The following is a 60,948-nucleotide window of genomic DNA, read 5'->3' on the forward strand; positions in this document are numbered from 1 at the left end:
GAGGTTCAGGACACACTCAGACTGGGTCCAGGCCCACGTTCAAGTTGGTGAAAGACTTTTTGGTCCCTGTGTCTCGGTACAGGAGAGTAACAAACTAACCCTTGGAGTCACTCTGGTAGTCTTGAGTTCAGAAGAAGATGCAGGACTCAACAGCAACGCTGGCAGCTGAGGGATGAAGGCAGGCTCCTGACAGCATTGCAGTCCTTCCAAGTACAGCAAAGCAATCTTGCTGAATGCACAGCAGGTAACAGCAGCACACTGTCCTCTATGAGTTCTTCTGCAGGTCCAAGAGTGAACCGAAGTGTTTGTGTCTTACATCCTATTTTTATTCCTTAGAGCCTTCCTTCTGGATGGTGGAAGAAGCTTCTAGACAGTGACTTTGAAGTGCATAGAGCTCTCGTGTCATGGCTCCATGCTATCTTTAGTGACAATGTGGAGACGATACGTCCTTTTTGTGTGGGCAGAGTTCTCCCAAATTACCTTGCAAGTGGGACTGTGCTCAGCTCCTCAACAGGATCCACTGCACCTTAACAGTGGTGAACAGAATCAACTGGTCAGAAAAGGAAAACAGAGAGAACCCAGCCCTTTTTTTCTCTCTTCCTACAGAGTTGGAGGGATGACAGGATTGCACCACAGCTCGGTAAAATTCTGCCTGAGAATCTAGAAGAACAAACTTGTGTGCTGCAATGTTAAAATTCAAGAAAGTGGGGGTTTTACCTATGCCTCTATTAAGAATGTCACAATGAATGCTAGCTTTGGGTAAACCAAAATTTATTAGTTTATCCTGACATTTAAGTCTTTTAGTTTCATTCAATTTGAATTTTTAAATTATTTTAGTATAGGCAGAGCAAAGAACGTCGTCAACTTCATGTGCTGCCATGTAATACCGCATTGCAAAGTTATTCAAAAACAAATCATGAAAATTCACAATGATGAAAACATTACTACACAAATGACAGTACAATAATAAACAATTACAATATCAAAGTGCTCTTGATTACAGTGAAACATGGAACTGTTACTCAGTAATGCAGTCTCAATCCTGGATATCAAACCATCTCTTGGACAGCAAAAATGTAACGAGTATTTCAACCCAATAGAAAGTACATCTACTTCTATGCAAATCAAAGAGTTATGCATTAATCGCTGGCATTAAATGACAAAGAATGAAAAGATGCCGACGCGTTTCGAGTCCCGTAGGTAAATCAAGAGACTCTCATCAGGGCTGTCTGAGTCTGGTCCATGGAAACTATTTATAAAACAGAAAAAACACGCAGACCAATTTGTCAAGCTCCTCCTTCTTCTTCACTTTGAGCAAAGTGTCCCTCGGGATGAACCTTACTCTTTTTTTCGTGTGCGAGAGCAGCTTTTTTGGATAACCCCTATTTGCCATTTCTCCGCAGAATAAGGAAGCATGCGTCTCGAAATCCGACATGGTCGTGCAATTACGCCTTATCCTTAGCAGTTGCCCATAGGGCAAATTTTCTCTTAGACATTGTGGATGTGAGCTTTTATAATGCAAGATTGTATTTCTGTCTGTGGCTTTTTTATGAATTGTCGTGAATAGCGTTCCATCGCTGCTGCTTACTGTGACATCCAGAAAAGTCATTTTTTGTTGACTAGAATTCAGTGTGAATTTTATGTCATTGTGTCGAGAGTTAAGCCAAGCATGGAACTGGTCTAACTGGGTCTGGCTCCCCTGCCACAAGAGCCAGACATCGTCAATATAACGTAACCATTGATGTATGTTACTCAAAAATTGATTATTGTTATATATGAATCGTTGTTCATATTGGTCCATATAGAGCACCGCCAGCTCCGGCGCATAGGGACAACCCATGGCTGTCCCTTTAATCTGGATGTAGAATTCATTCTCAAATTTAAAATAATTGCTCCGTAGCGTGATTTCTGCCAATGACACGATGAATGACGTAGGCACCCTATGTGGTCTCTCTCGCTGGTCCAAGTATATTTCTATCACCTCTAATGCCTCATCTTGAGGGATTTGGGTGTATAGAGAGGCCACGTCAAGTGTTACCATCAATTGTGTATCTTCATCAAATGGTTTCCCTTCAATTTTAGTGATGAAATCTGTGGTGTCACGAAGATGTGACTTCACCTGCACTATACACGGTTTTAAGAAAAAATCGATGTACTTCGATACTGGCTCTAGTGCAGAATCACAGCCCGAGACAATGGGTCTGCCTGGGGGTACCTGTGCATTTTTGTGTATTTTGGGCAAGAAATACAGAACTGGCGTTCTGGGTAGTTTCTTGTTGAGGTATTCAAACTCCCTGGGTCCCAGAGAGCCATTATCCAACCCAGCCCTTGATATTCTGTGGATTTTATCTTGAATTGCATGTATAGGGTCTTCCTTAGACGGCCTATACCAATCACGATTGTTTACATGTGACTGCCCTTCTGTAAGGTACATGGAGCGTGGCCACAGCACAACTGCCCCACCTTTATCAGCCTGCTTTATTATGATTGATGTGTCCGATTTCAGATCACTGATTGCTGTGGTCATTCCCTTACTGATATTGTTTTTCATAAACCTTTTAGTTTTTTCAAGTTTAGTGAGTGATGATAGGACCGTTTGTTCGAAAGCAATTATTTGTTTGGGAATGTTTTGAGTCGGTGTAAACTTTGACTTAACTCTCAAGCCAGTGGTTTCACTACTGGATGTCGTTTCGGCAGAAGCAAAGAAAGCCTTTAGTCGTATTTTACGACAGAAATTTAATGCTTCCAATTTAAGTTTGGTAAAGTCTGTTTTTTTGTTTGGGACAAACTTGAGGCCCAGGCCTAAGAGCATCTCTTCATCTTTCGTGAGTTGTTTATCCGAAAGGTTAACTATAGTAGACACATTTAGTTGTTGTAGGTCTTGTTGCGGGTTCGCATCTCCCATGGCTGCTTGAAGCGGACACGCGATTGCCCGCCCCTGGCTAAAAAAGAAGAGGAAGAAGCGGATGAGGCACCTCGTCTTTTGGAATTATTCTGCCTTGAGTCGTTAGAGGCAACTGTGTTTCCTGTGCAGCGACATTGGAAGGAAATGTTTTTTCTCATAATGGTGTGACATGGAGACACGATGCATTTACAAATTGTAGAACTAAGAACGTGGTCTACGCTATGGTGTGCATCTGCAACAGGGTGTATATTGGGAAGACTACCCAGGCGGCCAATGTAAGGATCACGCAACACCGCTCGCGAATAAAGAAAAAAGTACTAACTGCGCCCATGGTGGAACATTTTGTGAGCAGTAACCACAGTGAGAATGATTTCAGGTGGACGATTCTGTTTTGGATTGATCCAAAACATTACACTAATGCTGAAATGGCTCTACTTCAAAAGGAAGCCTATCTAATCATGAAATTCGATAGTGTTAACAATGGGCTTAACTGCCTCAGTGAAATCAACAGAGCGTGAGAAGCACGCAGAATATTCCATTCAGGCAGCACTACTATTCCCAGAAGTCACCTTTCAGGCCCCTACGCCCCTACAGGTCACATGATCATCACATGACCTGTTTTTAACATTGGAGAAACGAACGCGCATCCTGCGAGGAGATTGTTCCTGCGTTTGTGTGCCAAGGGGAGACGTTTTCACGAAGCAAAGACGAAGGTAGGCTTCCATTCAGGGCAGAAAGAATCAGATAATTGTTGCGCTATGAGCTACAACGCGGTCAGGTTAACACGCGTTTGTACCGCTTATATTTTCACAGAAATCGCATATACTCGACATTCAATAGCGGAAGTGAAGCCCATCTGGGTTGCGTGTAAAGTAAGTTAGTCTCTTAATTTTTCACATTGCACAATTTAAACATAATATGTGCAAGCTTTACAACGGATGTTTACACTGTTGCAGAACATGTGATCCGCTTGCAGATTTTTTATCGGTGGCAGGAAGGTAGATGCGCCGCCCGTGTGAAAACGCGAAAGGTAAAACACCGCCACCTTTGGCTTCTGTTTTAGTTTTTCTTACTGGCAGAAACCTTTACTAAATAATATCACTCTGTTGCAGTGAGTACCCACGGCTTAGACCACAGTTCACTATAAGTGCAGCCCTGGAACTTGAAATTACCAGGTACGCTGCACTTTGTTCATTGAAATTTTTTTTGTTGTAAATAAATAATGGATGGAGGACTAGACAGACATAGTTTATTTTGTTTTTTCTGTTTTATAAATAGTTTCCATGGACCAGACTCAGACAGCCCTGATGAGAGTCTCTTGATTTACCTACGGGACTCGAAACGCGTCGGCATCTTTTCATTCTTTGACATTTAATGCCAGCGATTAATGCATAACTCTTTGATTTGCATAGAAGTAGATGTACTTTGTATTGGGTTGAAATACTCGTTACATTTTTGCTGTCCAAGAAATGGTTTGATATCCAGGATTGAGACTGCATTACTGAGTAACAGTTCCATGTTTCACTGTAATTAAGAGCACTTTGATATTGTAATTGTTTATTATTGTACTGTCATTTGTGTAGTAATGTTTTCATCATTGTAAATTTTCATGATTTGTTTTTGAATAACTTTGCAATGCGGTATTACATGGCAGCACATGAAGTTGACGACGTTCTTTGCTCTGCCTATACTAAAATAATTTAAAAATTCAAATTGAATGAAACTAAAAGACTTAAATGTCAGGATAAACTAATAAATTTTGGTTTACCCAAAGCTAGCATTCATTGTGACATTCTTAACAGAGGCATAGGTAAAACCCCCACTTTCTTGCATTTTACAGTGGCCCGACCTACCCTCTTTCCCAGTGGGCCCAACCCCCAGTTGTTCTTATGCAATGTTAAAATTAGCATGTCGCCTTAATTTTCATTTTCAACATTGCTGAATTGATGGTAGTGTTTTCTTTTTTGTTTACTGACCCTCCTTCTTTGCTGGCCTATGGCACATTTTGTGTGTCCAGTGTGTGTGGGTGTGTTTGCCGTAGACCACCATTTTGTCTTTGTTCTCCATGCCATATAGCAAGGCAGCCATTTTGTCTAAGCAGTGTGCTTTTGCCATAGGCCGCCATGTGTTCTGTGTTGTCTATGCCTTCTTGCTCGTTGTTGTATACAGGTAGTGGCAGCCTTTTTGAATACTCAGTGTGCTTTTGTCCTAGGCCTCCTTGTATTCTATGTTGTCCATGTCATCTTGCTTGTTGTGAACATATGGCTTGCGGCTATTTAGCATTGCCAGTGTGTGTTTAAATCCTTTTCTTCCACTTTTAAAAGTCATTTTCTAGGAGCATTGATAGAAGAGGCCAATGCTTTTTGTTTTGTGTTCATATTTTTCTTTTTTCCCTGATATGAGTTTAATGTGCTTGAAGATGATTGAGGTAAGGTGTTTTTTATTAATTATTTCCATTTTCCCCAGCTCCTCCTCCTTGCCTCCTATACATTTTCCCATAGTGGCTATGGGGACATAAGCATCTTTTTTTTACAATTGTTTGATTTTTCCCTCTCGCCTTGCTGGCCACAGGTTTCTCAAAATATGCCCAGACCAGCCATATATTTCTTTATAGAATTATTCAACTTTCCCCTAAACCTCCTGCCTGCCACAGGTGTCTCATTGGCCTTAGAGAGACATATAAAGTGACCTTTTCAATCTCTATGTTATGGAAATTTTATGTTTATCCATGGTTTGAATGTACTATTGTTAATTATTCATGATGACCTAATTAAATTACATATTGTATGTAGATTCAAAATGCAAATGCCATGTTTTACTCTTTTTGTTTCTGTTTCTTTTCCTTTTAGATGTGCAAGAGACATCTCATATTGTACTGCCAGACAGAAGGCCAGCAATGACACTTGCTGAGTCCTTCTCTGCTTGTGCTGCTAAGTCACAACTGCCAGAGCTACAAACTTTAAGATGGCTCCAAAGAAGGATGTTCCTGCAAACACAATGGCTGGTGAGAAGGAGAATAACAAGAATGCCACCATGGATGCCACCTGCCTTCATCTTTTTCAGGAAATGTGGTGTTCCTGCTGGAACCTCCGCTGGGCAGCAAAAGGCTGGGAGCGGCACTCCAGCAGCTACCATACCACCCCAACCTAAGTCCAAGCCCATGTCGATCAGCGATATAGCCACTGCAGTAATGGTGAAGAGTAGTGAGTCCAAACTGGATTTGTCTCAGGCACAAAGTACCCCATTGCTGCCTCAGCCAGTAACAGCTCGTCCTGAAGTACAAGGAGAACAGGAGGTTGAGCTTCCTGCTGGGCAACATGTTGCTCTTAACCATTGGCTTCACGATCTCCAGAGAGGAAAATAATTGTCCTGTGTTTATTGCATTGCATCAACCTGATTGTGCAGGACTTTCTAAAAAAACAGAAGTAGTCAGCAACATACTGACCACCTGCTCTCATTTCAGTCTTTCATTTCAAGCCCATCAGCAGTTGAGGATCATTCAGAATGAAATAGAGTACCAGTTAAGGCCCTCATACAGGAGATCCCAACAGCTAAGTGCTCCAACGTCTGATTGAGTAGTACAGATAAATCACTGACTATTTCCTACAAAGAGGAGGGATGCAACTGGGAAAAGCATGGCAATGTAGGTGGACAAATGGGGGCTACTCAACTGCCGGACACCAATGCTTATTCCTTTTGAGCTTTTCACAAATGATGTCAGCAAGGAGGACAGTGCAATGAAATCTCATTGTTGCACCTGCAATTGGGTCAGTTGAAAAAGGTAGCACAAAGGTTCTCCTATCTGAACAAAGAAGCACACAAGATGTTTAGTGCTTACTCCTGCACTTGGCTGGTAATCTATTAATGCAAAACGAGATTGTGTCCTCTACAAAGTATCGATGTGCCACAAGATTTCAATCCACGCTACAAAAACATACTGGCCACTTTCTTTACTTTTTGAGAAGAGACTGTTTCACTTACAAGACTTAGATTGTCCACCAATTGAGAGACCTGCAAGAAGCATAGCTGGAAGTTGGTGGTCCAGACAGAGGTTTTGGCAAGAAGTCTTCAACCTTCAGACAACCTCCAGAGAGGGCAGTGCTGTTGCCTCACTGCCAAAACAATCATCAGCAACTGAAGAATCTGACCCAACGTCTGCAATCACATTTCAGGTTGAGGGTTTAAGTCAAGTGAAGAGACAATGGCAGCAGAGATCAAGCAAGAGGCTGCACCAATGACCATTCATGGTCAAGACTATCTGGATCGAAAGATAGGGCTACCTGGAACAAAACCCTTTGTTGTATTGAGACAAAAAAATGCAGCAATGGCCAGAGCTCAGAAGTCTGGCAATAACGTATTGTCCTGTAGCCAGTATGTCTTCTGTGTGTGTGTTCAGTGCATTTGTCACAGTTGTCACACTCAAAAGCACCAGTCTCTCACCTAAAAACATAGACATAATAGAACTGATTAAAATAAACAAACAATTCATGCCAAAATATTGCACTATTCCTAGAACAGTACAGGAGGAGGAGGATGAGGGCCATTGATCAGACTCAAGTGTGTTAGCTTAGGACCTTCTGGGTAAACCCCCTGAGTATGAGGACAAACTCTACTGCCCTGACTAAGTAGCCCATTAGAGAACATACATGTATCTCTAAACAGCTTTGAAAAAAATATTTATTGAACATTAATGTATTTAGTGTCTGCCTTACGCTAATCAATTTTACATTTATTGAGTGGACCAGTGTGCACACAAAAAGCCTCCATTCACTAGAGGGCATGAATTCAATGCCATTAACACAAAATACCTACTGGGACATTCGCATGGGGTCGGGGGGTTCAGAGAGGAAGAAAAACCGGAGTATGTCCTCCCTAGAGATATATTTCACAAAAGATACTCCAATCACACTATAGTATGGCGTGTTGCCAAATAGTGTGTGCTCTAAAGTAAAGGGTGTCTGTAGTGGTATGGATTACGCACTTTTCCACCTAGGGTATGAAGGTCATTTTGTCATGACCGTGTTTGTTAAGGGAGGAAGACTAGTTCTTATTAGTTACCCTCACACACCCTAGTGGTGTCATGCTTCATCATCGGTTCACCCCGACCCCTAAAACTCAAGGTAGGCTCAACCACAGTGTTGGGTAGCTCTTTAGATAGATGAAGGGCGGGGGACTTAAAGATAAAACACCTGAAACTGACCCCTGGTTTCCCTTTATTCTTGGGTCGGATCCGGTTCTTAAAAATTAATAAAACGGGTCTTTTCTGGATTTTAATGGTCCTAAGACCCTAATGCCGACATGTTTCAGTCCACGAGGGCCGTAAAGGTCCAGGACTTCCTTCAGGGCAGTCGAAACAAACCCCCTTCTATGTGTGGGAAATTATAGGATGGAAGACCCTATCCTATTCGGGTTAAGAGGGAAGAGTAGCTTCTCCTCATGAGTATTAAAATGTATTGGTATTGCCAGGCTCCATCTGTAGGGCCAAAAATCCAAAGGAACAAAATTATGTATCCACATTGTGATTGTGAGTTGGCGCGTTACCCATGAATGAGCATGCTACAAACTGTGTGCATGCCATGAAGGTGGAGAGCATGACCCCACTCAGTGCCAGTCATCCATGCGTGATTGTGACAGGCTCTTAATAAATAAAACAACGTATTCATTGAATTATATTCTGTGTTCTAGTGTTGCATCGAATCCATAGAACAGATAGAGGTTGTGAATAAACCGTGAATAGAAACCAGTAATCGCAGTCTCAATTGCAAAAAGACACATTTTTTGTAATTAGCGTATAGGTAATACCATACTCTCACCAGGGCTCTCATACATACATACCACGTGCACGTTAGAATTTTAACCGTGCTGTCAACAATTCATTTGTGCAGGCATACCATGCGTACTTTAATATTATTGTTAGCACTTACCCAAACTTTGGGGGCTTTGTGCGTCTCAACGGAACGGGATGTGCGGTGTGGTCCTAAGAGTTTAATAATTAAATGGAATATGTGGTTTAGAATCATTTATTCCTGATAGTCGTATCCCCTGATTACTAAGACGGAGGTCCGTCGAAAAAGCGAGAATGCCAGGGTAAGTATAGGCCACCGGGGAACCCTGCTCATGTGGAGGGAAAGTTGCAATGACTTACTCAGTTCGAGGTCCCACCCATCTGCTGAATCTAGCATTATCCCGGTCCCCGGCTCTGCGAGAACTAGTCTTCCTCCCTTAACAAACATGGTCATGACTAGCATGACCTTCATACCCTAGGTGGAAAAGTGCGTAATCCATACCACTATAGACACCCTTTACTTTAGAGCACACACTATTTGGCAACACGCCATACTATAGTGTGATTGGAGTATCTTTTGTGAAATATGAATTCAATTCCTCCATTTCCTATCCTTCTTGTTTTTATTCCCTAGCTGAACTGCCAGTAGAGATATGATAAAAGACTGCCCTTGAGTCTATAACTTTCATGGGAAAATACATACAAAAAGCCGATGAGCTACACACTTGGAACAAGTGGTTGTATGACATTACCACTCCTTCCTTCACCGCATGTTTTTACATTGCAAATTTTACAATGCATACCACTACCACACATTAACATCCACTCATATTGGTAAACTCCTTCATCATGCATTCCACTTCCATACAAACCTTTACTGCTTATTGCATATGAAAAATCGTGTAACAGTCTAAAACTACGACTTTGAAAGTTATACATTAATTCTTAATACATTTTTAATAAAATGTGTTGTTTACTGGTTTGATACTATTTGCAAATATCATATTTGTAAGGGGAGGCCCCCCAACCCACTTTTTTAATTTCTCTCAAACATACATAATGTGTGTCGCATTGAAAAACACTGGCACCTTTTGTTCAAATGGGAGGTAAACTCTTCTGTTGTAAAACCTTCTGTGCTAACAGTCTTTACTATGTAAGAAATATGTGGTGAATGTTATACAAAGTAAAATCATTGTAGTAAAGGCAGTTTCCTGGAACAAGTAACTATTGCGCCAATGATAATATTGACTGATTAATGAAGGATTCATGTGGTGACTGGAACGGTGTTGAAACTAAATTTTAAACTTGATTTGTAATATTTGGAGCCCAGGGGAAGATTCTGCCTCAATGGTAGCCTTTCACATTTCACTACTATTACTTACCTGGTCCTTTTGTGTACTTCTTTTTTTTACAGATTCTTCCAAAACCACAATACAAAAATCTGCACAAAATGCTCAAACTCTTTTACATTTCTTGTTCATCAACAATACAGGTCCTTCTCATTTGGGTCGGGACGGGACTACTACAACAGCAGAAAGAAGGAAGGTAGGAAAAATGCCTACCTGCTTCAAAGAGTAACAAGACACAAGGAGGACTACTCTATTGGACTAGAGAGAGGTGTGTTGACTAAGTAAATGCAGAGTATTGCCTCCTGTGTCAAACTACAATGAAGTAGTTGTGATCAGGGTGTGACTGTCTCTGGACACATGTCACAAGATGGACACACACAGCTACATGTTATTGAAATTTGTGAAACCGATCAGCCAAGTACATACAGGCACTTGTCTGTGATTGGTGGTACATGATTAGTTTTCACTTTTCAGTTAATCGCACAAGACTGCACCAACCAATGCTCTACCCTCTTGTTCCCCATTCACCATAAAGCTTGCCTTGAAACTATAATATTGACATTTGCTTTTTTCCATTCCACGCTCTATAACACTCTTGCTTACCAGACCGGTTAAGCAATGCACACAAGATGAGCATTTTGAGAAGAAGAATGCAGTTCACAGTCATTTTGGAATTGATATAAAGCATGACCTTTCCTTTCTACTACTATAACAATTTTTAGGACTGTCATATGGCTGATAGGGTCATTGTCGACATTGCTATGTTAGCATGAGCTCTGCTGCCATGTTGCTACTTTTGTGCATTTTACTACATGACTTTATTTTGCAAGACTCTGTTTATGCCGGTCGCATGAGAGCTGACTGCTTTTTGCGTTCTCGGTCTAGTCCTGGAGTTTAGTCCGAACACAGTGAGCAAGGTCAATATTGTCAATCACAATGAATGCGCCACATGAATGCCTGAGCTGATGTGCCTGTTACAATTACTCTCAATGTGTACCATATCAATGTAAACCATGCCTATGACATAATCCCTCAATGTCACCATGTATACTTGTATGTTGGCAGCAGCTGTTGACGCTATTCTCTTTCATGATTCTAGCCACAGCGAGTACTTTTTGATCAAGGTTGAAATAGCCATCACCGACCCAATCACTGGTGGTGCACGGATGAATATTAGCACCTGTTGCACTATATAGCCAAGGCCATAACTACTGGCGTTTTCACATACTTCACACCTTTTGTCGTGTGTAGCATAACAACTGTGCGTTTTGATCTATAACTAAACTAGATCTTGGTTCTTTTGTTATCTTTTTATTTCCCTCTCCTTTTCCCTTAGGTCTTCTCCTCGGGATCACTCAAACTGGGGCGTTTAACTGCTCTGGTCCTCAGTTAAGAACCACCGAACCAGGGTTGTGGTACTGCTAAAATACCATTATCATTATTTTGGTCCTGATGAAGGGCCACAAGACCCGTTAGGGGATAACCTGGCATGAAACCTGTCGACCCTATGCACCACACTAGCCCTATAGGATCAGTATATCCAGTTGGGGCTCATTACTTTTAACTGGTAATAAACACCTTTAGTTTGAATGGCCCTAGACCTATTTTAACTCATTTACTCACCACACTACGTAGCCTACACACCGGCACTCACTCTACAGCTTCATCTATGAAAAGACATCCACCAAAGAGCCCCTTTGCAGGTTCCTGTTGGGTATTGCAGTGCCAGCCCGACAAGGAGCAAGGCCGAATAATGAAGCATGACATCCTTCAGGGTGTGTGAGGACACTTTTTAAAAAATACCTTTCTTCCTCTACTCTTAGGAACAGCACACTCCCTGTATTTCTGACTTCTCTCCATACATCTTTCCATATCATGAAGCGTGATCAAGCCCTTGTGAACATTTTGGCTTTCCCTGTTGCTGATGGCATTGTTTGGGATAAAATGGCTTTTGAAATCCATGGTCAAGACAGAAGTCCTCCACACATCATACTTGTTTTGTGTTTCCTTAGGAGATGTGGTAATACAGGACATACATTCTGATGATTGGGATGTACAAGCGGTACATTTGATGTTTTCAGATTCAAGTATTATTCTGCTTTTGATGCTGCAGATTTGCATTTAAATTCTGTCGATTATGCTAAGTTATTCTGTTAACAACATTATGGGCATCATTTTTTGCATAAAACAAAGATGTTAAGACCCATTTTAAATTTTATGCAGTGGGAACATTGTCCAACTCCCATAAAGGGAAGTTCCAAAACACGTCAGAATAAGTTCACCTATTTTACTGATTACCACGCGTCCAACACAGGGTCCTATTTCTTTAAATTGAAATTACCATCTCAATCTAAATTTATGGTAAGCCACACAAAGTTAATTGATTCAAATTCATTTAGAACTAGTTTAGCCTTACAGGAAAATGAACACTGGAAAGATACCATTGATTTAAAATCAATCTGGGGTACCAAGGCTTGGCAGGTCCAGGGTACCAAAGCTTTACATTGTGCGTGTCTCATTCCGACTCAAATATTATTTTTAAATGACACGTGCACCAAACTACTTGTTTTGGCTTGGCTACAGCTAAAAATTTAAATATTCTATCCTTTCCCTCATTGGCTGAGTATGATAATTGGTGTAAACACACAAATCATACAATTGTCGAACTACACGCACTGTTTAAAAATTGCGATTTAAATATCTGTTATATTGACCCCATGGGTTGGTTGTTGTGGCAAACCAATGCCAATGCCTGTCAACTGCATTTTCATAATGCAGTGACTGGTTTCACCTGAACAAGACCAGGTCCATGTTTCCTGCATGCACATTCAGTCACCACATACTGGGTGGGAAAACTATGTCAGCAATGGTTGCAATACTCCACACTGTCGTCTGAAACACACCACCTGTCTCTCTTGTCGAGCGTCATTAATTTGGTGGATTTTACTTTGGGTCCTAAATCACCAAGATCGAAGAGATTTATCTATGAAGATTATAATGAATTATGATAACTATCGCAGATGGAAGCAGCGTTCCGTCTGCACCAAATTGATACGGCAAATTTGGACAAAGTTCTTGAAGTTGTCGACAATAGCATTAATACATTGTCTTCCAGTATTTACACATTAGATAACATTGGGGCATATTAAAAAGGCCAGGTGATAATTATCGCTAAGCGCACTTAGCGCTAGGATAATTATCGCTGGCCAATTCTGAATTTTATGGCTGAGATAGTGTGCTATCATCATGGCTTATCTCCAAAGCGATAAAATTCAGAACACAAGCTGCCAATTATCAGATTATCGCTGGAAATACAGTGATAATCCCACAAGGTTTGGCAATAGCCTGCTGATAGTGATAGACATACTTAGCCATGATATCCACCTTACGTAGGATATCATGGCTAAGTCAGAAAAATGCCAGACGTAAAAAAGTAGCTGAAAACGCGGTTAGCGCTGCTTTTTTATCGCTAACATGGTTAGTGATTACCTTGATAATAGGAGAAATGTCGCTTTGTGACATTTCTCTTATTATTTTACTCTGGAACGCCCCCTTTGCATTTCATTAGAGATGTAAGGGGAAGTGTAGAGTAAAGGGGTGCTAACATGCAAATTTGCGTGTTAGCACCCTGTTGCTGATAGGGCGCTAGTTTTATCTCTGCTTGTTTGGCTTTTAAAGACAAAAAAGCAGAGATAAAGCCCTTGTTAATATGCCCCATTGTTTCCTCTGTCATTGATATTGTTCAAAGTGATGTATCTGTGTTATACCATTGTCAAACTCAATTACAATCTGTAATGCAGTTTGCATGGATGTTGCAGACTCTCAAAATTGGTAAAGTACCAGGGGATTATTTGAATTTGACTGATAAACAACGGTTCATGTCCATGAAAGATGCTACATACACATTGTTGCACATTAAACAATTGGAACATTTGCCATTTTCTGTAGCGGAGACTGAGTCAGCTGTATGGTTAATTCATGGCGTTGTTTTAAATCTTGCATGAAACACTTCCCAATAGGCTGCATTGAACCTCTAGGTAGTGTTTATTAATGAATTGTGGTCCTTGCCTTTCACATACAGATGTCAACGGGAAGATAAGGAAGTTTTCTAACAGGGGAGGAGTGCAATTCCGAAATAGGACATTCCCTAGTTTGCAAACAAGTTAAAATACACGGAACATGTAACATGCCCGCTGCTAATCTGACTTGCTTTTTGAAAGGTAGGCCTTTCCCAGCAGTAATTCCCACACTCACATTGCTTTCAAATGGCAGTTATCCTATTTTGAATAACCATGACTACTGTGGCTTATGGGCAGGCATCCTGTATATAGTAACAGTTTCACAGCGTGTTACTTGTTGTAGCAATGTGCCTCTTCTCACTCCACTTGGCATGGGATTATAGATTGTTCCCCTTGGCCTTCCATTCCAACTTTGAAAACAGATTTCAATAAACTAAGCAGACTCAAAGCGCTATTGTTTCAACAGGAAATGGCTCTCACTTTGGTCCCAGAGACCTTCAAATTGCAGGTGGTGAGAACATCAAGTGACATTCAGTCGGTTCTGAATACGAATCTCCCACTCCATTTTAGAGAACTGATCTATCAAATATTCAATGTGTCGGATACAGAAGGCCTTGCTTATTTTCTTTAAGTTGTGGGATCCGGCCTTGTGACTGCTTTTCATACTATTTTTTGAGTAATACCAGCCTTCATCATTTCTATGTTATCCAGCGCCTTCGGAAGGTACCCCATAATATTAGCACTGGTGGCTGGTGTGCTAATACTTCTGCTCCTGTTACACAATGGCTGCCCATCTAGTGTTACTGTACAGACCCGATAAATTGCAACTGCGCGGTGACCGAATGCAACAACTTTTTGGATGCTTGTCATTAGGGGCGCTTAGCATAAGTTATAGACTAACTTTTCGCTTTGAAAACTTCACTTGCATGCAACCTATGTTCTAATGCCGGTGGTGCCCTTTCTATTGGTTCTTGGATTTAAACCTCTCCAATACATCATGCGCAGACCAGGATTATGATCTGCTGGTGGGTTCATAACTGACCCATGACCAGCCTGTTCTGGGGATGACTTTTTGATGCATGCGGCTGCACTTGGGGTGTTGGATGAGTGAATACCTGTGAGGCTGCACAGTGCCTCCTGCACACATTTTCATCAAATATCATGCAAGTTGCCCGGATATGCTCTTGGAGGCATTGGATTATGAGGAGCACGTATGTTCCTTCAAACTACTTGACTGGTTGGCATGCCTGTTTGCTACAAACAATAGGGAAGACTTTTTGGAAAAAATTGCATTCTTAAGTTCACAGAATTTGATGGATTTTCCAAATCCACATTAGTCATGTTTTCAACAAAAATATATTTTTTTGTTGCCAAAAGTTTCCAAATTTCCTTTTTTCTTTTTCTCCCAAGCGTTAGACGCTGCTTATTTTTGGTCTCTGTTTAATTCTTTTATCTATATGCCGCGACCTGGCCAAGGGGAAGGTATCATATGGCTGAGAGGGCTTCGCTAAATTGAAACGAGCTATGATGCTGCATGTGCGCACAGTACTTCATGACTTTATTTTGCAAGACTCTGTTTATGCCTTTCACCTGAGAACTGTCTGCGTTGTGCGTTCTCGGTCTGTTCCTGGAGTTTAGTCTGGGCACGGTGAGGACGGTCGAAAAACAATTTCCCTTGTTAATCTGTTCTGGCCAGTACCTAGCAACTAGACCAAACATGCTAACACAGCTGTGGCTCCTGGAAAACTCGTACTTTGATATTATTGTTGGGATGCATGTTGGTTTAACACTAACTTGACGAAGGACCTTTCCAGGGAGAAGAACCAAGCAGTTCCTATGATGTAGATATACCATCTAGGCACTAAGGTACGGGTTCTACAGACAAAGCCCAGGTATCCCTTATTATATAATACTACTTCTTCTTACAAAGGGGAGGGTGATTGGGCCTTATTTTCCCTCATCTACTATCTTCATAAGATAACATTTCCCTTTATGATATATGGATTTGCGATAATGCTAACTGTCTTAGGTTTATATGTTTTTCTGCTGGTAGTGACTCGCAAACTGCGTTGTAGAGCACGATAGTTAAAATAAACATTTTAAACTATAAAAGAGCATCTGTCAATTATTTTTGTGGACAAGTACGTGTGAGTGAGCAAAAGTGTATGTTGTGTTACCGCGATTCCTGAGAGAGTTGGGAGTGTTGTGTTCTGGGGTGTCTAATCATTTGTATCTTCGTGATTGTTTAGAAGAGCGAGTGAGACAATATAGCTAGTCGGTTATGGGATTGTGGGTACTGAGGCAGTAGGAAGGCTTAGCCCTTATACACCGAGGTCCTGTATTCCTGCACACTAGGATACATTTTTAAACCCTAGATAACATAACAATTAGATAACTTGGAGCTCTGGGGTGGAAGAACTCTCTGCAATTTTGTAACTGAACTTCCATCTTCCTTCCACATAGGATGTGATGTGCTGCTCACTGACTTGATGAATGTTATTATTATTATTATTAATATTCTGACATTTATTAAGCGCTCGGCTACCCCCAACGGGGGTGTCCCGGCGCTGAGGACAGCGACGAAGAGGAACCTAATGTTAACTGCTGTAGAATAGGAATGTCTTCAATTTACTTCTGAACAGCGATTCAGAATCAGTGAGGCGAAGATTTACCGGCAAGGCATTCCAGAATCTGGATGCAACCACCGCGAAAGCTCTGCCACCTTTTCTGGCTCGGTGGACTCTGGGGGGGAGCAGTAGACGAAGGTCATTAGATCTAAGGGCACGTGATGAATGGACTAACTTCAACCTTCGTCTAAGATATCCAGGACCCTCCCGTTCAGAGCCCTGAAGATCAGCACCAGGGCTTTTAACTGGATACGTGAGGATATTGGCAACCAGTGAAGGTTCTTCAGGTGAGGGGAGATAAAGTGGCTGTAGGGAACCTTGCAGATCAGCCTGGCCACAGCATTCTGCACGATCTGTAATCATTATTTGAGGTAAACTGGTACTCCCACATAGAGGTTGTTGGTGTAGTCCAGGTGGGAGGTAATGAGGGCATGTACTACCGTCTTCATTGAGTCCATGGGCAGGCAGGGGGAGATCTTTTTTATCAAGCGTAGTTTGCCAAAACAGGCCGAAGTTACTTTGTGGATTTGAGTTTTGTAGGATAGTTCATTATCAATTTGAACGACGAGATTGCGCGCAACGTTAACAGGGGAAGGGGATGGGTTCAGCTCTGATGGCCACCACTTGGCAGGCACTAAGGGGGCCGCTTGATTAAAAAAAATTATAATAACACCTCAGTTTTGTCGGCGTTAAATTTCAGTGTTATTAGTCATCCAGGAAACAATGTTGGAGAGACATAATCAGACTTAACCCTTCCACTACTGCTTTTAAAAATGAAGTTAAATCCATCCTCATGGCTAAATACAGATGAGTATGGTCTGTTGAATCAAGGTGGTGAAAGGCAGCTAAGCTCTTAACCAAAAGACACTCAGTAATGCTAAATATAAATATATTGTCCTTCTTTATTATATTCTTTGTACTTCTGTGTGGATCTACTATTACTGCTTGTATATGTAATATTTAATGTTTGTATAGCGCTCTGATATCCGCTAGGATCTTGTTCGCGCTTTATAAAACTTTCAAAATAAAATAAAATTAAATAAAATAAAAGAGAACATTAGCTGTGTGTCACCAGCATATGAGACCACTCTGACTCCATATGCCTCTATTGTGATTGTCTTCATCTCAGCTTTCCACATCGTTCCCTTCTCATCCATTCAGTCAATCAATCAAGGTGTGGTTGAGCGCAACTACTCACCTGAAGGGCTTTAAGGCACTGAGGGGGCGCGCAGCTCCTGGAAATTCACAGTGTTTTGTCAAATAGCCAGATCTTGAGATCCTTCAAGAAGTTGGAGAGTGTTGGTGTCTGTCGCACGTGGAGAGGGATTTCCATACCTTGGCCATGATGAAAGAGAAGGCGCGTCCTCTTGCTCTGGTCTTCCTGATGTGTGGTACCATTGCAAGGGAGAGCTGGAGCTGAGCGAAGGGATCTTTGGGGTGTGTGGAACGAGAGGCAGTGGTTCATGTTGGCAGGTCTGGTGTTATGGAGGGCCTAGTGGGCGTGGGTGATAAACTTGAAAGTGATTCTCTTCTCGACAGGGAGCCAAAGTAGTGTCTGTAGGTGTTGGCTGATGTAGAAGTGGCGTGGTCGGTTGAGGACTAGTCTGGCATTCTGGACATTCTGGAGTTTGTGGATGAGGTTTTTATTGATTCCAGGACGTTGCTGGTGGCCAGTCCGCTGGTGATGATGGGGAGGGTGACAGTATTCCTGTGTTCGGGGAGGATCCAGTTAAAGGTTTTTGAGAGTAGGCGGAGGGTGTGGTAGCAGGAAGAAGTGACAGAGTTGATCTGGTGGTCCATTTTGAGTTCAGAGTTCAGGATGATTCTGAGACTGCGTGCGTGGTTCCACGGGGTCCGGAGGGTTCCCGAGGGTGAGGGGCCACAAAGTATCATTCCAGGTGTCGGGGTGTGGGCCCATGATGAGTACTTCGGTTTTGTCTGTGCTGAGTTGTAGGCAGAAGTTCTTCATCCACCAGGCGACTGCTTCCATTCCTTATTGAAAGTTGTCTTTGGAGATGTTGGGTTAGTTGGAGAGCGATAGGATGAGTTTGGTGTTGTCCATTCTTTCTGTAACACACTTAGAAAGAGGAAAAAGCCCTATAGGATTGTTTTGGTGCAGGAAGGTGTCTCTGCGAAGGAGCATGGGTTGGCTATAGAGATGTGTTACACAGCTGAAGCAATTAATTGGTACCGAGATGTGGTGATGCAGCAGTGTGAGGTCCTGCATCATTGTCAAAGATCCCATTGACCAGGGCTTGAGATGTATTGTCCGGAGTCAGGGATGTGCTGCACAGTCCGGGCAAAGTGTCGGTTCCGAGGAGCTGTGAGGCTGATATATGGAGTGCAGGGTCATCAGCAAGGCTGGAGTTGACAAGGGGTGCACCGAGGATGCGTCGCGTAGCTGTGGTTCTGTTGCAGCACCAGGTTGCACCGTGGTGTAGGTCTTTGCACCAGGTTTAATCAATGTGGTGTGGTGATGCATAGGTCCCACTCTGGATTGTGCTGTGCAGCAGGGGGATGCATCAGTTCAGCTGGATACAGAGGAGCTGAAAGCGCACCTTACACCCACTTCCAAGGGTCCAGGACTGGGGTGGTACTGCTTGGAAGGGCAGACTCACAGTTGGCAGAGTCACGGTGCAGGTGCAAGGTTGTTGGAAGCCTGTTATAACATAATATAGCATGTGGCTTTGAAAAACATACACTCACCCATAGGCATCTTGGTGCTGCATAACAGATGTATATTGTTACCCAACTCAAGCTTACTCATGTATTGACCTTAGATGGATGAAAGACTGAGTGGTCCCTCTGTGATTAGAACCTATGATCATTAGGTCCAACACAGACCCCTGCAGTGGACGCATTATTCCACAGAGCCACCAGACTCAGCTAATGTCCCTGAGGCAGATCAAAAGGCCAGCCAACTATCCCCTCGTAGTCACTGTGGGTTTAAGAAATACTAGTCCTGTCCTTCTCTCGCAGGCATGAGGGCAGCAGGTCTGCACAGCAAGGCAGTAGTCCAGCAGGGCAGCTGTCTGGCACAGAGGCCGCTCTTCAGAAGCTCTGCAGTCTTTCTTCCTGGCAAAGTAGCTACATGTCCAGAAGTGTACTGAAGTGGTGGTAGTGCCTGAGGTCTATTATGTATACACAGTTGTGCTTTGAAGTGGGACGAGGCTTCTATGGCTTCCCTTTGCAGTCTCCAGGCATCGTGTCCTCCCTGTCCTGGAACCAGACTACATGCAGTGTGTATTCAGTCCTTTGTGTGAAGGCAGGACACTGCTTACTCAACTATAAATGGGGCTTTACCCAGCTCTTCCATCTCATTATGCCAGTGATGGCCCATTCAGGCACACCAAACCTCCTATTGTGTATGGCTACCAAGGAGGAATACACAAAGCTCAACCATCAGCTACACTCAGTCAGGTGACCAAGGTATTGGCTTCAGACAATAAATGGCTAAAGCAGGAAAATGCCATCACTCTGGAAGTGGTATTTTCAAAATTATGATTAAAAATCCAACTGAACCATAAGTTAAGATTCTTCCTTACAATTCCAAAGACGCCAAACAAGAAGGGCTTACCTGGTCCTATTTGGAAATTGCAGCTTATTAGATGTAATACAGTAACTCCAATGTTATTCTCTGGGAAAGGTAGACCTTGCAGGCAATGAATGTAAGAGTTTTTCACTACCAGGAGATGTACAGCGTAAAAGTGCTCACCTAACTTTAAAATACACTGCACCTTGCACTCTGGGTAGTGCAGAGCCAACCAATATATATTTATTAAAGGAAAGGGTTGGGCCTGACAAAAGGTTTACCTTGCCAGGGCGAAATAGCAGGTTAAAACTGCACACACAGGCTGCACATGCAGTCTGACAGAACCAGTGCTGCAGGCCCACAGTGGCATTTTAATTTACAGGCCTTGGGCACATTTAGTGCTACTTCTTTTTTTTAGGGACTTGCATGAAAAATAGATATGTCAATTGGGTATTGGTCAATGTTACCAAGTTTTAAGGAGCGAGCACTTGTACTTTAGCATAGCTTCTTCCACAAGATTTCCACCATCTACAGAAGATTCAATCCCCAAGAGACTGACCTCCTCAGTATCTTGATCTCACAAATGAAGAACGCAATGACCTGGGACCAGCTCACCACAGAAGACACTACGGCCAACATGACATCGATTCACTCTGGAGCACCCACGTGCCCCCACTATATCTTCAACCTCTGGAGCAAGAAGATAAGCGGTGAGCTTAATCACCATGGCCACTTTCCCCAAAGAAGCGAAGCATGCAGAGGTCAAGCTCCTACTTGAGAAACCATCCACCAACCTCAACAATCTGAAGAACTCCCTCCCAGTCTCTCTGCTCCCCTTCCCACCCAAAGTCCTAGAAAATGCCATCAACCACTAACATGATAGATAAGCAGCCCTGGGTTTCCCGGGTCTGTTCTTATCCCTTTCCATACCTGGGCCAGATAAAGTAGTGACGAGAGTGTGCAAGTTCTATAAAAGATACCCTTGTTGCCAAACACTCTCAAGAGAATTGAGGATTCAGGCTGGAGAAATAAAAAGGCATAGCTCACAAGTGGAACAATACTAATGGAACAAAGACAAAAAACTGTATGGTAGAATTCAGTCTAACCTATCACAGGCTAGATGTGAACTTTCAAGTCAAAATGTTAGATAACCAATTTGAGAAAGATTAGTTGATGGTGTGGGAAATCATTTCTTAGTTCAACAATTCACGGAATTAGACGTGTTAGCCTAGAGGGATGTGAAATGGATCAGAATGAGTATTAATGATGATATTATTTAATAATATTACTCTGTAATGCTATTTATTACATTTGTTTCAATTTACTTTGAAGAATGGTAGGGCTCTCTATGTTTTCTGGGTGACAGAGTGCTTTTTAGCACTTTGGTGCAAATTCACTGTAACTTGACCTTGCATTCTTTGCATACAATTTGTGCGTTTGGGAAGGCCGTAGCAGTCCATGTTACAGTAGTTCCTTGGTAACAAGAAAAGTGAATTGCACTACTCTCTGATTCATTTTGAGGAGTCATAGGACATTAAAGCTCAAGGCACATTTAAAATGCATAATTTGACCATTGCATTTATTTGGAAGGGTGGGCTAAATGATACCACTGAGTAAACATCCTCACCGATATATGTGCATTCTGTTGGGGTCTTGATGTCTTCGAGCATTGTGGTTCTTGCTTTATGTTGGGGTCTTGGCGGTCTTTGAATATTGTGGCAATTACAGTCCACTGAGGTCTTGGTTGTCTTCGGTCATTGTGGCCATTGCATTCTGTTGGGGTATTGGTTGTCTTCGAGCATTGTGGCCATTGCTTTCTGTTGGTGTTGTGGTTGTCTTCAAGCACTATGTGATAAAAAATAATTCAGCACCTGTCTCACTAGTATCTGTATATGATTGATGGCCATGAAGCTCTCTCTCAATCTTTCACACAGAAAATTCAATCCTATTGTAAATGTTGTTATTTCTATGATTCCTGCCCAAGCTAAATTAATTTAGATTGCCACTCCCTTTACATCCTATCACATGTATTGCATTGTTTGAATTCCTAGGAACAATTCAAAGCCTGAAGTGACATGAAAATAGAGCAGAATCTTGCATGAGCAAACAAATACCTTCAGAATTGGTCATCTCACACACTGCCATGTAGAGTCCCATTCACTCTCTGTCTTGTTGATAGTTTCCTGGGATCCATCAAATCATATGCAATCAAAAAATCAAGATGGATAGGAGTAATGTGGTGATCATCAATTAGTTGAATAAGGAGGTCTTTTCTGAAGATATTAATACAGATGTAGGGGCATATTTGTGGAATAGCGTCACTAGGAAAGGGAAGGAATGTGTTGTATGTCATGTATATAGCACATGTCTGACTTTCTCCCCTGCACTAGGGCCCACTGGGGCCCTTTAAGCAGCCTAGCGCCAATGCTTGCAATGCATTGGTGCCTGCATTGCATGCAGGATTGTTTTTGAGCAGAAAGGTACACCTTCATATACAAAAACATTCCTGAGAGGCATTTTCCTCTTTCTACGTGTGCTACAGAATGCATCACACATAGAAAGAGTTGGTATATGTTGAAATAAAGATATTTCTCTTCGTTATGCCTTGCCTGAGGAGTTTATCTTTTTGGCTCATTCCCATGTTTAAAATGAGTCACAAAACACGGGAGTTGTGTTGGAAGTTGCAACACCAATGCAATGCCCATAAATGCCTACTCAGAGCAGAGTAACGCAACACAGCAATTAGTGCTGCATTGCATTACTCTATATTTTGGAGCCACTACCAAGGGGCTTTGTGTGGCGTCAAAAATCTAATGTAAGGTTTGCGTCACCCTTGTACCACGTTGTTGGTGCAACAGCAACACACACCGGGTATAGATATACCCCTAGGTGTCTGCCAAAAATTAAAAGATTGTGTGCTGATAGAAAAAGCATGGAGATCTGAGCATTTCCCACTAATTGCACCATTAAAAACAAAATGATGTACTCCAGAGCCAGATCCACAGTGGGATTTTATGCATGTCTTTGTTATCAATGTTCTGTAGTTCCACATTTTAAAAAGTGAAAATGAACTTCTAGGTAAAAAAAATGTAAAGGACAAAGTAAACAATGGAGGATGAAGCAAGCTTTTTGTCCTGATGCTAAACATTCTAATAATATGACATGACAATGCATGGTATGGCATAGCATGGCAAAATATAACTTAACATAACATTAAATAACATGTCATAACATAACATGACGTATCTATAAAGCTCATTTTCACTCTAAATGAACAAATGCTTACTCTCTCCTTTATTATGCTTTGTTATGCTTTTTTAAATAGTAAACATCAATTCTCCTTTATTTGTTCATAGGTTCTTGGAGACTATGCTCATCTCTGCACGGCATCGAAGTATTATACATCTAAATTTTACTAATGTCCATCCTTCTACATTTCTTCTACTCGGAATACCAGGGCTGGAGTATGCTCACTTCTGGATTGCTTTCCCTTTCTGCTTCATGTATGGCATAGTGGTTGTTGGAAATGTAGTTATCCTACTGATTGTGAAAACTGACCTGAGCCTCCAGGATCCCATGCACCTCTTTCTCTGCATGCTGGCCCTCATTGACCTGACATTATCAAGCTCTGTTGTGCCTAAAATGCTTGGTATTTTTTGGTTTCAATCCAGAGGGATCAGGTTTGAGGCATGCCTCTCACAAATGTTCTTCATTCACTCCTTTTCCGCTTTGGAATCCGGGGTCCTGGTGGCCATGGCCTTCGACCGCTTTGTTGCCATCTGCCTTCCACTAAGACATGTAACTATCTTAACTCACTCTACCATTGGAAAGATTGCACTCATAGTGTCTATGAGAGCAGTTTTCCTATGCTTGCCACTTCTCTTCCTCTTGCAAAACAGGTCATTTTGTGAAAACAACATCATTGCCCACACCTACTGTGAGCACATGGCAGTGGTGAAATTAGCTTGTGATAATGCTGCCACTAACATCCTCTATGGTTTGGTTGTGTCTCTCTTTGGGGCTGGGATGGATGTGATTCTCATTGCTTTGTCTTACTACATGATCCTTCGCTCTGTCCTACACCTCCCATCCAACGAGGCGCGTCTCAAGTCCTTCAGCACCTGTGGGTCTCACCTCTGTGCAATATTACTCTTTTACGTCCCCGCACTCTTCACTTTCATGGCACACAGGTTTGGCCATCATGTGGCTCTTCACGTTCACATTCTCTTCGCGATTAGTTATCTCTTGATCCCGCCCATGATTAACCCACTGGTCTATGGTGCGAGAACCAAGCAGATTCGAAGAAGAGTTTACAGCATGCTCATCCGGCATAAAATGTGAATTCAGGGTGGCTCAAATAGTCCTTCTGCAGGGGAATAGTGGTCTGGTATGGTGTACATCATACATGTTTTTGAAGGGTATAGGTATATTTCCACTCACTTGGCTCACTCAAGTACCAAAGTGCACCTTGGTTCACTTCAAATGCAAGCAATCATGGCAGAGGATTCAACTATTGCAATAAACATTCTAGTGGAACACGTTTAAAGTTCTTTAAAATATTTGACACAAGTAACCAATTGGCTTGAATGCTCACAAAATAATACAGACTTCTCAATTGTATATGTGAATGAAAAAATCACATTGTTTAAAACTCCATATTGCCATATTTCACGCCTACACCTGCTGACTTAGTTTGAGCTCAGAGCTGTGTGCCCTAGAAAATGTCATTTAGACAAAAAATCAATGTCTAGTCTCAATATGGGCAATTTACAAAGGTTTTTGGCATTAATAATGTGACAAAACTTACAGCATGGAAATTTCACTTGAGTTTCTGACAATAATTGGCAACCGCCAATAGGTCTTGAAAGTCAAACCCACTGGCATTGGCATAAAGTTTTTTTGTTAGATAGCCACAGTGGATGTGGCTGCATCTTCATTGTTGTTGGAAGGTTAGAAATGCATTCAAAATGGCCACCAACGAGGCAAGTGCGTCCATAGCTGCCATCATTGAATGGCTTTGTAATATTTGAACACACAGATCAAAAATGGCTCTAGTGAATGTGTATGCATCTAAGGTGGCCATGTTTGAATGGGTTTGCCCAATAACACAAGTCCGTAGCTTAGCACTGCTGAACATGTAAGTGCAAATGCACTCATGTACATATATCAATAAGGGCTAGCTGGTTTAGTAGGATATAGGAGACTCAGGTGGGTACGTCAAGGAGCAACAAAGAGTAAGGAAAAACACTGTTTTCCTCATAAAGCCCTCACCCACCTACCTAGTCGGTGGCATGCTTCATCATCGGGCCCACCACAGTGGCACCGAATGTGCCCCGGGTGTGCTTCAACGCCAGGAGACTGCGAAGCTGGTATGTTGCTGAGTGTGCGGTGAAAAAGGGTGAGAGAGGTGAAGTTTATAAAAGCTATGCAGGAGGTCCCAGCACCCGAGGGTTGCTTATCTTTAATGAACTGGGCCTCTGCTAGCGGATAAAAGGCAAGGAGACGTATTGGAGTGCTTATTATGACCTCCAGCGTCTAGTGCGGTCTACATGTTTCAGCCAGTGCCTTGTTAATTTTAAGCTGGCTTTCCTCAGGACCATTTACTATGTGAAAAGTGCAGAATAAACTTAATTTTAAGTGGTTGTGTAGTCTTTTGGCTATGTGTGGCGCACGCTAAGGTGCTATAGCTGTTAGAGGGGATTCCCTCAAGCTTGACTACATATAACACATAGGACAAAGACAAGACGTACACGGTAGAGTCATATCAGTATGGTAAAATGTTGTACCACAAGATGCCCGCTTATAAGGTGGTGTACGACCTATAATCGGCTATGGTGAGCTCATGGCACGTGCATGAAGCTGGTGAGGGTTTTAGCAAAACCGATAGTGTTTTGGTGGTGGGCTAAAAGAGCGTATTTACAAGGTGAGGTACAGGTAAGTGTAATACTGGGTCCTCACTCTGTTTTATCTTGTAAAAAGCTTCATGGGTCGCCTGGCAGAGAAAGAGACCCTGTTGGGATAAAAGTTTGTTCAACATATGTCCCACCTGTAGGGAAAAAAGGTGTTGGCTTACCCTGTTTGTAGCTGTAGTAGTTCTAATTTACTCACGAGTATTTCGGTCTGGTTCCTCCTTGGACCTATTCGTCCTTCCGCGGCGCCCGTTATGAGGGAAATGGGGCGTCCGGTCTCTTATTTGTACTTCCTAGTTGGTTGGTTTCACCTGTGTGTGGTAAAAACAGAGGGAGGGGTGCGCGCTGATAGCCATGTCATTGTCGGGCTGAGCGCGCATGCGCTATGGAGTAGTGCGCGATATTGCGCATGCGCGGGTAGTTAGCGCATGCGTATTGGCTGATGGTTCAGGGACTGATTGAGTGAGCATGCGCCGGTGTGTCGCGCATGCGCCTTGGTGCCCACTGAAGTCGGAATGATGACTAGGGTGTGGGCAGGCCACGCATATTGCGTGATGGCAGGGATTTGTTATGAGGTCATGATGAACTGTCAGCATGATGTGGACTCATGGGCATCCATCTTAAATGGATAAAACCTATTTTAAGATGGATGCACATGTGGATAACACCAGCACACATGGAACAATCTAAAGAGGATGTTCCCTCATTTGGCTTGGCTGTGGCTCCATAGAAACAGGGGACCCTTTGCCTGTGCACTTTTAGTATTAAATCTGTTTATTGATAACATTTGAGCACAATAGACAGAACAGAAAACGCCTACAACCCAGTGGGCCGGCTCAGCAAAGTAATTCCGTACGTTCACTTCAAAGACCATGGTGGTACAACAAGTGTTAAACACAGCATGCCGCCTACAACCCCGAGGGGCCGGCCGCGTCTTAAAGCAGAGAAAAAAAGGGGAGGGGGAGAGAAGGGGGAGGAGGAAGGGGGAAAGTGTGTACCCAGAGCAATGTGTTGTCATCACGTGAAGTGTCAGGAAGCAAATGGACACTAGCCGCAATCCCACCCCTTTGAGTCCGTCACCCCCAACCTACAGCCCGCCGAGATGCGTGTTGGAGAATAGGACATGCGAATCCATGTGACCCATTGTCTCGAGGCCATTCTACATGCCCCCAGCAATAGCCCCCCAACCTTAAGCCATCCAGGCGTACCTCCAGTACCGCTGTAATAGAACAAGCAATGTGGCCGTATGGCCTCGTCCTTAGAACCGGAAAGCTAAAAAATCAGAATAGTGAAGAACCCCCCCACAAAACCCCACCCCACCCGAGCCCCAACTCCAACACCCCTCCCTACCTCCCTCTTCCCCCAAACCCAGGTCCAGGTCCGATCCTACCCCCGCATAGGGTTATCCTTCTCCCAACTCAGCAGCCCTCAGCTTGAGACAGACGCAAGATACGCAAGTACCTAGGGCACGTGACTTCTCTGAATTCCCTGGCTAAAATGGATAGGAAAGGTTGCCACAGGTCCACGTACTTTGCACCCTTCCCCGCTTTGAACAAGGATAGTTTTTCCATTCCCAGCACTGCCCATAGTCGATGCAGCCACCCCTGAAACGAGGGAATGTGTGCGGTGCGCCAGAGGGACAAGATGTTCTGCAATGCGGACCCAATAGCGATGGTGATCAGTCTGCCCCTGCGCGATCGTAACGGATATGTAACGGGATTCGGGAGGCCTAGAAGAACATAGGAGGGGAATCTTGGGATTTCAGTGTCGAAGTGGGCATCAACCTCATCTAAGACTGACTTCCAGTAACCCCGGAGGTGTACACAGTCCCAGAGAAGATGTACCAAGGACCCCGTTTCCCCGCAGCTGCGCCAGCATGTTGCCTCCCTACTGCGATCCATTTCATGTAACCTTTCTGGGGTGTAGTACCAATATGCTACTATCTTGGTAAGTGTGTCAGTCAAGCCCATGTGGTAGGCGGAGTGCCGCGCACGATAGTATATACCATCCCTTTCTTTAGAGCTGAGTGTGCGTCCTAGTTCCCTCTCCCATCGGGCCCTACCTGAATTATATGCATGGGAGTAGCGGTCTAACAACATGCGATAGAGGTCAGAGATGAGGCGCTTATCCGTCGTTCTCGTGATCAACCAATACTCATAAGGCCGCAGTCGCCTGGCCGCTGCCTCCCGTACCTGACCGTTAAGAGCCCAATGCCGTGCTTGTAAATATCTGAGGCGTTCCGACTCCGGCAGGCCGTAGTCCTGCTTGAATGTTTCGAAGGGAATGATGCCATCACAATGGTACATGTGGAACAGGGACCTGCATCCCGCCGGGCGCCACTTCTCGTAAGCCACAACGTCCTGTCCGGGGGTGAAATCGGGGTTCTCCAGCAGAGGTGTAAGCGGGGACGGGAAGGTGGTTAGATCATGTTTCAGATTGGTGCTATCCCACACCTCCAGAGGTACCCTAGTGATGTAGGAAGTGTTAAGATTAGGAGGTCTGTGCTGCTTGCGGTGATGGATGAAGCCCTGATCTGTTGACTGGGTAGGAGTGTTCTGATTAACTCAGATACTCTGTCCATCACCACCCCCTTTTTGAAATTATTTTGGCCACCATGAGTGTGGAAGGGTATGCTCAGACATGAGTCCCTTGCTCACTGCACCATCAGGATTCAAGCAAGCCGGGCCGAAGACGGCTGTAATGCCAGAAACCGGTCCCCGGAAGCTTGTTTCCTTTCAAGTGAAGAATTGGTTTGGTAGTTTGGTCTGCCCTGTTCCCATGATGCACTGGGCCAGGGACAGAATAATTTGCATATAGCCAGGTTCTGAACTGGGATGGTGCAGTGAGCTAAAAAACGGTGATGGATCAAGCCCTGATCTGTTGACTGGGTAGGAGTGTTCTGATTAACTCAGATACTCTGTCCATCACCACCCCCTTTTTGAAATTGCTTGCGGTGAAAGGGCACTTCCTGGAGTGGGCGGCCTGCTATAGCCTGATCTTGAAAAAGCCAGTGTTTCTCTGACTCCCATCTGCTCCATTCAACTAAAGTTCTCAGTCGGGTTGCTTGATAATACAACAGGAGGTCCGGCAGACCCACACCTCCCTTCTCGGTGGCAGCATCGCCAATCTAAGTTTCATTCTAGGCTTTCTGCCGTTCCATATGAATTGTGCCTGTTCGGTTTGCGTCTGGCGGAGCCAACCGTCCGGTGGGCGGAGGGGGATGGCCCGAAATAAGTAAAGAACCTGCGGCAGGACCGTCATTTTGACAGCTGCCACCTTACCCAACCAGGACAGTCGCAAATGTTTCCACCGACTTAGTTCCTTGCGGATAAGAAGGCTCAGGCGCGTGTAGTTGACCCGAACCGTGTCCTGCAGCGTGGGGGCAAGGTGTATTCCCAGGTAAGGGACGGTCGTGTGCTTCCAGCGAAATGGAAAACTATTCTGTAGGTGAGATCGAGTGTTTGCCTCTAGAGAAAGATCCAAGGCCTCCGACTTGGCCATGTTAACCTTAAATCCCGACACCCTAGAGAAGGTGTCAAGACTTTCCACGCAGGTAGGCAGGGAAGTGGCCAGGGAAGATAGAGATTAAAGGACGTCATTGGCATAGAGGCTGATGGTGTGTGTATAGGCTCCGATCTTAATGCCATGGACCTCCGGATTAAGCCGCATCATTTGTGCCAGCGGCTCCATGTACAAGGCAAACAGCAGGGGCGACAGCGGGCACCCCTGTCTTGTGCCACGCTCGATAGGAAAGCGAGGCGAGGAGTGTCCATCGACCTTGACCGTCGCCGTGGGATACGAATAGCAGTTGAGGGCCCACGTACGAAATTTGTCGCCCAGTCCCGCTTTCACCAACACCTGCTATAAGTAAGGCCAGTGCACCCGATCAAACGCCTTCTCGGCGTCGATCGCTAGAAACATGCACTCTCCTGCCGTCCACGTGGCTTTCTCTATGAGGTGCAGCGCCCTCTTCGTGTTGTCCACTGTTTGGCGCTCAGGGATAATTCCCGCCTGGTCTGGGTCAATCAGGCTTGGCATGAGTGGCGCGAGCCGAGTCGCCAGAATACTAGTGTGGAGCTTGAGGTCTACATTGAGTAGAGAAATAGATCAGTAGGCCTCGCAGCGTGACCGGTCCTTCCATCGCTTGGGAATGACGGAAATAGTGGCGTCTAGAAGATCTCTCGGAATTGTTCCAGGATCAGTGAAGGAATTAAAAAGAGTGGTCAGCAGCGGCACAACGTGCGCACAGAGCGTCTTATAAAAAATGGCAGAAAAACCTTCCGGGCCGGGAGCTTTGGCCAGTTTGAGGCGGGAGATAGCCGCAACGACCTCTTCCGGTCGAATAGGCCGGTCCAACGACTCCGCCTGCTCCGGGGTTAGGGACGGGAGGGGAATAGACTCCAAGAACTGTTCACCTTCCGCCGGATCCAAGCAAGACCCCACGTACAGGGATGTATAAAAGGCGCTGAAGGCCACAGCAATGTCCGCGTCTTCGGTGACCACCCCCCGTCCTGCGTGATGATCTCCTGAACCGAATGCCGCTGCTGTACCTCCCTCAGTGCACTCCCCAACAACCTTCCACACCGGTCACCCCCGTGTAATATAGGTGTCGCACCCTCAACGCTGCGTACTCCGCTCGATCTTGGATCAGCGCCGCCAGTTGCTGTCGAGCCTGACATAACTGTCTCCATATTCTTGGCGTTCCCGTGCGTTGGTGCATGTGCTCGTGTTCAAGCGTTTTCCGTGATAATTCCTCTCGCTTGCGTGCGCGCTCCTCGTTCTCCGCCGCCGAGACCGCGATCAATTCACCACGGAGTACTGCCTTATGCGCCGCCCAGCGAGTGGCCAAAGAGGTGTCTTTGGTGTTATTGTGCGCTAGGTAATCTCTGATAGTCACCTTAAGCTTTTCCACCACCTCAGCCCGATGCAGTAGTGTGTCGCGCAATTTCCAAGAGCGTGATGTTCGGGTCATCGGGGGGAGGGCAAACACCGCCACCACTGGGGAATGATCAGACAGGGACGGAGCAGCAATTTCAACTTCCTTAGTGAGCGCATGCAAAGGGGAAGAAACTAAGAAGTGATCTAGGCGCACATAGGTTTTGTGAGCGTGAGAGTAGTATGTATATCCCTTCTCGCCCGGGTGAAAGCTATGCCACAAATCCACCATACCCATGTCCTCCAGTCTAGCCAATCCATCTACAGAGAGGGCTCCAGCCTGCGGGTAGCGTTGCCCTGACCTGTCCTGCAAAGTGTACATTACCAAGTTCAAATCCCCACCCTCCAGGATGTGGCAGTCAGGTGAAGTGGCAACCTCTTTGTGGGCTGTATGTAAGAACTTCTCTTGACCTTCATTTGGAACATAAATAGAGCACACCGAAAAAGTGGTCCCCCCCCAGGGAGAATCTGCATGATAACAGCCGCCCCTTCATTTCCACCCCTTTCTGCAACACCTTCCCCTTGAACCGTTGGGCCACCAGTATTGCCACCCCGGCCGTCTTAGGAGATGAGGAGTAGAATTGGTGCGGGAAACAGCGAGACCGCATCCTGGAGCAGTCTCTCTGCAAAAGATGGGTTTCCTGCAGAAGACAGATGTCCGTGGTGGAGGTTTCCAGAAGGGAGAGTATCGCCTTCCGTTTCACCGGGTTGTTAAGTCCTCGCACATTCAGCGTGAGGACCCTAAATTCAGTCGGGGGCATGGGTCATCCTGCGAGGAACTGGAGCCCCCCAAAATGCTGTGTCACTTGCTAGCCAAAGCCTCCCTATTTGAAGCTGTCTACTCTGCAGGAAGTATCGCAACTCACGCTCCCTGCCTGTAAGAATGTGGGTCACCCAATGTAGCACCAAAAACGTCTCCGGACCTGGAACGTGCCCTCCCTCCCACTCCCTCCCCCCTCCCCCAACAAAGCCCCTGAAAAGAAGAAGAAGAAAACCGTAAGAAATCCAACAAATCGAAACATACTTATTGTCCATCATCCGAAGATGATTGGTGAAGTAGAAAGGAAGACGCCCACAGGTGGAACTGGCGATCTTCATCCGTTCTACCCTGACATCCAGCGGGATCTTCTTCTGGAACCAACGGTTGGTTCCCTCCGGCACCAGCCAACCGCCCACAGGATGTGTGCTCAAGACAGTGTCCTTGCGCGTCCGTTGTGGCCTCTGTCACCCTGGCCACAGACGCCACTGCTGCCCCCCTTTCGCGCAAGGTGACCGAGAGATCCGGTCTCGTCGCTGTTGCCGGTTCGCCGACCTTCTGCCATTCTTGGGAACGGAGCCGTTGCCGGGAAGGGGAGACATTGGTGTCGGTCGGGTTGTTAGCTGGATCCAATCCCAAGAGTTTGCAGGCCACTTCTAGCAACCGAATCTGGATAAGTTTGGACTTCCATTTAAAGATAAGTCTGAACGGGTGCCCCCATGAGTAGGGTATCCCTTGCTCTCGCAGGAAAGTAGTGACTGGCCGGAAGCCCCTGCGTTTAGTAGAGGCCGCAAGGTCTTGGTACAGCACAGTCCGATGACCACGAAATTCTAGGGGAGAGTGATCGAGCGCCATCCTCAAAATTCTTTCCTTGAGCTGAAAGTCATGGACACAAACCAGAATGTCCAGAGGCGGAGCCTTGGGACCCCTTGGAAGGCCAACTCGGTGCATTCTTTCCATCTTCATCTCCTGTACCTCCTCATCGTTCAGGATGTGCCGGAAGAGTGCCTCCACATATTCTCGCAGGTCCGTCCCCTCGCCTTTCCACGGCACTGCCCATATCCGAATGTTATTCCGCCGAGACCTGTTCTCCAAATCTTCCGTGTGCGCTTGGAGGTCAAGGTTTTGCTACGTGAGGAGTAAGACATCTTGCTGTAGCGGGTGCACATCCTCCGCGGTGCTCAGGTCATGCTCCTCCAGCGTTGCGACCCGTTCCCCCACCGCATCCACATCTCGTCGCACCTCCCTCAGGTCTGACGCTAGCTGGGAGCGCAGCTCCGTAATGTCCTCTTTATTCGCCGCAAAAAGCTCCAACATAAAAGCTTTGGTGGTTGGCGCCTCAGGGTCGTCGTGGCGCAGGGATTTATCACTGACCGGTGACGCCGACTGCTGTGTGCCTTTCTGGGCCCCGGAATGCAGGCTGCCACACAGCATAGGGTCAGGCCGCAACACTAGGCCTCGCACTTCCCGTTTCAGCCCTGGCCAGTGTCACGCTCCATAGACCTCCAGTCCCAGGCACCGTGCAACCGCCATAGAACCGTAGGCCTCACCTCTCTCTTGCGCCGTCCGGCGATGCTCCCCTGAGGGCCCTATGGTTGGATTCTCCGGGCACCTTGCGTGTTACTGGTGCCCCCGTCAGAAGGTCTCTGGGCCCAGACCCCGTGAGGCCCAAGCGCCATCCGCCGAGTCGCGGACCGAAAAAAGAGAGGGGGGGTCGCCCTGCCGACCGCCTTCTGCTCTACCGGGTCGGGGCGTCGCCTCTGCAGGATCTCTAAGATCGTATAAGAGGGCCGCTTCCGGGTGCTCTGCCGCATGTCCGCGATGCCGGGCTGCCCTCGCTTTCTCCCGTGATCGCTTGCCGGGAGTAGAAGCGCCAAGTCTGTTCTCCCCGTCACCGGGGTATCTGGCGCCTCGCCAGGAGCACCACAGGTTTCGCACTGCTGCCACGCGACCCCGGGGATGCACAGATCGTACAGGCCGCACCTCTCCGCGGCTCCGGTAAAAGCTGTCGGGTCCGGAAAAAGGCGCCGCCTGGGTCTCTAAGGTGCTTCCGGGCTCTCGACACCCCTCTCGGACCGCAGATGGGCACCCTGCGGGGAGATATTCAAAGCTGTGATGATAACGGCGCCGGAGGGACCGAAAAGCGCGTCCTACTCCGACGCCATCTTGGCCACGCCCCCTCCTGTGCACTTTTGATGTATTACAGACAATGGCCCAGAGGCAAAAAAAAAATAATGGAAGTGGTCACAGTCAGCGAGTCCGTGAGTGAAAGAAAGAGCAGCATGTTCAACCCATGGCTATGTGCTTTGCTATTGCCCTTGCCTCAGTACCAATGTGAACTGCCTGAGTTCATGCATGCACTGAAGATGGCATATTTTGGTAATCAGCCAAATTAGCCTGGTCTGTTCTGGACTCACCTGGTGTGAAGAAAGATCTATGGTGGAAATAGAGAACACGTGTCTGATGTGTATTTCGTGCCCAGTGGGGGAGGGTTATAAGAATGGGATGTTGAAGTACTAACTGGCATTTGGCCACACCTGCTGAACCTGGATTTCAAGCAGTCTTTCTGCCCAATGTTTTGTCTAGCATGAAGATTGCAGCCATTCTCATGGCAAGGTCTGGTTGGATTCTGATCCCCCCGTAGGATGGATTGAGGGGGGGGGACACCACTATCTGCCCACACCAGAGGGTTTAAGGTCAATGGACTATCAAGAAAACAAAGTGATAAAAGGAATGGGATGGAGTGCTGGACTGCCTTGAGACCCCATCCCAGGATACTAGACAGTATTCATGCCCCCAGGGGGAGGACCAATGTAAGGAGTGTAGCCTCTTTCAGCCCACCTTTATGTCAAAATTGTATCAAAAGAACTCCTAGATTCTTCTCACTCGCTATGTGGAATGGCTGCAGTATGACTTGGCCATTTCTGAAATATACAAATTCAATTATGTGGACTATTGTGGTATGTGATCCCAGCATCTTATCTAATATGCCAAAAACATTTGGGAACAGATTTCCAAACTTTTTGTACTAAAACAACGTGCCACGAAGCATAGCAAAGCGGCGTTTACTTTCCATTAGAAATGTACCCCTTTTTAGCACAAAAGGTGCTTTAGATGGCAATGCATCACTTTGTGCAAAGGGGCATTACTGGGGCATTACAGTGCAATCACTCATATGTTTGACACAGAGCCTGCTCCACTAAGGTAGCCAGAAGGGTCAGTGCAGAAAAAATTAAAACCCCCTTGAAGCAGCTGCTCAAAAAGAGAAACATTTCCATGTCTCAAAAAACCCATGTTTTACATTTGCTGCAGTTTAAAGCACACATCCAGCGTGTGGGATTATTCTGTTTGTCTGCTGGAAAGGTATGCTTCTAATTTTAAGAAATGTCTACATGTGGTCGGTTACCTACAATGCCATTTGACTGCGGGCCCAAATACTGCAGCTACCCACATTTTCAAAAAGATTGAAATGCAACTTAAAGATCGTGATATTTTCAAGTTGAATTTTGGGACCTTTCCTGTCCCACCCACATCATCAAGAGAGGTGTGAGAATGCTGGGTGGTAGGGCGTTTATTGATCTCTGCATAATCTGGAAGGTTCCCTTTCAGAACGTGATGAAATCCTGTGAGTTTATGCACAGTTTGATGTTTGCAGTGCACTTTTTGTAAGAAAAAGTGGTGGCTTTCACATGAGCCATATCACACTGGGCTCGCCTGAGTTTCTAGTTTTCAGAAATGTTTAGTAGAAATTAATATGTGCACAAGTTGAGCAAGGGCTCTGACGTAGCAGCTAATGACATCCTCAGAAAGACTGAAAACCCAATAAAAACTATTGGTGTCTCCATATTGAATTTTAGAGCCTTTCCTGTCATGGGTGATGGGTGAATACAGACAAGAGGGGAACCATTTTTATCGAGAGAAGTGTGAGAACCTAAAGATGCAGAACACATTTGTTATTATACGTTAAATTTGTCTCCACTGATGAGTGAGTGTGCAAGAAACAACACTTTTGCAAAACACCCTCCAAATCACAATACACAGCTAACCCCAAAGTTAGTTTGAATAACCGCTATCCCTAAATCCAGATTCTAAAGCATTTAGAAAATGCATATCTTCCATTCATACCAATTTCTTATTCACAAGTTTCACCATATTGATTGAAGACTGGTTATACACAATTACCAATCTGTGTAAGCTGCAGCTCAATTGATGTGTCTCTATACTTGTTGTGTTAGGATAACAAAAGAATACAATATATATCAGCGATTATAAGAGTAAAATGAATATAACACTATATGACCTTTGTAGGTCGTCCATCGGGGCAAAATAAAATACAGATGAACAAATTGTCACATATTTCAGTTTTTTCTTATTTACATTCATCAGTTTTTTGATTTCAACAAATAATTTGAGAAAACCAGGGTCATCTAAACCAGTGAACCATTGCTGACTTGCGAATTACCTCTGTTTTTTAGAAATCTGTTTATGTTGTATGCCACATTCACCCACAAATTGCAAGTAGGTAGAAACGTCAAAAATAGGAAATATTGACAACCACTTCGAAAATTGCAAAAACTGTGCTGAAACAAATATCTATGCATGTCCGATCTTTCTGAAAGCTGGGACGAGGGAACTCTTAGCACAGCACAACTTTTGTTGATGCCTTTTTTATACACACTTTGTTGTGCAGCATTATTTAAAAAAACAGAAAACGTTGTCACATTTTGGCAATGTTTTGTGCAACCTCGCGGGAAATCCATACACCCTGGATCCTCAACAAAATTGGCAAAATGGGCGCTAACTTTGCTTGGGTATATTTTGCGGAAAATTATGAATGCTTTGGTACGAACTGCCCCGAATATAAAAATGTGTCTTAGAACCTGGTGTGGGAAACCCCAACATAAATGTGAATAATTAGCATGTGAATACTGTTGTGTGGATATATTGATACTGTGGTGAGACTTATGGGTATATACTGCTGTTCTATTTAACTTTAATGTTAAACTATCTTTCTTTGGTTTGTCAATGTGATACCTTGCATCCATCATTTTCTTGTATTCCACTTCAGATCCTTGGCCTGTGTGTTGCATGTGACTAAATAATGTTGGGTGGAAGTAACTGTGTACCTGGTTGGATTGTAGTACTAAGTTGACTAGCAGTGCATGACTGATTTTGTGAACCTCTCTTGCAAAACGACTTACACTTTCGCAGGTGTGTCACTACAATGGCTTTGCAGTTTCAATGGCAAATAATTGTTGTATGTTTTTGTTTTGAACCTATGACCACACCCAAAATTACCAATTAGTAAGTCTTCAAGTCTATAATATTGAAGTGACTTGGAGGATATTTACATTAGCAGATGTCTTGCTGATACTGCATTTGCAATTCCAAGTTGGGTTTTGTGACATACAAATATACCAAGTAACATATTCTGTGGAATTTACACAATATTTTTCCCGCTACACATCAAATTAGTTTGTGAAATATTTCTTTCTAAAGGCTTCCAATTTTTTACAACTTTTAATGTGTGCCTAAAGGATGAAGTGGTCTAAAAAAATATTTAATTATTTGTTGCTGGTAACAGGAGGTGATCCTGCAGTCGTATTATTATTATTAGCAACTTATAACATGCATGGCTATCCCCTGTCCCCTATCCTTGTAGACGGAGTAGGCGGAGTCCCTGGGGATTCTAGCAAATGCGTAGATAGATAAGACTTTATTGCATGATTTAAAAGAAACCTTTGCAAAGTACAAAAGATAAAAATAACACTTATTGAATTTAATAAATAGAACCCCAGCTCCAGTAATAAAACGCGCCCGGCCCCTCTCATGTCAGAGCTCTCTTGTAAGAGGAAAACCAAAGGAAATGATGGATGGAGCGTTGACAATACAAGCACTCACCCCCAGTCAACTGATCTGGGTTTAATCCATCTACGTTCTTTAGCCCACTCTGCCACCCCAGTTCAGACATGGCCATATGCAAATCAGTCTGACCCTGTGCCTTATGGGAACAGTCCAGCCCGAACTGCCAAGCCATGCCTTCCCTGGACCGGAAACAAGCTACCGAGGACTGGTTTCTGGCATTTCAGCCTTCTTCAGCCCGGCTTGCTTAAATCCAGTGGCAAAGTGAGCAAGGGACTCACGTCTGAGCATACCCTGCCAACTTATAGCGAACAAAGAAAAACCAAAGGAAATGATGGACGGAGCATTGACAATACAAGCACTCACCCCCAGTCAACTGATCTGGGTTTAATCCATCACAGTTCTTTAGCCCACTCTGCCACCCGAGTTCAGACATGGCCGTATGCAAATCAGTCTGACCCTGTGCCTCATGGGAACAGTCCAGCCCGAACTGCCAAGCCATGCCTTCCCTGGACCGGAAACAAGCTACAGAGGACCGGTTTCTGGCATTTCAGCCTTCTTCAGCCCGGCTTGCTTGAATCCAGTGGCAAAGTGAGCAAGGGACTCACGTCTGAGCATACCCTGCCAACTAATGGCGAACAAAGAAAAACCAAAGGAAATGATGGACGGAGCGTTGACAATACAAGCACTCACCCCCAGTCAACTGATCTTGTAAGAGCCCTGCCCCAAATACCTATGCTGGTAGTCCCTTGGGAATTGGTTCAAGAGAAGAAACAATGTGAAATTGAACACAGCAAACTGAAATTTGCAAACCTTACCAAATAGAGGAAGAAAGGGAAAAGTTCAGGGGAAGGGGTGTTGAGGAGCGGGGATGGAGAAGGAAAAAGAAAGGAGAAAAAGGAGAAAAGAATGAAAATTCAGAAGAAGCCCTAAAATTGTATAAATTGATCAAAAAATTATTGTTTATTATTTATTACATAAAACCAAAAACAGATATGCTCAAGACAAAGTGCTGGTATACAAAACAACATATTACAAAACCAGACAAGTGGCAACCAACAACATTACATGTTACAAGAAAAGGAACAACATAAACATAACTAATGTGTCCTTATGTATTTTTGGCCACACAAGCGTCAACGGTGTTTCGACCGCTGTATCACTGCACGGTCATCTTCAGGACTCAAAGATTTCTTGAGCAGTACCAGTCTGTATAAAACCACAATGGGACCAATCTTCTATTGGAGGTCATCCACAGCAATTCACAGGGAAAAATTTGCAAGTATCACTTCCTTAAGTCACAGTGTTTGGTGGACAATAATTCAAAATGTCCACCGTTTCAGGGAGTAGGAATTCAAGGATCCAAGGATTCAACCCTGTTGGAATTATTGACAGCGGACTTCGAAACTGCCTCGCTGATTGAAAGGGCAAAGGTACAGTGGATCCTTGAATTCTTACTCCTTGAAACGGTGGACATTTTGGATTATTGTCCATGGGTGTTGGAGGATTGCAGAGAGCGGGGGGCACCAGGTATCATGCCACATGGAGGGGATGGTTCCGAGGATGAGGACTTACGTTTTCTCCAAGAATGAGCTTCAGGCTGCTGCCTCTCATCAAAAAAGTGCATATCAAAAGTTTGGTAAGTGTAGAGGCAGTCACTCTGTTTTCTTTTAGATTATGACGGCAACAGGTTTGTCTACAATATCTATTGAAAAGATGTTGTAATCCCACTTTTGCTACACTCTATACTTATTGATTTGTAAACAAACAAAGCAATAGGATTATCTGCTATAGATCAACATAGAAACCATTTAGTTTAACTAAAGTATTTTCGTTCTATCAATGCACAATATGTTGCTATAATTCTGTGTCATTAGCTTTTAAAGCACACCAGTGAGTTGAAACACGTGTAGAGGAGGTCTGTGAGTAAACTCCAAGTCACTGGCTTGAATGAGGTAGGGCTGACTTTGCTCTTCATCTTTACATTCTGGATCCAATGACAACCATTATTTATTTACAGCTAAAATGACTGCACATGGATGCTTCTTACATACAAATACTTTTATTGAACAGAAAGCAGAGTGTGCTAAAACAACTATGACATTTGGCTAGAACATGGATTATAGAGAGACACTCTATATCTGCATAACTGCACAGCTCCCCAACAGACTCCCTAGGAGTAAGAATGCAGCAGCCAGACTCACTCTGAAACACCCAACCCACACCCACATACCCAAACACCTCAAAGACCTCCACTAGCTCCATATAATCAAATGGACCCTCTTTTAAGCTTTTCCCACACACATACAAAACACTGCAAAAGCAGGGACCAGAAATCTGGGCAACTTCCACACCACAACCATTTACCTCGGCTCGGCTTCCTCCTGCTCGCCCATTTCCCATGCATCAGAAAAGCCAATCATCAGTCAATATTTACTGAGTGCGGCTAATCACCCCTTAGGATATCCAGGCACTAGGATCTTGTGGGTTTCAGATGAAAAGCCAGGTCTTGAGTGCCTTTCTGAATTGCTCTTGAGAAGGAGATGTTCGTAGAGGGAGGGGTTTGTCATTCCAGGACTTGGCTGCGAGGTAGGAGGAGGAACAATCTCGACTGTACCTTCAGTGAATGTGAAGTCTGTGAGTGAAGGTGGTGGAGTGCGGGTGTCTGATGGGTTGGTGGAGGTTCAGGCAGTAGTTGATGTATGCTGGTCCTTGGTAGTGTAGTGTCTTGTAAGCATGTGTCAACATTTTAAACTGGTACCTCTACTGGACAGGGAGCTAGTGGCGGTTCCTAAGGTGGGAGTTATGTGGGTCCGTACAGGGAGTTTGACGATGAGCCTGGCCGCTGAGTTCTATGTACTCTGGAGTCTCTTGAGGAGTTGGGTGGTGATTCCAGCATACAGTGAGTTTCCTTAGTCTAAGGTGTGGAAGCAGGAGGAGGAGACTGCCTTGATGTGGTGCTTCATGGTGAGTTTGGTGTCCCGGATGATGCTGAGGTTACAGGCATAGTCAGTCGGTGTGGGTCCAAGTTTGGAGGGCCACCAGATGTCGTCCCAGAGGCAGATGTTCTTCCCGAAAAAGCCAGTTAGGAGCCGCACTTTTTCATTACTGGCTGTCAATACATGGAGCGTCCTCCCCTTCGCATCAGAGCAGACAGCTCGACTATAGCTGTGTCAAGCCTTTAAAAAAAGTAAGCTGGAAACATGCATGTGAAACAAACATTGTCTAGCAGCTGTGTCAAACCTCATTTCAAAGCATGCCTTTAATACTGTACCATAGACTTCTACAAGAAACTTAAAACCTGATAGTTCGAATGTGCCCCAGTCAGAGCAGCCGCCTCCATAAGGTGTAAAAGTGATAACAGTGCTCCATACAAATAACATAACATAACAAAACATTTTCAATTCAGACAAAAATCTGCTGCTAAACATACACATTCTGTAAATGGCGCTTTCTGTGAAATGACAAATAAGTAGTGCCCAGAATTACTGTCCATCTCACGAAAAGATGCATGAAAAAACAGCAGGGAACATCTAGAAAATAATGGATGTGCTGTAGGACACTCAGCAGAGCTCCAATGTGCAAGCAGTGTGTTGCAAAATATCTGGAGTCCACAAACAACTTCAAGTAAAAAAATACAGGTGTGTAGACATCAGCGGAGGAATATGACCTTTAAAATGGGTGCTTTAGGCTAAATGAAACATTAGCTAGTCAGGGAATATGCAGCCAGGGGCTGTCCCTCCATTGGGGTGTTGGGCCATTAACCCATTGACCTCCCCATACCATCACAGCAGTTCATTGGGATGACCTCACGCTGTGTCATCTGAACTGTACATGTCAGATTGGTCGGTGTTTTCACAGTAGCGAGCCAACTTGACATGCACAGTTCAGGCTTCTTCAATCAACAGCTGAAAGGCAGCTGAAAAGCAGAGGCACAGCACCATAGGGCTCCAATGGAGCACTCTGTTTGCCTCCTCCAGCCAATCCTAGTGCTGCTCTGATGCTGTTTAGCATTGTGAGCAGCAAAAGAGCAGTGCTTGGATTGGCTTGAATGCTATTATCCAGCAAGCAGCGCGAGGCAGGAGGAACTTTGTGTATTTGCATCTGAGCCAAATGTGAGCTGTGCTGTAGAAGATCATCAAAGATACGTTTATTTTTAAAGGGTTTCATGGAATATTTGATGTGCCTCACCACTTTAAAACAGCAGCTGCCAATGATGCAGCTTGTCTCTTGCTTGTGCGTAGTTTCTCTTTGTGTTATGATTTTGTGGAAAACCAGCTCACACTACTGTATTATAACTGGTAACAGAAATCCCGGCGGTTCCTGGCAATGCTTTATGAAGTGACTGCTGGCTTGGCGATCATTGCGGAATTTGGCAGCGGAGCTGCAGTCAAGGCGACAGAGTAAACTATTCCTTCACTCTGACAGTCAAACATTCGGCAGTCAAATTATAAATCTGAGACAAAATAGCTTCTGCGAGCAAAAGTTGATTGTTGCATGAGAACAAACATTCAGTAAACCTGGGCCCAGATCTGTCCAAGCAACTCTCTGTTTCATTCCGCTTGTGTCTGTTTTATGTATATATTACCTTTCATACGCAAAAAGGTGGACCTGTGGAAAATTGTATGGGGTATATTGGTAACATGTGCGCTCTGTGTTGTCTCTCATTAAATCTAGAGCATTCTCCTCATTTGATAGAAGGTGGTTCTGACACTAAGGGCTGCCCGGATTTTTTGATTTTTGAGCACCTAATTGTTGAGCTTTAACTGTGGGGGAGCCTCATAATCTAGGACTCATCCACAGTGAACTCATAATGAAGGAGACTGCTTGGAGATTTTACTGGTGTCCGCCTGGCTTGAATAGGCTGCTGCGCAGCAGCTGGAGTAGGGGGCACCACGCTGGATACATGCAGACACATGAATGTTGTGGCAGAACTTATGCAGAATTGGGTGGTGACATGGAATAGGCTTTTACACTGGAAGGGAACATGCCAGGGAAAGTCAGTATGTTTTGCTGTGTTTTACACTTCAGCATTCCCTTATGGGAAGGTGGAACTCATGTCTAGAGTAACTTCCACAAGGCCTACAGATTCCAGACACGCACTAAAGCCCCGTGTAGCTCTCTCTGGGGTGTGGTCTGCGGAGGTGAAAGGTGCTGGAGCCTGGTGCAATGGGCCGTTGGAAGGAGGACACCCCTGAATGCCCCCAAGGCCCCTAACAGCGCCAGAAGAAGAGCCCAGGACCGGTGCGCAGAAGAAGAGGCTTCCGGGCAGGGAGAAGAGAAGCGCAGGGAGCCAGTGATGACTTCTCCCTGCAGAATGCACCCTCTTGGAGACCCGGAAGACTAAGGAGAGAGCTCCCAGGGGCTGGGGGACGCCATCAGGAGCGAGAAGATGCGAAAATGGGGAAGATCGGATCCCCAGGGGCTGAGATATGGCCCCAGAAGGTAGGCGACCTTTATCCCCTAAGAAGACAGACGACAAAGCGCGTGGGGCTCAGCCGCCAGTCTCAGAGATGCCCCCGGGGTGGGTCAGGTCCCGGGGGCTTCCCCAGGAGGAAGCCAAGCCGAAGATGCCAGCAGGGGGCCAGGAGCCCACCATGGCCCCCGGTGATGTGAAGGAGTGGGGCGGGGGAGCGCCGTCGCCCCCCCTGTGAAAATTGCCCCCAGGGGGCACCAGGAGCCCACCCTGGCTCCCCACTGATGCGGGATGCAGGGGAGTGCCGCCACACTCCCCCGAAGATATCCAGGGGCCCCGGACCACATCCTCGGGCCCGACGAGGGTGGAGGAGGCCGGGGGAGTGCAGCCGCACTTCCCAGAAGACCCGTGGCAGCAGGGAAGCAGACTTGGATCTGCCCGCCGGAGCGGGCAGACCAGAAGTGCACAGCCGGCTCCCGAGGCAGCACACAAGGGTGCTGGGCACGCGGGGAGCCGGCGGGGGCAGCCGGGGGTTGGGCTCCCCAGGCTGCCCTCCAACCCAAAGGCAAGTGGGGTTCCCGGGTGGGACCGGGACCCCATCCCGGACAAAAGAAGCGGCAGGGGGCCCGGGTGGGACCGGGCACCTGAAAATGGGCAGAGTGGCCGGGGTGGGCTCCCCGAGCCGTATTCCCTTACCTGGGGATTCGGGTGGGACTGGGCCCCCCACCAAGGCCCTAGAAGCAGCCGGAGGCCCACAGCCGCTCATCAAGTATGGAACCAAGCCCACAATGCCTTGGGACTAACATCGTGTTCTTTGCTTGTGGTGGCCCCAGGAGGACGGGGTCACCACCACATGAGTGCAAAGGTGCCGGGGGAGCTGTAGGAGTGACACAGTCTTCGCCAGCACGAAGATGACAAGTCACCGTAGATGTCCTGGGGATTTGAAAAGAATAACCCCTTCAGGGCTCCACCTGCATTAAACACCTTCTGGGCTGGAACTTTTGTTCTTCAGCTGAGGGTGTTTTGATAATTGCATCAAGGAGTGAAGGGCGGAGTTGGGGATGTCTGGAAAAGGAACGCAATCCACCAAGTTCAGACTTAGTTCATAATGCAGAGATTGAGCAAGGATTTCAACCAAAAGCTAGCTCCCAACTCATGCAAGCACCAGCAAACGACGGGCAAGCAGACGCAGATATACCCGTCAAGAGTAAGGCAAAAAAGACAAGAGACATGCTGAGTGTAGAAATCCAAGCATCATCTACCCTAGCCTCTAATGGCAAGGAGGCAACAAGCAGCGTGAACATATCTAACTCGCCCACTTCAGAGCTAGAGGCAGAACGGGCAGGAACAGTCTCGTCAAATCCCGAAGAGAGAAGACAACCAAAAGATCAAAAACGGCACATCCCAAGCAATAAAATCGAGCTAATTCTGCAATATAGCTCGAGAGGGCCTCATGACATACTGAACAGAGGGTCCATTTTAAAACTCCTAGAAGCATTACCTGGCCTCCGACACCTACAATCAAGCGACTTGGTATTAATCGAGTTTAAACCAAACCCTCTCAAACTAGGCAATGAATCCAGGATAACAACGTGGACTAAACATACCGACACCAAACTAATCCTGACCCATAGGGAGGACTTTGCTTTATGGGGCATAGAGATAAAAAAGGTGGAGCCTGCACGATACCTCAGTCCGTTGCAGAAAGAAAGCCCTAAACGAAGTCTTCTAAAAAAAGCCAATGGTCCAGATCAAAGAAGCTGCATCGAAGATGAAGATCATTCTCTCAGGCAAATTACAATCACTTTTGCCCATCAGGATGCAGCTATAACCAAAAGGCACCAACAAGCACCCATGGCACCAATTAAAAGGAACCTAGAATGAACCAACGGTAGACGAACAACAGGGAAAGAGCAGGGCTGCAAGATCTGTTCGTGGAACGTCAACGGACTAAACACAAAGCTGGAGGAAGATGACTTCATACAATTCATCACCCAATATAAGCTACTCCTGTTTCAGGAAACATGGCTGACAAATAATACACTGCTGGTGGGATACAAAGAATTCTTCACACCAGCACATAAGGAGGCACGTCTCGGCAGGGCAAAGGGTGGCCTATCTATCTTCATATCTACTGACTTCCTTTGGTCATCCAGCTGCATCGAACTCCACTCCACATGGATGCAATGCATCAAAATCGATATCTCGCCCATTATGGGTTTATTGATTGTAAACTTATACATGCACCCCGGTGGAAAATACAAAGGGAAAAGGATAAAACAACTAATCACAGTAATTAACACACTAAAATCCACCTATCCGAGCGATAACATCCTTATAAGCGGAGATTTCAACATGAATTTACTGCAGGACGACGAGGGAACTCTCCCTACTCACATCGATCCGCGACAGGGCAATCAAAGTAGGAAAAGCGCAATGGGGAGGAAATGCGCTTCAGAACTGGAAGCCCTCCACTTGTACACTCTAAACGGAAGGGGCCACTTGGACAAACCAGCTGCCCTAACGAGGGTCAGCAAGACTTCAGGTTCAACAATAGATTATACTCTGGTTGACCCTGACCTATTCACTTATATCAAAGACTTCCACATTCAGCCACGGGGAGAAAGCGATCACTACCCACAGACCTTCGCATTAACAACTCTGCCAACTAAGTCCGAGCAAGCAAAGCCTTTATCTTTGAACACCCAACTTTTCAACCTGCAAAGGCTAAATTGGAACGAAGAGAACATTTCACAACTTAATGGAGTCATGCCACTCATTGTTGTCACCACCTGCCACGTCAAAAGACATTGTAAAGACATGGGAATCCTTCGTGGTGGATATAAACAAAAAATACCAAAGCAAACGCAGAGGACAAAAAACAATAAGAAACGGAGGAGGGAAATGGTACACTCCAAAAGTACGCTTATTAAAAAGGCAAATGAACGCTTATCTCAGGGCTCAACGTAAAAAGAATCTTCAACTACCACAAGAAACCCTGAAAAAAATTGAATCCTTAAAAAAAGAGCTAAAACGAGAGACCAAAATGGCCAAGGGAAAGCACATGGAAAAAATAGAGTGGATTATACTCCATGCAAGCAAACAGCGGTATTCTAAAGACTTTTGGGCACAAAATAATTTCATCCTCAACGGCAAACATCGGCAGTTTAATTCAGATATGACCGACCAGCTCTGTTGTAGCCATACCGACTCACTATATAACTTCACGTACGATACATCCACCGATAACACACTGGCACTACCATCTGAGCCCACTCCAACCCAAAGCCCGAGTATAATGGCAGAATCAAAGTCCCCCAAACCCAAAGTCATCTGCAAACGACGGACACTGGAGCACACAGGAGTAATTGATCAAATCACAACGACGCAGGTACTGAACATCATAAAAAAAACTTACGAGCAGATGGAGCCCCTGGTCCAAATAGCCTCCCCAATGCCCTATTTAGGCAAGATCCAAAGTTTTGGGCCAGCCAATTATCTCCCTTGTTTTGTCACAGCCTAAGCACCGGGAAAATTCCAGACTCCTTAATTGATGTAGAGGCCAAGATCTATGCATCAAATCTTTTGGTAGAACTGGAATCCTGGGTTAGTAGCAAAGGGCTAATTCCTCCGATACAAACAGGCTTTAGGGCTGGAATGGGCACTCTCACAAACTTATCCGCGCTAACCCTCCTGGCTAAAAAGGCAATCGATTATTCCTCCACGCTTTACACCTGTTTTTTAGACTTGACAGCGGCCTTCGATAAAGTTCCTAGACCCAAACTTTGGGCCAAAATGAAAGCCTGGGATGCGCCGCTAAAGCTCCTGGGAGCAATTATAGAGCTATATTCGCACACCTGGGTTCAAATAAAAAAAGGAGATGGCCGATGCCTAACTAAGAAATTCACAACTTTGAACGGCCTAAAACAAGGCTGCGTGTTGGCCCCCAGCCTCTTCAACATCTACACTGCAGACCTAGAAAGTGATCTACGTACAATCCAGGGAGACCCACCAAAACTGGGCCAAACACCCATAGTTAGTCTACAATATGCAGACAACATTGTGCTCCTCTCAAAAACCCCGATCGGCCTACAACGTTTGATTTCTAAACTCGCGTTATACATCACCAAAGCACAATTGACTATAAACCTAAAAAAATCAAATATCTTATACTTCAGAAAGAAAAAAACAAAATTTGTATAGAGGATAAATTCTTCTATATTGACACAGGTGGACAAATATAAATATTTGGGCATTTCACTTGACCATCAATTAAAGTACAACCACCACTCAGAACTGGGGAAATCAAAAGCCAAACAGCTTCAATTCACCTTTAAAACTATACAAACACACCTAAGTGGTAGTTCTACCGGCCATATGCTAAAGATCGTAGCTGCCAAATTCTTGCCATCGCTCACATATGGCTTGGAAATGATGGCAACCAGGGACTCCACAGTGCTAAATCTTGCCCAAGCCAGACTGTTTAAAAGCCTCTTCTCAATCCCGAGACACATCTCACAAGCCCAAATACGTTTGGAATATCGACTAACTAATCAGACTCCGGCAAGACAAGGTGCTCTGGCCAAATATTACTGGCGCATGAGGGATGCTGAAGATAACACCCTTGCCCATCTCTGCTGGCTAGAGTTCGAAAAACAGGCCGGGTCCTCAAATTCAACATACAAATCTCTTAGGCAAGCGCTTGTTTCATTAAAGCTGGAAGAAGCCTGGCTCTCACCTGTATCATACAACGCTTTTAAACATCTTACCAATAAAGCCATCAAACAAGCATCGCTGCTAATGGACAAAGCCGCAGTGTCAGGAAAAAGCCATGCCTGGTTTGTGTTGCCAACTTACAAACATCTGAAACCTCAGCCATACTTGCAAGATTGTTTTAGGGACCATTATAAGAGGAAATTAAGCCTTCTGAGGCTGGGATGCTTCTCGAGTAAAGACCTCACCCCCAAATGGCAACAGTCCTGGTCAACTTCTGCCTGTCGCCTCTGTGGCAATGCCACAGAGTCTTTATTGCATTTAATATGCATTTGCCTGGCACTGTAAAAACTAAGGAAAATGCTTTTGCTACCACTTTTAAGAGAAGCTCAGGTGAGAACTTGCAGGACGGCTGTGATAGAATGCCTCAGAGGGTCCCGGATACAACTAGCCTGCAAAACTATAAAATTTCTGGCTCATGCTATAGAAGAGCTAGAAAACAAGGCAGTAATTAAAGATGACCTTGGCCAACCGGTCTTATCACGGCTGCCCCTGGACCCCCACTTCCCTTCCTAATGGACATCCCTTTATTTCCACTTTTCCAGGCTGTGTTCTCTACCCTGAGTCAAAATGTGTATCTTCCACCAAATTCATTTATTCCCCAAAGTATTTGCACCTTTTCCTAGAATAATCATCAGTTGTTTCGCAGTTCCAATGAGACAGTCATATCCCCCCCAGCCACATTCTTATAACTTTACACTGCGATTGTATACTTGTGTAAGTTTGCTAAGATTATGTTTTTTGTGATTTTAATGTTGTTTTTATGCTGACTTCACGATGCACATGCTGTTTGTATGGTGGTAAGACCCACCCTTTTATGATTTTTATAAATCAAATAAAAGTATTATTATACAGTCTGGAAAAGGGCACCTTCTGGAGTTGAAGAGGTGTAATTGCACCGACATGCATTTATTAATGGTTACTTCTTTACAAGCGACTGATGTTCAATGTGAAGTACTGGTTAAAGGTGATGTCATAAGCAAAGTGGATTTAAGTGGCTAGTCACTCCTGCTAGTGTGTCTGACCGTATTTACTTAATCCTGCAGTTCATCTGTGATGCCTTTAGGGGCTGTAATTGCACTGCATTTTTAATGATATCCACATGTGCTGAGTACTCTAATTTTAAAGTGTGCGTAAACATGTATTCTTGCTGCTGCGCTTAGGTGAAGACCCCAGACTGTTAGCCCTTAAGATGTAGATGTGCATACGGTATGGTCAGTAGGAGATGCTCAGTCAGCGTCATGTGTCACCAAGGCAGGTGTAGCCTGTGTAATGCTTGTTGAGGTAATGGGAGGGGGGTCGCCACTGGGATGGTGCCAGTGCGCACGGCCCTCGCTCCAGGTTAAGACCAATTCACTGCATTGGGGGCAAGATGATATGCATACATGGGAGTGGTGGTACTAGACCCCACCCCCCTGCAGGAGGGGTGGAGATGCTATGCAATGTCACAAAGTCATTCCAACAGCTTATGTATATTTGTAAATTGGTGTATAGTATTTATTGGTGTGTGTGTTTAATAAATGTACACTTTCTTTCATAAAGCAAAGTACAGACTGGACAATCAATTATTGAGTGTTATTTCTGCGCACTTGCAAATGGCGGTTACTAGCCCACATCACCTCCCTTGAGTAAGCCTCAGACTGCTCTGCAACGCTACCCTCTGAGAGTCAGGCGCTGCCCTATGGTATTTGGTTCCCAGTGAAGGACAAATGTGTCAAGTTAGTTTTGCAGGCCTCACAGATGCTGCCTCGTTCTCCAACATAATTTAACTGTATTGAAATGAGAGAAAAAGAAAGATATCTGCATCAATTCAATAGGTCCGGTTCCCTTCCAACATTAACTTTCTTAAGAAAGTCTAAGATCAATATTAGATGATGTAATACCATACTGGGAGGCCTTGGTTGAAGTCTGTGCACCTCTCGAAATCCCATTCTCAATCCTGCTGTCACACATCAGATGATCACAGGTCCCTAATTGAAACAGTGCCAAACCTTTATAAACAGGCACCACTGTAAAATATTTAAAATACACTGTTGTATAACACTCCTTATCACACTTCTGAGAGTTCTAAGGCCTCTTTATGCGTGGCCCACGTTCAGGGTCGGTTATGCAACTCTCTCTATTACTGGGTACCTGGCTTTTATGAGGAGCACGGCCGGACTGGCAGGAGTGGGCACCGGGTGCTTCCCCAGTGGACTGCCAGTGCGGGGGCAGGTTTTAGACGGGGGCGTATTTGTTACCAAGGGCTATTTTATAGGCCCCCTGTAACAAAAGCAGCTGCAGTGTTTTTCGGTTCAATATTTTTTATGGCTATTTAAATAACCAAAGTGCAGTACAAAGATTCATAGACCGGGTGCCAAACACGATCTGTCTCATACTACAAAATAATTTATTGTATTACAGTACATAGAAAAAAATATGTGTAAAAGTAGATCATCTTACAAAAGGACAATGTAATGCCGAAAATGTAAAACAGACGTAAGTGGCACAGAAAAATATATTAATAAATCCGGTGAAGCAATAAGGCACAGGGTTGTGTGCCTTTAAAAAATTCTTAGAATAGAGCTAACTGAAGTAAGACAAGAGAAAATCGGAGAACATGCCTAGGGATGGTAATGAATGAACCGTATGTTTTTCAAGAGAGGGTTGTGTTTCTTCATACACCAGCCTCTTCCTTCTTTTCCTCTTTTTGTGCATAATAAAGTTCTCCTGCCATACATTATAAGGATTTTGCAAGTCACCTCTCAGTTCTATAACCGTATAAAGAAAATTAGCTTTCGGCCTCATTCCTATGTATGGTTATGGAACACCTCGGTTACTTGCAATATTCCTATGCTGCATGATACGGGGTACTGTATCTCTTATGGAGAGTACATTTCACCAAACATGTACACATGCATTTCTTAATATTGAATACTATGCAAAACTGAAAAAAAAAAATACTTGCACTTTTGGATTACATTATTTTAAAATTGTGACACACTTATAACATAGTGCTCAAAAGTTTAGCAACACAGGCGAGGCAACATTTGCATGCATTTTATTTTTATATGATTCGAAAAGAATAGTAATGCATATAGGGTTGGGCAACTGACAGACTTAATTATTTTTTTTGTCCTCATAACCACCATGGAACCTAATGCCAAGACGGATAAGCCATATAACAGCTGTCTCAGTCTATGAAGACTGGTAGGGACAAGATACGGACATGGTGGGGGGCATGACATCCCTCAGCTATCGCTGGACCACCAAGATGGCAAAAAGTCGAGCGATTACCTAATCTCACGGTAACCTAGGTGGAGGTGACAGCCAACACGGGCCGGGCAAGGACCGGGCAACGGCTGTTCAGTAGGTGTGGGAAAAAGGGAACACCATAGTAGGTCAAATCATTGGACCCAGGAAAAAAAGGAAAAAAAAAAACCCCGGGCAAATCATTGCACCCGAGATAATAAATACCAAAAGGCCCTTTTACTCTGGTTGCCAGGCCTGGCCAGGTCAGCACGTGAAGTCTGCAGGACTGAGACCTGCCAATCCCTGAAGGTAGGAGTTAGAGAGTCCTTCCATTTCCTGCAGATCTCCCTCCTTGCCAACAGCATCGCATAAAACACTAGACTTTTAGCGGAGCTCTGTGCTCCATCCAGGATGCCGAAAATCACAAGAGGTAGGTCTATAATGACGGAAACACCCAGTGATGTTGTAAGAGTGTTACCAATCTCCTCCCAGAATGTTTCTAAACGAGGACATTCAAAAAACATATGCTCATCAGAGGCGGCCACGAGCCCACACTTAGCACACGCCACTAAGTTGCCTTCAGATAATTTAGATAGTCTAAGAGGGGAGTAGTATGCCCTATGCAGGGTATAGATGTGATTCCTGCGTAACCATGAAGGCTTCACGATATTCCATAAGAGCCCAAATGAAGCCGACCAGAGAACTTGCAGATTGTGGTCCGTAAGCGAAGAGCCCCACAGCAACTCCGGTAGGAAGAAGTCACCGTCCGATTCGTCCAATATAAGATTATACCACTTGGATATCTCTTTTTTTGCTGGGCCACTGTTCACCAAATTAGTAATTAATAAGCTGTAGCCTCCAAATACAAATGTATTCCTTCTAGGGGGTAAAGATTTATAAGCTTGAGTCCAGCTAACCATTTGGAGGTATTTGAACCTTGAGAAGTTGGGGCCGATCTTGGTCTGAAGATGCTCCCACGAGAGTAGATCCCCCTCGAAAAAGAGGTCTCCCCAAACTTCCAGGCCTGCCTCTCTCAAGGGTGCTGCTAAACTATCATCAAGCCAGGCAGGACTTTCAGGTAACCCCCATAACGGTGTTCTTTCACAGAGGTAACTCTGCTTTATAGATGTTATAACTTCAGCCCACATTTTTGCAAGACCTTGTAGAACCTTCAATTAGATTTTTTTTTTAAACTTAGGATTGCCAAACTTAAAAAGAAAGCCCAACTGAGTAACTCTTTCCCCGTCCAACATTGCTGAAAACATTGGGCCCACCCAAAAGTCAGTGGGCATCTTCAGCAACATTCGGGAATGGGAAAGCTGGAAGGCCCATGCATATAATTTCAAGTCGGGGGCAACAAGGCCCCCCTTGTCCCTTCGCCGTCGTAATTTTTTCCAGGCTATTCTCGGCAGATGGTTATTCCAAATAAAAGATGAAATATCAGACTGAAATTAGGATAAAATGGATTGATCAAAGTATAAGGGAATGGTATTAAACAAAAATGAAATTTTGGGTAGGATCGACATTTTGATGAGATTGACCCTTCCTATTAAGGAGAGTGGAAGATGAGACCATGATTGAAGAAGCTTACGGCACTCTTTAACCACTGCCGATAAGTTAACCTGAGCCAGTTTATTAATATCCTTCACGATGTTCAAGCCCAAGTACCCCATTGAGGAGCCTGCCTGTACCTCCACCACACACTCATCATCATTCCAGACAAGCATCTCAGTCTTTGCAGCATTGATCTCGTATCCTGATACCTGACCAAATGCATGTGCTAATCTCAGAATTGCCGGAAGTGTAGTGGTGACATCTGATGTTAGTATGAGCACATCGTCGGCATATAGTGCTACCTTCTTCTCCCACCCTTCATAATAAAATAGTTTGATGGTGGCTTCATCCCTCAGTTGTTGGGCAAAGAGTTCGATATAAAAATCGAAAAGCAGGGGGGAGAGCGGGCAGCCCTGCCGGGTAACCCTTGAGATGGAAAAAGGGTCCGACAAATCACCATTAACTAGGAGGTGCGCAGATGGATTACAATAAAGGAGGCCCACCGCCCCGCGGAACCCCGCGCCTACGCCGAACTTGGCCAAAGCCTCCGACAGGTACACCCAGTTGACTCTGTCGAAGGCCTTGGTTGCATTCAACGTGGGGGCAGCCAACGGGAGGCTCTCGGCCAGCGCCATATCCATAGCACCAATCAGGTCATATGTCAATTCATACAGTTGCCTCTCCTTCAAAAAACCTTTTTGGTCAGGATGGAGAACCAAGGGAGCAATCGAGGCCAGCCTAGATGACAAAATTGTGGTAAAGATCTTGTAATCGACATTTAGTATTGAAATAGGCCTGTAAGACCCACAGGCACTCTTAGGTTTGCCTGGTTTCAAAATGAGGGTAATGGAAGCATTATCCCACGATGCTAGGGGTGCTGGCCTTCGAGCAAGATTTGGTTAAAGAGGATAGTGAGGAAGGGAACTATTTCTACTTCCAAAGCCCTATAAAGTTCAGCCGGCAGCCCATCGGGACCGGCTGCCTTCCCCTTCTTGCTTTTCCGGATGGCAGCCTCACCTTATCCTCTGGAATCATGCTGTCCAAATATTGAGATTGTTCAGAGGAAAAAGAGGGTAAATCAATTTTCTTCAGCCAACCTACGATAGACTCAGGTAGAATTACATTATCCTCTTTGTATATATCTTGAAAAAACTCTCTGAAGGCCCTCCTAATATCCTCATCTGACAAGAAAGTGTCATTATCCCAGTAATCGCAGCTATATTGTTGCGGACCTGATCTATTTTGGTCTTCCAAGCAATTAATTTCCCCGCACCCTCTCTATATTCAAAATATGCCAACTTGCTCGCCTCCCATCTCTGTTGGACTCTTAGATTTAACACAGAGGCAAGACTGCCTTTCAAGACCGACAGTTGGTCCTGGAGAAGATCTAAAACAGATTCTGGATCTGTGTGATTAATATCTATCTCATGTTAAATTTGCGCTATATCTGCTTCAGTTGAGGTGATTTCCTCCCTATATTGCTTCCTACGATAGGCGACTTTCCCCGTAATAGGTCCCCTCAAAAAAGCCTTAAAAGAGTCCCAAATAATTCTATTTGTGGCAGAGCCACTATTAGATATAAAAAAATTATGGGACTCCGACTTTAGGTCTGCAATGTCCTCTGGATTGGAAAGAAGAGAACGGTCAAAAGACCATGAGCTGGGGGGCTTCTTAATAGACCAGACCAAATCCATCACTACTGCTGAGTGATCTGATATATGTGATGGGAGATAGTTAATGGTCTTAACACAATCTACCAGTCTCTGACTAATTAGAATGAAATTAATCCTGGACTGATGGTGGTATTTAAAATTACGGAAAGAGACCCCTTGTTGTTGCCCGGACCTCTGTCGCCAGATATCGACATACCCATACTGTTTTATTGCAGCATGTAAGAAAGATCTGGTCTTAGAAAGGACCAGGGAGCGACTATTAACAGATTTGTCTAACACAGGATCCAACACAACATTAAAGTCTCCGGCAATTATAGTGGGTTCAGGGAAGGATAGCAAATGGAAAAAAAATAGACTCCAGGACTGAAGGGTCATCTTGGTTCGGGCCATAATAACCCAAGATTGTACATTGAGACCCTGCTATAATCACTGACGCGATGGCCCATCTGCCACATGAGTCCACCGCTTGTGACACCAACCTAGCCTTGGCCCCTTTTTTAAAGATAACCGATACACCCCTGGTATTTGTTGTTTGAGTTGTTGAGACAGCAAAGTCAATCCACCTGTTTTTCCTGATGAGGGTGAGCATTTCACTTTGAGTTACATGGGTCTCCTGCAATATAATGACCTGCACATCCAAGTCCCGCAAATATTGCAAGATTCTATTAGCTCTAGGCTTGGTGCTGAGGCCAGTAACATTCCAGGAGATATATTTCACACTACCCATCCCTCATACAGGAAGCAAAAAATAAAAAAAAACAAGATTGACCATTGTAATTTTGAATCTTTACCCAAGAATAGTCTGTTACCATCCCTTATAACACATTTTGGCTTATCGAGGACATTTTTATATTTTTGCCACCACCAACCCTCCCCCAGTGCCCCCCCGCCCCCTTACTTCCCTCCCCATGAAAAACCCCTGCAATATCTAACCGGAGCAATGTCCAGTAGATAGTGCCCCTCCGTGAGCTCCTGCCAGGGTGTCCCCGCAATTCCAAAGAGGGGTATAACAATCAGGAAACACCCTCAGACCAAAAAGATAAACAACTCAGCCATATAGCAAAAGAGGATTGTTGATAAAAAGAATATACTGTGTACCGTGTACAATGTTAATGTTCAGTATTGATGTAAAAGATTACTCCTTAACTGGCCATTCAAATCGGCTTATACTCCCTATTTACCCTCGTTGCCCAGCTCCATTAGTAATTCATCGGCTGCCTGTACCAACCTTATGTTAAACATTTTATTGTTATACATGATCTTAAGGGCCGCCGGGAATATAAGCTGAGCTGTTGCTCCCAGCTTCCTGAAAGCATCCAAGCGCCTCCCGAATTCCCATTGTTTCTCCAAGGTGACTCTAGAGAGATCAGATCTAATTAGGAAAGTAAAACCTTCCCAGGCAGTGTCTTCTGTTTCAGAGCCATGTTAAGAATGTGCTCCTTCAGCACGTAGTTATGAAAATTGACTAGAATTTTACGTGGTTTGGACCTAAAGGGATCCCTGTGAACTCTCTGAATGTCCACTGTCAGTTCTTCTATTGAGTGCCCTAAGCCTAGGGACTCCTTAAGTAGTACAGTGATATACTGCTTAATGTCTGACCCCTCAGATCCTTCTGGAACATTAAGAATGCGGATGTTCCCCCTCCTAGCGTTATTTTCCAGGGTCTCCATCCTTTCACTGAGAGCAAGATCTTCCCTGCTGAGCTTCTGTATATCAACTTTCACCTGATCTAAATGGGTCGAGAGTGTTGCCACGGTCTCTTCCAGGACACCCGTTCTTATGGTAAGCCCATCAATTGTGTTGTCCAGTGACTCGCAATAGTTTCTAATCTCTGCTTGATTAGCAGAGGACTCAGTAAAGCCCTTCCTTATCTCCATAGTGAGGGCGGAGAACATTCCCAGTAGTGACGCTGCCGTAATAGAGGACATAGCTAGTGCATCTGCATCGACTTGGGCAGAACAGTCTTTTGTGTCACACCCGCCTCCTTCCGCCGCACCAACCTCCAAACCATCTTCCAGACCTGGTAAATCAACTGAAATACCCCCAGAAACCAGCCCTGCAGCCTGGAACTGGCTCTGTGACAGGCTCTGGGTCTGCAGGAGGCACTGCGCCGAGGAAAACTGAGCAATCGTACCTTGTGGGGACTGTGAGCCCATCCCTACATCCTGATAATCGAGGTGGTCCCCAGGGCCCAAGGGAGGCTCTCCTGTATGTGTGAGACAAGGCGTAGAAGGTAACATTTCCCCCACAGCAACCCCATGCACTGACGGAGAGGATACTGTCTCCAGGATGTGGGTAGAAGGGGTGTCTGAAACAGATTCCATGGTATAATCGTCCGAGAGGTGCAATATCTGAGGTACAACCTTAAAGTAGGAGCGGAGTGAAGGGGTAATCTTTGACCCTGTGGAAAGCGCAGATTTAGCGTCCTTGGCCTTAAATTTAGCCTTTGAATTGGTTTGTTTGGATTTAACCTCTGTGCTCAGATAGGACAAAGCTTTTTTTCTATCTGGGGGGTCAACACCAGACTCAGCTGCCTCTCTAGCCACGCCTGAGTCACCCTGCTCACCCCACCTACCCACCAATGCTCCTACTCTCTTTTTATGACCTTGTTTGCTGTTACCTTTATTGGGGGAATTAGGAGTATCAGGAGTATGCAAGATGTCCTCAGAGGGAATGTGGTCAGCTGTTAGTCCAGGCAGAACAACAGTTGGAATAAAACAGACAGAGTCGGTCTTACCACGTTCTGGAACCTCTAACACCTCCACTGTAGCAGCTGTAACAGTAGAAAACTGTGACTGTTCTTGTGGCTGTACTTCCCTGCAAAGCACTTTCTCCCGGGCGTGTTGTGAATTCGCTGCACACGCTGAGCCACGAAAAGGCAGAACCAGGCTCCGCAGCTTCCTTCCCCTCCTTAGCTCCAGCGCGGCAGACCAAAGCCGCAGCTGGGGCTTTAACTGAGTGAGCCCCCCGTAACGGGGGAGAGATAAGCAGCCGCGAGGCACACCATGATAGAGGAGGCGCCCTCGCCTGGATCCCCGCACAATCCTGTGCTGTCGGGCCCCCAAGAAACAGCTCGCAGGGCTTACTCTCTCCGTCTCCGTCTCCGTCTAAGCATCCTCCGTCCTCGGCAAAACTTAATGGACAGAGAGAGAGGGCTGACCGGCAATGACCGTCCCAAGGAAAAATGCCACCCCTCATCCCTCGGCAAAAGAAGAAAAAGCCTCAGATTCCAGGAAAAATGCCAAACAAACGGCCCATCGATCCGAGTTTAATATCTCGGCATACTCGCAAAACTATCCACCAGATTTCATGAGCATTTGCGAGCGGGGACTTAATCCCGACAGGAGCTCGGTCCGGAGTACCGCGGCCGGCTAACTAGCTGCCGCCATGTTTTTCCCCCAAGTCTCCCCTGACTGACTTAATTTTAGAAATCAGTTAGGTTTTCAGAATATCAGCAATCAACATGTATGGGGCCCATATGCACATAATCTATACTTCTTTGGGGACCTTGACTACATAGAGTGACACCAGTCCAGACCTACATGCATGGTGCAACAAATTGTAACGTCCCGGGTGAAACTTTGTTACATTGATAACTTTGCCAAATTAAATAATATTCAGACTCTGTGACTGCAGAAAACATTAGATATCCTTGAACGTATCTTCTGAGTCTTCAGGCCATAAATGAGTGGGTTCAGCATAGGTGGAATCATGAGGTAGCTGTTGGCTAACAGAATATGAACGTGCAGAGGTATATTATGGAAGAAACGATGTGCCAAGAAGGTGAATAGCGCTGGTATATAAAAGAGTAATATGGCGCAGACATGAGAGCCGCAGGTGCTGAAGGCTTTGAGGCGCGCCTCATTGGTTGGAAGGTGGAGAACAGACCTGAGGATCATGTAGTAAGATAAAGCAATCAGCATCCCATCTACTCCAACCACCAGGACTGCTACAAATAGTCCATAAATGGCATTTAGAGTTGCATTGCCACACACCAGTTTCACCACCGCCATGTGCTCACAGTAGGAATGGGCAATTATGTTATTTTCACAAAATGGCTGTCTTTCCAGTAGGAGAGGAAATGGCATAATTAGTAGCACACCTTTAATAGCGATTAGCAACCCAACCGTCAAGATGGTGGATCGGGTTAAGATAGTCACGTGTCTCAATGGGATACAGATGGCGACATAGCGGTCGAAGGCCATGGCCAACAGAACCCCTGATTTCACGAATGAAAACGAATGAATGAGAAACATCTGGAAAAGGCAAGCCTCAAAACCGATCCCTCTGGATTGAAACCAAAAACTGCCAAGCATTTTAGGCATGATAGAGGAACATAATGTCAGGTCAGTAGCTGCAAGCATGCACAAGAACAGATGCAAGGGGTTCTGGAGGCTCGCATTGCTTTTTACAACCAGTAGAACAGTCACATTTCCAAGAAGAACAAGGATATACATGAAGAAGAAAGGGAATGCTATCCAGAAATGAATGAACTCCAGTCCTGGTATTCCAAGAAGAATGAAAGCAGGATGGTAGACCCTTGTGACATTCTGCTCATTCATGGCTTGCTCAGTGCAGGCTTCACAGCTGCTCAAATGATTTCACAGCCTGCAATTAGATCAAAGAGAAGGAGTTCACTTTAAAACATCTTCAGAAAAAAATATAAATACCATATAGTGAACATGTTGGAATTGGGGATTGTCCGATAAACAAATAATTTCGTTTCGGGTCCCTACATTTACTTTTTGATTTACAGCTTTACAAACTGCTCAGTAGACAAAGTATTGCTTCATAAAGATGCTCATATGAGTTTTGTTACTGAATTGTCTTCATAATGAGCCCAAAATATGCTTTTTTGTGTTCCTGCACCTTTTTCAGGTGTTTCAAATTACTGTTTTTGATTACAGTTAAAGTGAATAGATGAAATCCATAGGAAATGTTAAATTAAATATAATTCTTCAAACTACTTAAAAAATACATACATTCAATTTACTACTTAAAAAGTATCTAAAAATAAAAATAAATTAATGAAATCTTTATTATTTTATTTTACAATATTTTAATTATCTGAATAGCCTTGCTAGTATGGAAATACGTATGGAAATACCTATTTATTGGTGAAATGTGCCCTCTTCGACAAAGTTACTGCAAAGCTGTTGGGTTCTGCATCATGCAGCTTCTAGGGGGCAGGAAAGCAATGTGTCGCCTGTCCATGTTGCCCTCACAATCTGAAAACAACTGCATGGATGTGGGCACCTCCGCACTGCCTCTGTAAACAGCTGCCAAGCAAGTATATTTCACCATTAACCCCTCCCATGCTCATGACGGTGGCCATATGCTCATGACGAGCTGAGCTCGTCATAACGGCCAGAACGCACACACGCGGGGCTAATTCCCCCGCTGTGCTGAACGTGGCTCATGACGAGCTCAGCTTGTCATGAGCACCGGGGCGCTGTGCGCGCCCCCTCCCCCCCCGCCCCTCAGCACAGCAGGGGGAAAACCCCCGCAGCCAACGGGTTAAACAAGCATATACTAACTATTTCGAAATTAGTAAGTCACCCGCCATTATTGAGTATGCACAAGGCTATCCAATCAATCAAATCTTCAGAAGTCATTAATACGAAAGGGCCCTCGCAGGATAAGATAAAGCGCAATATAAGACCTTCTTCTAAGAAGACTTACAGTAGAAGGAACAAGGACATTGGACATAAAGAGCCCATTGAAAGACTTTCTTGCCAAGGGTCATACTTTACCTAATAGAGACTGTTGGACTGCTGATGAAATTTTTTATGAAATTGTCTTTTTATGTCACTGTGTCTTTTATGATTGGAAAAAATCGAAATAAAGACTTATTGAACTGAACTAATAGAGGACACACTTGACTATGATGCAGTCCACACATAGGGGCACATTAGGATAGCGGGCGGTAAATCACCCCGACCGCCATGGAGGCGGAAAACAATTGCCCGCCAGGACCGCGGAAAAATCGGCGGTCAAATTAGGATCAACCGCAACTAAAGACCGACCGCGTCGGTAGCGGATGAAATAAAACCGCCCGACGCGTGCGGTGATGCCAAAACTCCGACTGCGGTGGCCGGAAAAGCAGCGGAAAAGACAAAACCGGCCACAGGTAAAGCGGAGACACCACACGGGAAATTAGGATATCCCCGAGTGTCCGGCCGTCGGAATCGCACACAGGAGTGAATGGGAGAGATAGCGGAAGAGCTGCAGCATAGCCACCGCAGCGGAATGAAAATGAAAAAAATTGCGGACGATACCAAAACACTGCAGTGATGACAAACAAAACACAAATCAATGTAGCCATGCCCCCCCCCCTATGAAAGAAATACAAATAGCAATAAACATTGCTAAGAAAAATATACAAGGACAGGGCTACTCCCAAAGCACACCTGACATCCAAATACCACTTGGCCACACCCACACAGCTGAGTATAAAACCACCAGCTTCACTGACCACAATCCTTTGCAATACTCCAGAAGAGAAGGCCATACACCACATCTTACAGGAGAGGCAAAAGAGCGCAGCACACACACACAAACACCACCCCCATCACCACCACCATCACACCAGCACCAACAATCCCCCAGCACACCTCACAC

At 45.0% G+C, this 60,948-nt stretch overlaps 2 protein-coding genes across 2 annotated transcripts; one reads left to right on the forward strand and one right to left on the reverse strand.

Annotated features, from left to right (window-relative positions):
- Positions 1 to 23,586: 23,586 nt before the first annotated feature.
- LOC144774016 (olfactory receptor 52D1-like) lies at positions 23,587 to 24,558 on the forward strand. Its single transcript, XM_078659055.1, has one exon. The coding sequence runs from the start codon at positions 23,587 to 23,589 to the stop codon at positions 24,556 to 24,558; it is 972 nt and encodes a 323-aa protein (XP_078515181.1).
- A 33,386-nt stretch (positions 24,559 to 57,944) lies between these two features.
- Positions 57,945 to 58,889, reverse strand: LOC144774017 (olfactory receptor 52L1-like). The gene has a single exon (XM_078659056.1). The coding sequence runs from the start codon at positions 58,887 to 58,889 to the stop codon at positions 57,945 to 57,947; it is 945 nt and encodes a 314-aa protein (XP_078515182.1).
- Between the last annotated feature and the right edge of the window lie 2,059 nt (positions 58,890 to 60,948).

Source organism: Lissotriton helveticus, chromosome 8 (assembly GCF_964261635.1).
Source record: "Lissotriton helveticus chromosome 8, aLisHel1.1, whole genome shotgun sequence".
In the NCBI taxonomy this organism is placed as follows: Eukaryota; Metazoa; Chordata; class Amphibia; order Caudata; family Salamandridae; genus Lissotriton; species Lissotriton helveticus.

Excerpts from the sequence above, each read along its gene's own strand:
- LOC144774016 (XM_078659055.1), top strand. The coding sequence starts at position 23,587 with ATGCTCATCTCTGCACGGCATCGAAGTATTATACATCTAAATTTTACT.
- LOC144774017 (XM_078659056.1), bottom strand. The coding sequence starts at position 58,889 with ATGAATGAGCAGAATGTCACAAGGGTCTACCATCCTGCTTTCATTCTT.